The 62012-nt window shown below is 31.9% G+C and overlaps 4 protein-coding genes across 7 annotated transcripts; all 4 read left to right on the top strand.

The window, feature by feature from the left end:
- The first annotated feature begins 7167 nt into the window (after window positions 1-7167).
- On the top strand, window positions 7168-9829 carry LOC110095950 (S-adenosylmethionine synthase 5-like). The gene is made up of 2 exons (XM_020821682.2): window positions 7168-7574; window positions 8329-9829. Exon 2 carries the CDS (start codon window positions 8338-8340, stop codon window positions 9520-9522), a length of 1185 nt encoding a protein of 394 aa, XP_020677341.1. The 5' UTR covers window positions 7168-7574; window positions 8329-8337; the 3' UTR covers window positions 9523-9829.
- Window positions 9830-15670: 5841 nt separating this feature from the next.
- On the top strand, window positions 15671-34840 carry LOC110095949. Its single transcript, XM_020821680.2, has 7 exons — window positions 15671-16150; window positions 18826-19161; window positions 22950-22998; window positions 23088-23412; window positions 30587-30647; window positions 33642-33891; window positions 34671-34840. Exons 1-6 carry the CDS (start codon window positions 15818-15820, stop codon window positions 33831-33833), a joined length of 1296 nt encoding a protein of 431 aa, XP_020677339.2. The 5' UTR covers window positions 15671-15817; the 3' UTR covers window positions 33834-33891; window positions 34671-34840.
- Window positions 34841-40872: 6032 nt separating this feature from the next.
- Window positions 40873-41897, top strand: LOC110095956. Its single transcript, XM_020821688.2, has one exon. It carries the CDS (start codon window positions 41019-41021, stop codon window positions 41550-41552), a length of 534 nt encoding a protein of 177 aa, XP_020677347.1. The 5' UTR covers window positions 40873-41018; the 3' UTR covers window positions 41553-41897.
- An 8389-nt stretch (window positions 41898-50286) lies between these two features.
- Window positions 50287-61841, top strand: LOC110095947. Of its 4 annotated transcripts, none has more exons than XM_028701292.1 (11): window positions 50287-50537; window positions 50670-50718; window positions 51189-51350; window positions 55408-55526; window positions 55635-55704; window positions 55957-56047; window positions 56155-56218; window positions 56809-56904; window positions 61087-61186; window positions 61259-61345; window positions 61675-61841. In XM_028701292.1, exons 1-11 carry the CDS (start codon window positions 50328-50330, stop codon window positions 61824-61826), a joined length of 1200 nt encoding a protein of 399 aa, XP_028557125.1. In that variant the 5' UTR covers window positions 50287-50327; the 3' UTR covers window positions 61827-61841. The 4 variants fall into 4 exon arrangements, with proteins under 4 accessions (XP_028557125.1, XP_028557124.1, XP_028557127.1 ...); XM_028701291.1 differs by having other exon boundaries at window positions 50289-50537; window positions 56155-56224; XM_028701294.1 differs by having other exon boundaries at window positions 50289-50537; window positions 56155-56224; window positions 61270-61345; window positions 61675-61768.
- The last annotated feature ends 171 nt before the right edge of the window (window positions 61842-62012 follow it).

Below are 62012 nucleotides of genomic sequence, written 5' to 3'. Positions count from 1 at the left end.
TTTGATATAAGCATGAAAAATAAAATTTAACCATGCTTATTTTCATTATATTGATTCCAAACTCTATAGTTTCTTTTTAAATTTTCATTAAAACAATGATAATTTCATTTTTATTTTTCAAATAATGAAAACAAAGCATCACTTTCTTCAAATATTTTACATTTATTAGTACATGAAAGGTTCAAATATTCTTACTATTTTTTGCCCACAAAACATAAGATCCTTCCCAACACTTTTTGCATGACATTTAGCGGTTTAGTGAGGTTTTAATCACTCAAACAAATACTAATTAAAATATATAATCAGCTTAATTACATCTATATGAAGAGTAGGTCGCTTATTAATTTCTTTGCCTGTCATCTTAGTATTAATTAAATAAATTTTATTTATTTTTTCGTTTATTTTAATTTCTTTGACCTTCTTCATTGCAAGTATAAAATATCAATGGGAGTAAGGAAATTTCTTATATCTCTCTTATTTGTATCGCCATGAAAGATTTAGCAATAAATAACACTATATAAGCTCCAAAAGCTAGTGTTGAAGGAAGAAAAGAGTATAGAGAGATAGAAAAAGAAAGAAATTGTACAACAAAAAATTACAAGAGGAAAATGAGGGCTTTCAAGGGACAGTGGAGGAGGAAGAAACTTGTGGTGGTGCTCGGCGGCAACAACGTCACCAACTACAACCGAAGAACTCTATTGCAACATGTGAAGGCTGTGCCAAAGCGTGCAAATGCAGGGTTAAGAAAGATTGGTATGGTGATCAATAAGATCATTTCGACGAAGGCGCCGAAGAAGAATATCTTCATAGAGGGAGTAGACCAAAGAAGATTCATGACTTCAAACTCCATGACTTCCTTTTTGATCTAGAAGTACAAGAACTTAAGTGTTCACCAATTATAATCATAATTGGTATATGTAGTGGCTTGGTTTGGAGTTTAAATAAGAAATTACAATGAGTTTGTGTGTAAGTGTTGTGGTTCCATACTCAACATGTCAATAAGTAAATGAATGGTTGTAATTGTTTGGTGCTTCATTAAGAACTAAAAAGGTCCTCATTTTTTTTTTCATTTTAGTTGAGCAAATATCTTCCTAGATTAAATTATCATCGAAAAATAATTATATCGAAATATCTTGATAAAAAAAAAGTCTGGATACATCTCATAGCCTTTAGATCAACTTTAAGATTTGTGCAATATTAATTATTTATATATTACATCCATCCAACGGTTTTCTTCCAATCTTAAATTTCGCCGCAAGAAATTTTAGCCATTAAGTATCAAAATAAATTTGGGCCAACCAAATTTCATAATGATTTTGAAAACCCTAAACAAATGCATTTAAAACAACTTGTAACCATATGGTAGGACTATTTCAACCCAAAATAATGAAAAAAAAAATATATATTTTTTCTAATTATTAAAATATTATATTTTCCATGACTATGATTTGTGATGGAATTTATTTTATAGAGTATTAAGGCAATAATGTAAATACTAAATAACAAACAATAAGTCAAGAGTTGTTAAGCATTATTATTATGAACATACAAATCATATAAAAATTGGCCAATCATTTTCAACTAATATTTAACTCTACATTTTCTACTTAAAAATTATGAATAAATTTCACAGTCTTGCATTTCAAATAGTAAAAAAAATGCTGAATTATATTTTAATGTTTTTGAAATAAATAAAGCTTCATTGATGCAATATTATTTATTTAATAAATAAAATTTAATTGATAATTTAGATAAAAAAACTTACTTAAAAGACCAAAGTTGGAAATTCTGAATAGTTCAAATTATTTGAGTTGTTTCAATGTGCTGACATTTGTAGTCAATAATGCCAATAATCTCTTTGCAATGATTTTATTGATATTTTTTTTTTTTATTATGAGACTGATTATCTACAAATTTCTTTTGTAAATAATGGCCTAAATGTCATTGGTGAATAAGTCGATCAATCTTATCCTTCAATTGAAAATATTTTTTAGTTGAGTATTCTTTTGAATGAAGGAAGTTACGGAATTGAAACTAATCTTTATTTTTTGGATTCTTCAGAGACTTTGGGTATTTGAGATGTTCAAAATTTTAAATTTCTATCAGAATATTAGCCCTAGTCATAAAAAAAATAAAAAAAATAAAACTATTCTTTGAAATAGTATTCATGTATTAATTTAAATTGTTTGGATAAGAGCTCTCTTAAGCTATTATCAATCTACGCGGCAATGAGACCATAAAATATTGTATTTACTATTTATTTGTATTATTTGCATTATTATTATGCAGAGGTCTAGGTTTCATTTGGGACAGCTTTTTTACCGATTTTTAAAACAATTTTAAAGCATAAAAATTTATTGAAATAAAAAATTGTGTACTTGAAAACTGCTTTAGAAAGCAGTATTAAAGCTATGCCAAACGAAGCCTAGTTATTATTTTAAACTATTTAAATGGAAGTCAATTCATTTGTCAAGTACAATAATAAATTAAGATCTAATTAAATATTTTGTTTATTAATAAAATATCTTAGTAGTTTGCTTATGAAATTATATTGAAAATTTACTCATTTAATAACATGTTTCAAAGATTCATCAACTATCATATAAGAGTGCAACTAGGACTTCATTTGGGATAGCTTTCTTATTGCTTTCTAAAGTAAATTTCTAATTTAAAATTTTTTTTACTAGAAAGCTGCTTTTGAAAGCAGTAAGAAAACTGTCACAAACAAAACCTTATACAACCATTTATTTATTTATTTATTTCTGTTATGCCACAAGAAAATGAAGATGCTAGGTTTGGTTTGGATGATCAACCTCTATCTACTGTGGGTTCTCTTGTATATAATAATGCTGAAGTGCCTAGTTTTGATGCTCACATTTCTTTTGTAACTAATGAAGTCTCAACTGTTAATTTGGGAACAATTGTGAATGTGTCGTTAGTGGATGTCCCCATTACCCTTATTTCTTCTGATAAATTGAAAAATCAATTGGCTTCCAAATTCACTCTTAGTTTGGTGGATCATTCTGATTGGTTGGATGGGTCTTGCTCGTCTCCTTGTAGGAATGCTGGAGATGATTTGGATGTGCAAGAGGATGCTTTTCTTGGGTATAGTTTGAATGTAAGTCATTGTGATAAAAAAATCCAATTCCATGGTTCTGGAAAACATTGTAGGCAGAGGTCAAAAAAGAAATAATTAGTTTTTTTGGCATTTGTCCTTTGATGTTAAGTCCTCCTATCCAACTTTTTTGTTATGCTGGCTGCTGTGTCTCTCAATTATGAGCCTTATTTCACTAGTCCTAACAATGATGAGGCAGCATTTTGCATAATCACTGGATGTCGTTGGCTTGCTCGCAACCTTGGAGGCTCGTTCTTTCATTCTAATTGGTGGCCCTTGTTTCAGATGTGGGTTAATGCTTGGTCTGTGCTTCATGCCTCCAATGGATGGTCCTCGTCTGATGTCGTGTTGGTTGTATGAAGGCTCAAGACAGTTCTTGAGTCTGAGTGTTTTTTACTTTGATTTGTTGAGTTTAGCCTTGTATTTTGGTCTTTCTCTTTCTCTTAAGTAAAATAAGCTAAACTCTTAAATATAGAGATGTCCTCTAGTGTAATTGTTATATTTTCATTAAGAAACTCTAAGATTAAGCATGCTTGTACGGGAGTAATTTTAATAATATTTTTTTAATAATCATCTTCTTCCAACCTAAAATTTCGCCGCAAGAAATTTTAGCCATTAAGTATCAAAATAAATTTGGGCCAACCAAATTTCATAATGATTTTGAAAACCCTAAACAAATGCATTTAAAACAACTTGTAACCATATGGTAGGACTATTTCAACCCAAAATAATGAAAAAATATATTTTTTCTAATTATTAAAATATTATATTTTCCATGACTATGATTTGTGATGGAATTTATTTTATAGAGTATTAAGGCAATAATGTAAATACTAAATAACAAACAATAAGTCAAGAGTTATTAAGCATTATTATTATGAACATACAAATCATATAAAAATTGGCCAATCATTTTCAACTAATATTTAACTCTACATTTTCTATTTAAAAATTATGAATAAATTTCACATTCTTGCATTTCAAATAGTAAAAAAAATGCTGAATTATATTTTAATGTTTTTGAAATAAATAAAGCTTCATTGATGCAATATTATTTATTTAATAAATAAAATTTAATTGATAATTTAGATAAAAAAAACTTACTTAAAAGACCAAAGTTGGAAATTCTGAATAGTTCAAATTATTTGAGTTGTTTCAATGTGCTGACATTTGTAGTCAATAATGCCAATAATCTCTTTGCCATGATTTTATTGATATTTTTTTTTTTTATTATGAGACTGATTATCTATAAATTTCTTTTGTAAATAATGGCCTAAATGTCATTGGTGAATACGACGATGAATCTTATCCTTCAATTGAAAATATTTTTCAGTTGAGTATTCTTTTGAATGGTGGATGTTACAGAATTGAAACTAATCTTTATTTTTTGGATTCTTCAGAGACTTTGGCTATTTGAGATGTTCAGAATTTTGAATTTCCATCAGAATATTAGCCCTAGACATAAAAAAATTAAAAAAAAAAAAACTATTCTTTGAAATAGTATTCATGTATTAATTTAAATTGTTTGGATAAGAGTTCTCTTAAGCTATTATCAATCTACGCGGCAATAAGACCATAAAATATTGTATTTACTATTTATTTGTATTATTTGCATTATTATTACGCAGAGGTCTAGGCTTCATTTGGGACAGCTTTTTTACCGATTTTTAAAACAATTTTAAAGCATAAAAATTTCTTGAAATAAAAAATTGTGTACTTGAAAACTGCTTTAGAAAGCAGTATTTAAGATATCTCAAATGAAGCCTAATTATTATTTTAAACTTTTTAAATGGAAGTCAATTCATTTTGTCAAGTTAATAATAATAAATTAAGATCTAATTAAATATTTTGTTTATTAATAAAATATCTTAGTATTTTGCTTATGAAATTATATTGAAAATTTACTCATTTAATAACATGTTTCAAAGATTCATCAACTATCATATAAGTGTGCAACTAAGACTTTGTTTGGGATAGCTTTCTTATTGCTTTCTAAAGTAAATTTCTAATTTAAATTTTTTTTTTACTAGAAAGCTGCTTTGAAAGCAGTAAGAAAACTGTCACAAACGAAACCTTATTCAACCATTCATTTATTTATTAAGATGTTGAGTATGGAACCACACAACTTGCACACAAACCCATAGTAATTCTTGCCCAAACTCTTCACCAAGCCACTACATATACCAATTATGATTTTAATTGGTAAACACTTGAGCTCTTGTACTTTTTTAGATAAAAAAGGAAGTCATGGAGTTTGAAGTCATGATCCTTCTTTGGTCAACTCCAGCTAGTAAGATATTCTTCTCCGGCGCCGGTGTCGATTTATTGATCACCATACCAACCATTCTCAACCCTGCCATTACACACTTCTTAGCCGCAGCCTTCACACGTTGTAATAGAGTTCTTCGGCCGTAGTTGGTGACGGTGTTGCCGCCGAGTACCACCACAAGTGTCTTCCTCCTCCATTGTCCCTGGGAGAACTCATTTTCCTCTTGTAATTCTTTGTTGTACAATGACTCTCTTTTTCCATCTCTCTATACACTTTTCTTCCATTAACACTTTGTTTGAACTTAACATAATGTTTATTTATTGGTAAACGTTCGATGGTGATACAGTTAAGGGCATCTCCAACCGAAACTCTCATTTTTCACTGCAAAATGCGGTAAAATCAAAAAGTGCCGTGATTCATCTCCAATGGAACGCCATTTTGCCCCAAAATCATCGTTGTTTCTTTCGCGCCTTTCTCAGACGGAGTTCGGTAGAGAGAAAGAAATGACGAAAGTGAACAGTGTGACGCCAATATTGGGGTCGCACTTTTCATAAGCGACTAAATGCCGGCAAAAATAGAGTTTGGTTGGCACGTCTGAGGCTCTCCATTCGCCTGTTTGCCGAACGGCTGGAGAAGGCCTAAGAGAGATTTAAGAAATTCCTTTACTCCCAATGATATTATATACTTGCAATGAAGAAGCTAGGTAGAAGAAATTAGAATAAACGAAAAAAAAAAAAAAACTAAGATGGTAGGCGAAGCAATAAGCAATCAACTAATTCTTCATACATACTAGTTAAGCTAATTATAGGTTTTAAATAATATTTGTTTGAATGATTAAGTCTTCGTTTGGGATAATTTTCTTGTTGTTTTCTAAAACAGCTTTTAATACAAATATTTCTTGAACTCGAAAACTTTGTACTAGAAAAATAAATTAAAAAACAGTAAGAAAGAATCCCAAACGAAGCCTAAGTCAATATATCTATGTGGTTACAGCCTCACTAAACAAGTTGTTGGGTTGGAATAATGCCTAATTGCCTATAAATTTTATTGGTGCATTGCATCAGTGTAAACTATTTTATCTATAATAGCTTACAATCACTTTTATAAAAAATTACAACAGTCCCAAATAAACACTTAGCAACTTTGGTTGCAAAAAGAAGCTTTTTACCATAATTTTTTTTTAACGTAACAAGAAATCAATAAGAAACTAGTAGTTAAATAAAAATATGGTTGTTGTTACAAAAAAATAAAACAAAAAAAAGCTGGCCCAAATATATCCTTAATTAGAATTTATTTTGGACAGCTGGAGCTTTCATAAAGATAGTTGTAAAGCTTTTATGAAGAAAATTATTTTCTTAAAAACTGTTATAGAAAATAGCTTCTTATTATAAAAATTTATTAAAAGTTTTAGAAAAATAGTAGCTAAATAAAAACTATAATTATTATATGAAAAACACAGTTATAAAAAAGTTATCTTAAATGAGGTTTAGTTTGAAAGAACTTTTTTCCTCCTAATATCTTTCCACGTCCAAAATTCTGTGGGCCGTTCATTTGATCCACTAGAGTATTAAACTGCAATGATCCAATAACTGACAGCTTCTGGATGCGGGCTGATCAATAGGATATTTATATATTTCTTATAAATATAAATAAAAACAAATAAATAAACATAAAATAAATCCAAATATGTCTTAAATAATTGATGCAAACAAAATTCAAAATTGGCTTACCTAATCCTAACATGGTAACACGCCTACCTACTTTTCAAATGTGCTTATTTTAGCACATGCAACCTAACGTCCTCGTCGGCTCCTCCCTTCCCCTCCACTACTTCTCACACAATCGATCCTTTTTCTCCTCAAATCCCTAATTTCCACACCTTCGCACGTTCTAACTACCTTTACCCTACCAAAAATTCAACAATTTTCGTCATTTTAGTAAATTTCAATGGGCCAAATTTAAATCTTTTATTCTCGCCGTCATTCCCACGCCCTCCTCCTCTTCCTCCGCCGCCCAAACCGCGGTACCGGCTATAACCGGTTGTTGTCGGCCATTCCTATATATGGTGGATCTGGATCCGTTAACCCTCCCAATTCTATAAATTTGGGGTCTTGGCCTCAAGAGAAGTAAGAGAACAGGAGGAGGTGTCTGATCTTTCTGTCCTCAAGCTTTGAACGAACTCTCGTTAAGGTGAGAAGGAATCCGACTTTAGCGTTTGTTTTCATTGAAAATATGTGTTTGAAAATTATGATTTTGTTTCCGTTCATAAATTCATAAATGGGAATGATGGTAAAAATGATAAAGCAAGTGAATTGAATTTTGTTTCCATTATGTTTGTTTTGAAGGAATTGGAGAGTTTAATTTTTCTATTTCAATTACTTCAATCGGAACAAAACCTTTGTCTTACTTGTTTGGTTGAGGAGAACATTATGATTTTCTGTTTTTCTTTTTGTTGAATTGAAGAGAATTTGAGCTTTAGTTTTTGTAGGGGAGCATGTTAGTCATGATGATGATCTGATAATTTTTTTCTTCTTATTTTTTTCTAGAATGGAGGAAGGAGTTGTCAATGAAATAAAAATGCATTTGTTTTCATTTTGCTAGAAAGTTGTTTTATGGACCCTCCTCTTTTATCTATGCCTAGGATTCTGGGAGGAAGATTATTACCTTCGATTGGTTGCTTGTATGTTAAACAAGCATGTTTTAGAAGATAATAATATTATCCTTATCCATTTTGTATGTCAAAATGAGGAAATTTTGAGGAGGTTTGTGGAATTTGAAATTTATGTTGGTTTTTATCCACATCCAACTAAATGATAGTTATAATAACTTGTATGTTGTATCTTCAAAACCAAATGAACTCTTAGAAGCAGCATATGTTGATCAGTTCCCTCATCTTACACAACCAGATGCTCATTTTCATTTGTTATTAAACTTCTGTTTGCAGCTCTAAGAAATGGCAGACACCTTCCTTTTTACCTCTGAGTCTGTAAACGAGGGACACCCTGACAAGCTCTGTGATCAAATCTCTGATGCCATCCTTGATGCATGCCTTGCCCAGGATCCCGAGAGCAAGGTTGCTTGTGAGACTTGCACCAAGACCAACATGGTCATGGTGTTTGGTGAGATCACCACAAAGGCCATTGTCGATTACGAGAAGATCGTCCGTGACACATGCCGCTCAATTGGTTTCACCTCTGATGATGTCGGGCTCGATGCAGACCACTGCAAAGTTCTCGTAAACATTGAGCAACAATCTCCTGACATTGCTCAAGGTGTTCATGGCCACTTCACCAAGCGCCCGGAGGAGATTGGTGCTGGTGACCAGGGACACATGTTTGGCTATGCCACAGACGAGACCCCCGAGTATATGCCTCTTAGCCATGTCCTTGCTACCAAGCTCGGTGCTCGCCTTACTGAGGTTCGTAAGAATGGAACATGTTCTTGGTTAAGGCCTGATGGCAAGACCCAAGTGACCGTCGAGTATCGCAATGAAAAAGGTGCAATGATTCCTATCAGAGTTCATACAGTCCTCATCTCTACACAGCATGATGAGACTGTCACAAATGATAAGATAGCTGCTGACTTGAAGCAGCATGTTATCAAGCCTGTGATTCCTGAGCAATACTTGGATGAGAAAACCATCTTTCATCTAAACCCATCGGGTCGTTTCGTCATCGGTGGACCTCATGGCGATGCTGGTCTTACTGGTAGGAAGATCATTATCGATACATATGGCGGATGGGGAGCACACGGGGGTGGTGCATTCTCTGGAAAGGACCCGACCAAGGTCGATCGTAGCGGTGCCTACATTGTCAGGCAGGCTGCGAAGAGCATTGTCGCCAATGGACTTGCAAGACGCTGCATTGTTCAAGTGTCATACGCAATTGGTGTGCCGGAGCCATTGTCAGTCTTTGTCGATACTTATGGTACTGGCAAGATTTCTGATAAAGAGATACTTGAGATTGTTAAGGAGAATTTTGATTTCAGGCCTGGAATGATTAGTATCAACCTTGATCTGAAGCGTGGTGGCAATGGGAGATTCTTGAAGACTGCAGCTTACGGGCATTTTGGAAGGGATGATGCTGACTTCACCTGGGAGGTAGTTAAGCCCCTCAAATATGAGAAATCTGCAGCTTGAGTTTTGAAGAATGGAAATCTATCCATGGAGGGATGCAAGGGCAATTGTTTTGTATTCTCTGCTTTTTTCTCTTTTATCTTCATTGTTATCACTTTTTCCTTTTCTACGGGGTTTGTTCCTCTTATGATTTTATGTAGGTCTGCCATTTTTTTTGTTTGATCTGAAGCTGGCCTGAATGTTAAGGATGCTTTATCTGTAACCAGGATATATAGGAGAAGACAAACCTGGAAGGTCTGCTTTGAGTCAAATACTCGGTGTAATGCTTAAGAATATTGGGTTTCAGTAAAAAGAACTTTTGTTTCTTCTATTCTTGTAACACTTGGTACTGTTCTTGATTTCGATTTGCCTTGTGAAATTCCTTCTTTGTTGAGTTCTGCTTCTCAACAATTAAAATAGTGGCTGCAGTTTGCTGAGCATTTCAGCAAGCAGATTGGTGTGTGATTGTGTCTGCAAACAAATGCTACAACCTCCTACATTATTTAAAAATTTCTCATGGTTACTACAAAAGAAGTTAGATTTATTTTAAATTATAGGGATCATGATCTCCCACAAGAGTAAATTCTTATTGTCAATTACATATTTGATATACGAATTCAAGAATACTCTCCATTAAAAACATTGACTAATGAGTTCCTCTAAAAATGTATGGCTTTGTTTACAAGGACAATTATGCTAGAGTTCAAATGGAGAATATAATATTGGTTTCGTTTGGGGTGGCTTTCTTACTGTTTCTTAAAGTAGCTTTTCAGTAAAATTTTTGTAAGCTGATTTAAGAAAAAGTGAGAATGCCGTCCCAAACAAAACCATAATTTATGATATGCATGCTTAATTTAGTTAAATGGCTTGTAACTTTAGAAAATTCTTTGATTGAATATCATAGGCAAAGAGATTACAACAAAAGGGAGATTGAAAATTTTAGATTTGAGCATTTATGTTTAATAAGACTCTTTCTTTGAATGTAAGTCCTATAATTTCAAAATTGTGTAAAAGATAAGTTTAGGGAACTGCCCAATAGTATGACTTACTATATCAAATTATGATAAAACCCTAGAACGTAGCTCTTTTTTGGGACTTGCAACTCAAAAAATTTATGAGGGAGATGCTCTTTATTGCAGCGAAATTTAACTCATTAGTTGGTCTTATGAAGTTTTATTGCCGTAATCAAACAAATAAGTATTTTGGTTCAAAAGGATTTCTTCAGATCTCATGGAAAATCTAGTTTATTTCATATTATCTTTTAGATAGAGAAAGTTGTCTAATCACTACGTGCTTGGTAATATGAGATATGCCGTACAATATCAAAATGTATTGCCCCATATAGATTTTTTTTCCTTTTTATCTTTTTCTCTTTATTTATTTTTTTTTCCTTTCTTTTTTTCCCCATATAGATTAATACAATTTGTAAGTTGTTTAGGGTTATTTGTGCCACCCTCTATAAAGATGTTTGCTATAGGGCTTACAACTTCAACAACAAAGGGACTCTTTGATCTTATATCCTATTAAAAAAATAACAAGCATATCACTATTTTCCAAATTTTTGATTTGCAATGTTTTATTAAAAAAGTTAAAAAAATTCCACATTTTATAAATTTATTTCAGAGATTTTTTTGAAATAATTACATTAAAATTTTTAATCATTTATTAACTAGGCTGCCACTTGGTACCATTCTAGCCCCTTCATGAAAAATCAAAGAATGCATTCTAAAGATTAGAAAATACATCCTAATCATTAGGATGACATATATCTTTGATTGATTTGTCTTGAGAAGGAGAGTGTGGACCATGTGGCTAGGTTGTTTGAACCATATGTGGTGTGATGGCATTTGTTGATATTTAATCACATGATAAGGATTAATTTGAATTAAGAATTTATCTATACTAAGACCGGATGTCTCTCGTACAACTAAATATATGCTCTTAACAAATGCCATTTTTTTAAATTAATCACCTAGATCTTACAGTTCGATCCTTGGATAGTACTATTTGATTAGTTCAATTTTTGTCTTTGATTGTACGATACGATTAAGGATCGGCTAGTAATCTCTCTATTTAATCGTCCTATACAATGGTGATTGTACAGTATGATCATTAATAAAGATATAATCTTTATTCAATTCTTTAATTCTCAGTATTAAATTAGATGATTTTAATTACTATTTGTACATTATGAAGGAATTTGTACAGTATGATTAATTCAATTTTCAAATTTTCCTAATTTAGGTAACAAGGATTCGACGAGGGGATTTATCAAAATAGTTTACTGTCACGTACGATTGGTGTTCGTACAGTACAATTAGTTATAATTCAATTTTATTAATTTGATTTAATTTATATTTGAACAGATCATACAATATGATTAGCATCGTACTATACGATTCTAAAAAAAAAAGTGTTTAATATTTTTCCCCCTTTGTGAGTTTGTGCTCCGTTGTTTAGCCAACATACACCTGTACATAAAATGACTCAAGAAAATAGAAAAAAGTATGAACTATATTAAACACGGACTCACTTAGTCCTTGATGCTACACTATCTTGAGTTTTGATTCTTCAATTTTGCTCTGTATATGTTGTACCTAAAATGGTTAGTGACACACATAAGAAATATGTAATGTATAAAGTAGAAATAAATAAGTGATCATTTAATAATATTTATAATCATCAAAACATAAGATAATGAAAGAGTGCTTCACTCTTGAGGTCATAGAAGAAGTAATGAAGCAATGTCTTATGGCTAGGATGAAATCCTCACCAATAATGTCCCACAAATCTTTGAATATTTGAGCAGTAAAACCATTTAGACTAGGTGCATTATCATCTCCAATCTCAAAAAGTGCAGATTTAATTTCTTCAGTATGAGAATTCATAGTAAGATTATTTATATATATCAACATCCAAGATAATATGGCTAAGTGGAATATAATTTCTCAATATTGTAATGAGTAGTGTTTATATTAAAAAGAGTTTGTAAGTAGTTAATGGCTTCAGCAGCATTACTATTATAATAATAAATAGTACCATCAACACCATAGATTTCCCTAATAATATTCCTATGATTCCTCTTTTTAACTTTTTGATAACAAAATTTAATGTCATCATCTCCTTTTGAAAGCCATATGCATTTAGCTCTTTGTTTGATCCATCTATTCGATGGGAAGAGGCCTGAATCAGATCTCTTTGACTAGAGAGGGTAGCAATAATGAGGGAGTAGCTATCAAGAGGATTAGATTGCAGGCTATTGACAATATAAGTTTGTTGTACTTTAAGTGAGGAAATATGATTGTGGAGAGAAGAGGATGAAAACCAATTAATATTTTTTAGAGTCATTCTATTATAGAGAAAAATTCAATCAACATTATCAAAGGCTTTCTTGAGATCATTTTTGACACTGAAAGATTTAGGATTAGAGGAGAAATTAAATACTCTTAAAACATTATTAGTCAAATAATATAATTTCTCTCCCTTCAATGAAAATATATTGCGCTACATGAATCAAATTAGGGAGGAAATCTTTAAGCATGTTAGCTAGGAGTTTGGCAATTAATTACATTGCAAAGGGAAAGATGTCAAAAATCTTCCATGGATTTTGTGTAAATACTTTGGGATTAAGGTAATGATATAGTGTTTCACTGATGAGGACATATAAGAAGTAATGAAGCAATGTATTATGGATTAAACGAAATCCTCACCAATAATGTCCCATGAATCTTTGAAAATCTGAACAGTGAAACCATTTGAAATAGGAGCCTTGTCATTTCCAATCTCAAAAAGTGTTAATTTAATTTCTTCAATCTGGAAACCCATAGTAAGATTGTTTCTATCAACATCTAAGAGAATAGGGCCAAGTGGAATATTATCGTCAATATTGTTATGATTGGTGTTTTTATTAAAAAGAGTTTAGAAGTAGTTAATGGTTTCAACATCATTGATATTATGATCATAAATAGGACCATAAGCACCATAGATTTCCCTATGAACATTCCTATTATCTATCTTTTTTTTTTATAATAACTTTTTGATAAAGGTATTTAATGTCATAATCACCTTTTGAAAGCCATGTGCATTTAGCTCTTTGTTTGATCAAGCTATTTTCATGGGAAGAGTTGATTAGAGAGGGAAACAACAATGAGGGAGTTATCAAGAGTATTAGATTGCAGACAATTAAAATTATCAGTTTGTTGTTCCTTAAGAGAGAAAATATGGTTGTGGAGAGACAAGGATGAAAACTAGTTGAAAATTTTTAGTTCCATCTTGTCATTCTTCAATTTATAAAAAAGGAAACCATAGGATATTTTCCTTTAACAATAATATTTCAAGCAAAAATCAAAATATCCAAGAAGTGTGGTTGGGATGACCAATATTTTTTATACATAAATATCTTGTTAGTACTAATAAAAGAACCAATTTAAAGAAAGATGGGTGTGTGGTTTGACAAGAGGGGGCCCTGAATATTGTAGTGTGAAAAAGAAAAAAAAAAATCAAAACATTATTACATAAGACACGGTCCAGAAGGCATCTGGTAGGATTGAAAGTATATTGATTATACCAACTATAAGAGATCAATCCTTGGAAGATCAATAAGGCTCATATTGTTGATGCAATCATTAAAGTCCATAAGCTTGGCTTGAATAGGAGGCTTCCCACCCCCACCAATTTCTCATCAATCTTTCGAATGAAGTTAATGCCATCAATGATAATCTAGGGATCAATTATATACATATAAATTTTGAATGTTTTTCCAAAGAAGTTTTCTATAAGTAACACCATTAAAAGCATAAGTGAAAGAGATGAAAATTTTGTTGGTGGGAGAGATTGTAGAAGGCCATGTATGTATTGTGGGTGGGCATTAATGAGGGTGAATTTTATAGTGTTTACATTCCACCTAACCCAGATACAACCATTAGGATTTAAGTGGAAATTATTGCATCTACCTTCATTCAAGAACATATTATACTTACATTGGATGAAGAAACCCTCAATAGAAGGCCCATTGAGCTTAGTTTAAGTAAGACAAAGTACTTCAATATTATAATCTTGAATTAAACTTCTACAGTCATTCACACGGCCCTCGCAATTGAAGCCTCTAATATTCTAACATAAAATGTTGGGGATAGACATAGGGATTATTGGGGTGGTTGGGGGAGCCCCACTTTTTGGCTATTTTTTTTCTTTTAGTTTTGGCTATGGAAGTTGAGTTAATTAAGGATTGGAGTCTTAGGTTGTGAAGGAAGGATGAGTTAGGGTCATTGTTGAGAGATGATTGAGAGATAACCATGTTGTTGTTTGTACCTTTATTAGGATCGACAAAGGAGTCAGAGTTAGGAGAGGAGGAGGTCTCTACAAATGGAGGGTTTTTAGTGGTTGTCAGATTGTCAATTAGATTAAAGGATTTACGTTACTACTAATGTAAATGATGTCATAAGCTCCTTGGAGAGAGGTATATTTGTAAACCTGTCACAAATTATTGCAAATAATTAGCATTAATTAAATAATAAATATAGTTATAAATATCAATTAATTATTATAATTATCTAACATTTTTGGATAGCCAATTTGGTTAATGTAAACCTAATTTTTTATTTACATGCATTTAAATGAATAAATGAAGTTCCTAAATAAGTTAATTAAATGTATAAATAAAAGAAATAATAAAAATAAATATATTAATTAATTTAAATTGAATATAAAAATAAATATAATTAATTGTACTAATTGACTCTTACTTGAATGTAATTAATGTAAATAAAATAAAAAATATCATGTATTTTGATGAATAAATGAAGATAATAAATAAGTTAATTAAATGTATAAATAAAATGAAATGTGCATATTCATATTTGATAAATTAAATAAAAAAATGATAAATTAAATTAAATGTTAGAATTTCATTTGGGTTCCACTTTTATATGTATAAATTTATTGTAATAAATATAAAACTATAAAAGTTTGATATCTAAAAAATTAATACGGGTGTAAATTGGTATGAATTGCATGTTAGATCGATCTGAATTTACACTGGCCTAAGAACAATGCCTCGTCACAAAAAAAAAAAAAAAAAAAAAAAAAGGGCTCTTAAAAAAAAATAATAATACGGGTGTCAGTTTTGCAAATAAATAAATGTTGATTGTCATGTATATTTTTGGGTGAGAGTGGTAAATCGATAAAATGGCGTACTCTCTCACTTTTGATCCTTTCACTTCAGAACAGAGCTTCGCTCCACTTTTCGAGCCCTTCTTTTGAATGAAAATTTCTTCGCAGCAATCCACCACAGCTTCTGTTCGCTGCAATCGAACAAGCAATGTCGGCGAAGCGCCAAGCGGATGCGGCCGAGGTGTCGCCAATAATGGATTTCAGAGCTCAGGATGACGCCTGGTACTCCGTTCGTCTTCGGTTGAAAGGCGACAAACTTTTGGTAATGTACTGCGATTTCCCCCAGGAATCCGATGAGATATACTCCGTCGAAGGATTCCCTAACATCGAGAGCGTTGAGGAGTTCCGGAAACGGTTTCGGCCGTCTTCGTCGCAGTTGCAGGACACGAACTGCGATGCGGTAGTCAAGGGCATGATGGTTTGTGCAGCCAATCGGCTCGCCGTGGATGATTTGAGGTACTTTGATGCAATCGTGGAATCGGTAAGTGACTGTGCTTTTTTAGAGCATGTTTGGTTTGAAGGAATTGGTGGGAAATGCAATTGCATTTCACTTCAAATTTTATGCCTGGTGATTGGTTCCAGTATAGTTAATATGAACGATTTGAGATAAAACCAGTTTAGATTCAATCCTTCAATGATTTTTGCTACTATTTGTTTTTCATTTCCTTTACCGCAATTTATTCAAAACGAACGAAACCTTAGGTTTTATGTGAAGCGTTTCTTTGATGTAAAAATGGCTAAATTGGATGGTTTGAGGGAAGGGCAGTATGAATGGGCGTTGGAGAAATTATTATATGCGGGTACCAAACGTAACTCTACTTTCGGATAACTAGAGCACACAAGTATGTATTCATTGTGTACTGAGTACACAACTGTGTGCTCATTGTATACTTCAATTTTTTTAGTATGTAATGAGTACATATTGTTTACTCTCCGCGATACTAAAAAGCTGAAGTATACAATGATTACACAATTATGCACTCTAGCACTCTGCACCTAGCTCTTACGGTATGTTTTATGCACTTAATAATTTATCCATTTGTTAGGGTTTTGGATTAATATGGAGTTCTTTTCCATTTTGTTTTTATTTAGATATTCTATTGGTATTGTTGCAATCCGGGATCCCGAGCTTAGGATTTTGATGATAACAAATATTATTGGATTGCTATTTTATTTCTATTAGTACTATTATTGCATATCTTTCGTGTGAGCACTAAACATTTTAGATACACCGTACACCATGCAATAAAGGATTGACTCAAGATTGGGTAGAATATGTTTGATGTTTTTGGAAGAGTTTGTATTTTCATTTGTTTATTTTTATGTTTTTTGGTTCAAATGTCCTGGAAAAGGTGTATGCTAGCTTAACGATTGTGCACACACATACCGGAGAGCAAAATTGATTTTTTAAGTGGAACTCAGGTTGAGGCCTTGGATCCATGGGTTTAAGAGGGGAATTAGGATTCCAAATAGTTGAGAGTAAATTGGTTTAGGTAGAATGTACTAATGTAGTAAGATAAAGTCAATTATCAAGCTGAAGTAAAGCTCTTTTGGGTTTTTAATTTGAGAGAAAACAAGAACTTGCTATTGATGGCTACTGTTGAATTTGATTGAAGATGATGGCAAGTTATCATTCAATGATTTTTATTTGTTGTTTTATTTAGTTTTGTCTTATCTTATTTTGTAAATGCATTATTGTAATGGCCGTTAACGATTTTTTTGATAAAAATATTCTTAATGTTTTTTTTTGGGGGATGAAAAATTTGGAATGCATTTCCTTGCAATAATGCCGCTTAGTTCCTTTTTTCTTGTTTCTTTCTCATGTCTTTTTCTCTTTCTCATTCTCTCCCCATCACTTTCTCTTCCCATCCCTATTCCTTAAATCCAACATCAACAGAACCTTTCCTTTCTTTTAATTGTAAAGATTAGACCATCATATTTTCTTGTGAACTCTGACTAGTATGCTGCCCGTTCATGCTTTAATTTGAAGGCAAAAAGACAAGTTCTTTGCTTTGCTTCCTCTGCTGTAACTACTCCCTCATATTTGTTGGATCAATTACCATTTATTTAGATTTTAGAGTACCTTTAGGAGCTCATTCCAATTTGGATCAAAAGTATTTCTACCATGGCCTAGAGAGAGGGTTTCTTTGTTCTTGTTCAGGACTTCAGGTAAAAAGAGAAACTTGAGATTGAGAGTCATCATACCTGTTTGGTGAGATGAGGATAGCTTGTTTGAAAATTTTCAACGCGTCTCTTAAAATTGATTGTTAAAATAGTTTACTTTAGCGGATGAAGGGGCAAGCTATGCAATATTATTAAAGTTGTTTTCTTGTTAATGAAGTTCTAAGAGCGGGCAAAGGAAAACTGGATAAAAAATAACACATTAGTGTTGAAAAATCAATTTCGCACTAAGCAAAAAAGGTCTTTTATGAGGTGAATGCTTTCCAAGTTAGTTAATGAAAGAGTCCTTGTATTGTTTTTATTGACCTTTATAAGACATTTGATTTAGTGCCATAAGAATTAATTAGGTATGCATTAAGAAAAGTTTCAATGACTTGATGAAGTTATTAAACTCGTACTTTTTGCTATAATAACTGGCATTACAGATAATTATTGAATGACAAAAGTTTTCATACATTAGAAATCATATAAAAGTTTAGCTTTAACTGATGCTATAATATATAAGCATAGTGAGGTTCATTGCCATATATAATTAGTAGACAAGACCTCTGCTAAAGTAGTGAAAAATCATAATAAATGCAATGTTTAGAAGATAAATGATTCATGATTAGGTTTGATGTAGGCTTGTAGCCCCCCATTTTGAGTGGTGCTGTCGAAGAACACCTCTTGAGCTAACGACGTGATCCACGATGATTAGTACTGATGAAAGCTTAAATGGCAGCATCTAGTTAGATTTTTATTCATTTGTTTTTTTTTTTTTTGATAGAAAGGTACATGAATTTCTGTTTTCCGATATTATCTTCTTCAACTCTTCTACCATCCACCTTTTTTTTTTTTAATTTTGTAAGTTTTATACTTAAATTATTTTTGTATCCATTTTTATTTCAATGTGACGGTTTATCAGGCTAGACTGTTCTTGATTAATGTTAATGTAACTTTTCATTTCAACTGCTAAGTTCATGTGGTGTAATACAGGTAAACCCTTCTATCCACGCTCTGCAAGAAGGAGATTGCCGATGTAAATTTCAGCTACTGTGGCAGTATGGTCCACTAAAAGGCAAAAAGACTATTCTTGGCATTGAACATGTATGCCTCATAAAATTTCAAGAGACAGTTGTTAACCTGACATTGCAAAAATTTCTGGATATTGTGAAAGAGAAACTTAAGGCTGAAGATACACAAAACTCTAAACCAGAAACCAGATATGATCTCTCTCCAATAACAAATTCTGCAAGCACAAGTCAAATCCCTAGCTCCTCAACCTTACACAAATCAAAGAAGCCTCAACTAGATTCTTCCCGCTCCATGTTGGTATATCCTTTTCTTATCTGAACATCTACATTTTTTTGGCATCATTGTTGAAGGTGTTGATACTGACCGATGTATTATGGTCTGTCCTATGTATGCTTACATGGACGCATGTAGAAGTGATTTTCCTGCCAGCATGTCAAAATTCTGTGTCTGTATTCATGTAGATATGTGCATTGTCTACATTTGTATGCAGTTTACTGTATGTGTATATGTATGCAAGTATGTGTATTATTTTGTATATACATGTTTGTATTTGTGCGTGTGTATGTGTACATGTTTGTAAATCATTTTAAATTTATCTGAATGCGTTCATGTATCCAAGTACCCATATGCCCACTTATTTATGCATGCAACATTACCTTATATATGCTTATGTTAATGTATTTCAGTTTTGCAATTCCCTTGAACTACTGTGATGAAAAGAATCTCAGTCAACCTCATGTGTGCCAAATTATGAACATTTAGGATACTTTTTCGTGGCTATTATTTCTTTAAACGTTTAAGTATCTTGTATCTATTATAGATGAAGTTATACCTGTGAAAATTAAAGTTGGGTGACTAAGATAAGAAGTGCCTTAGGAGTATTATGCAACAAGATAGAAACCCCACGATGCCGGGCTAAGAAAATATATCTTTTATCATGAGAATATATAGCTCCATAGTTACCTTGTGGAATGATAATTCAATTAGACATTTAAAATACTTTTATTCAATCATGGCATACACTCACTCATATATAACCTATATTGAAAAATTCATTTAAATATCTTATCTTTTTATATTTTTTTCTTATTTTCTTAACAAAATAAGAATTAACGACAATAAATATTTATGAAATAAAAAATAGAAAGTAGCTTTATAAATTTATATGTTAATATTGCAAATCTGTTGTTTTAAATGCAACTATGAAGAATCTATATCATGCTTGTGATATCATAACTCAAATAAGTCAAGAAATTTGGAAAAAAAACATTTAAAAATAATATAATAATCTCTTCAAATTCCTATGCTACTTTCTTAAAAATAATTTGAAAGACTTAATAGTTCAACCATGCATTGAATAGCCACTATTCCAGGATTCTATTTTGAAATGGTATCTATTCCTGGATAAGATAATTTCCTCCCTTTCTAAATTTTTAAAATACTTGAATGAGTTGTTTTCCTTTCTCTTATAATTTTTCAAATATGAAAAAATAGGAGAGAACACCATTTAAAATGGATCATTCTCATGACATCCATTTTGTTATTTTCTCTCCTCTGGTTTCTTTTAATATATAGTATGGAAACCTATATGTTATATAATATAGTATGATGTAGTGTAGTGTAAGAGAATATCAAAACTACTTAAAAGGTGCATTTAAAAAATTGCAATTTATTTGATGATGTGTATGAATTCGTGTGTTGAACGGTCAAGAAGTTATTGATTTTCAAGATCATTGTGGCATAAATGGATATGTTCTTATGGATGTGTGGTGAAATTAGGAGATGTAAAGCAACAAATGACTACTATTGGAGTTGCATTTGAAGATAAAATAATGATAAATAAACTTAAATAGTTTGAGTGTATGTTATGATGATTAGGATGACCTAATAAGATGAATATATAAAACTAATGAAAAGATTAGGAAGATAAATGGTAGATGACAACTGATATGGCTAGCATTCCAAAAAGAGTTGAGCAAAAATATATTAATACCTTATGCGTTGTGTAACAAAAATAAATGAAATTGAGGATTTATAACGCTCAGTGCAAATTCTTGGGATGAGGATAATGATGATGATTATGGTGGTTGTTGTTGTCTAGAAAGTCATATATCATATTTTTGTAGCATGTGGCATATGTTGAATTTGGAAGCTCATGTGGTTAAATTAGTTATTTTAGCGTGAAAAATTCACATGTTAGATTATTTTTGCTAAATTTAAAAATGATTTATTATTTGATTATGTTGTTGTTAGCTGGTTGACAATTAAAACACTCTTATTTTAACAAACATATCTTATTAATTGCTACCCATATTCAAGATAATGGATTTATTCGTATATTATTATTTTCCTCTCTTGGAAAAGAAAGATGAACTCGAATATTAGAAAAATGAAGGGTTGTGGCATGTTATGTTATTATATTTGATCCCAATCTTTGTTTAATCCAACAACAACAACAACATCATCATCAAGGCTTTACCCACTACGTGGGGTCGGCTACATTGAATCATTTTTCTCCATTATGTTCTGTTTAATCTATAATACAAAAATATTTGTTGTTGTAATAATTACATCAAGTTCTAAATTATTTTTAGTAGTCATTTATCTAAGATCGTATGGTTGACCACAAAATATTTTAGTCCATTGACTTGAAAAAGTAGTTTTAAGTCCAACTATGAATCTAATTGTTGCTCCTTTAAATGTAATGACTAGAATAATGGATCTAGTTACTGTTGATTTGAAAGCTATTACTAAAACAATGTATTTGGTTACATGAAGTCTGAATGTGGATGTTGTTTGTTGGAATCCTTCAATGCCCACATTTAAATTTTAAGTAGCACGTTCCATTATTATAACAAACTCATTCAAAAAAATGATAATTAGTTCCTAATATTTTTGTAACTACATCCAAAACAACAGTGCCTAAATTCATAGTTTGCAATTTGTTTTGAGTCAATGGATTGAAAAAAATCGGTGGTCAAACAAAGAAACTTTGAGCAATTCATCGTTATTTTTGAAGTTAGATTGCACGTAGGTCCTTGAGTTATAGATCATATTTTACGTTGTTCCATGTTTTTAAAAACATTACACTTTGACTCCTGATATTAAATGACATTACGTATAGGTCCCTATTATGACAGTCATGTTAGAAAGTCTTTTAATAACTAAAATACCCTTACAATATAAGTTCATATGAGGGATCTTTTTGTGATGAAATATGGCTTTCTTGCAAGTGCACACCTTTTTTCCCTTCATGCTTGTTCCTCCTATGAGGAAATTTATAACTTATGAAATTGAGAGTCAAAATTGAGAAGCTTTTGTAAAGAGAAACCACAAATACTAATTCTAAGTATTCTTATCATTGTTGTCCTATATTTTATTTTTTTTATTGCTTGGATTTTTCAAAAGTTTCTTAGTAAGGCTTTAGCTAGCATTTGCCAAGGTTTTCTTTTTCTCTGACCCTTTTGAGTATATTTTGTTATTCTTAGCTAATGTTTTGAAAAGGATGTACAGTTTAATCCATTAAGATTTTCCCCTTTTTACTTGAGATATTTTGTCATAATTGTCGAGGATTTCTAGGTAAGGCTCTATCTTACATTTGCCAAGGATTTTCTGGCTCGCATCCTTTGATCACATTTTTGTTCATCTTGATCATTGATGATTCACAGTTTAATCCTTTGATATTTTCTTCTCCTTTTCACTATTTTTTTTTAAAGTTAGATCGAAGGATTCAGAATTCTAAGAGAATGTGGTGGTCTTATGAGATGGCAATGTGTAGCATTCACTCACAAACTAATAATAACTGGCTAAAGTCGTTAAGGTATGGGTGCCAAGTTGAAGACAAAAAACTAATTGAGGAATCTCTAATAAATTTAAAAAAACACTAGACACCTTATTGAAGTGAAAGTGGATAAATATGAAGCCCAGTCTACGCTATAGAAACTTTCTATGTAATTATGCCCTTATTTTTATATCATCATTGGAGCTACATTTCCTCGACTCTATTGCTATGGGATCTAGTACTCCAGACTTCCAGCTTCATATTAAAGAACTTTAAGTAATGAAAATTGTTTTGGTCTTTGTAGCATATAAGAGCTTCTAAACAAGAAGAGATTTCAATCCTTACTGCTAGAGGTATAGATTATCCGTTCATGAATATTCTTAAGTACACGACTTTTAGCTTTTGCATTTTGTTGTTACTTTACTAATCCTTCTCTGTATAGGGCGATCTTCTAGTGAAAGCATGAGTGAAAACTTGGAACAGGATTTTGATATGGGCGGGCAATCACTTGGAAAATATCAAAAAATTAAAAAGAAAATAACCTACTTTTGTAGAATTGACAACTTGGAGAAAGACTTATCACCTTTCACACTTAAGCATTTTGTACAAGAGCACCTTGGAATACCATGCTTTGCTATCATCTGCCCTTCTATATCGCATGAATTTTGTACCAGGGGATTCATTCTACTTGAAGAGAAACACCAAGCTGACATGCTGATGGATTTTTTGCTTAACATAGAATACATCATTGTTTCTTTGAAGGGAAGGTATGTATCTTTGTCACTGATCTCTAATATTGGTTTATCATAGTTGTTATTGATTTTTTGGCATATAAGATGAAGTTTCCTTAGAAATATGAAATTAATTTTTTAGACCTTTAGTTTTCAAAGTTCATGAGTTGCTACGTCGACTGGTAATCAAGTCTTATGGTTGCAAAACTTTTAGTTGCGTTATTGCAACTTTAGTTTCTTTATTCTGCCTTTTAAGTGGAATGCAGGGCTGCAATACTTTTGTGTTAGTTCTATTAATCTTTTACATGTGAACAGAAATAGTCATTTTAAGGAGAAAAAAATGTGATTCAGGTCATCACTTAGACGTAATTTAAACTTTAACTGTTGTTTAGCAGGTCCGTCTTGGCAAAACTAGACTCATGGCACTCATCATCATAACCTACGCGAACTTTTTGGATTGGCTTCATAAATCCCATTCCATTCTTTCTTGTTGAGAGCTACAAGACTTCCTAAATTTATTTTCTCGTCTTTTTGAATAAGTTTTATGCATGATCTTAGGTCTGCTATTCTTCTTAATCCTTCAATACAAATTTCATCTGCTCGTCATTTTAAATCTTTTTAATGCGCCCAAGCCATTAAAGTCTATTGTCGTTTACCTCATCAGCTCATCTTTAATAGGTGTTTTCCAACCACCCCTTAATATAGTTATTCTTAAAAAATTCTTTAATTTTTCCATTAATTCATCTTAAAATTCTCATTTATGCTAAACTTGACTTTCAATAAACTTTTTTAGCCTAACACTAATATCTACACAACATAATTGATCTACTTACAATTCTATAAAAAATACTTTTAGATTTACATGATTTATTTTTACGCATGCCCGTTGCAGTTCTCTATTTTAACTACCTAGCCTTAAATAGAAGTTATATTCACATGTATACACTTTAAAGGTGCTTAAATCTTTTCATACCTAAGTGTCACTTTATCATTGTAAATACTCAGTCTTTGCTCTATTAATTCAAAGTCTTTTATCTTCTAAACATTTCCATTGTTCTTTTTTTTTTTTTTTACTTTGTTAAGCAGATGACTCACTTATAAGAACTATCAATTGCAAAAAGAATATATAAAGTGATGTTGATCATTTTTTATTTTGGGGTTTAAAAATGCAACTAAATAATGCTATTTATGAAAATACAGTTCAGATATTGAATTCACAGTTCAAAAGACCAATTAAAAAAACATTCATTAATTGTTGACCATGTTTAAAATTTCAGAATAAGAGAAGTCATCATGAGGTGTTTGCCTCATGTAAAAAAACTTCAAATGTTAGGATGATTTTAAAAAAAATGATTTACAAATAAAATATACATCCAAAAGTTCATTTTATTATTTTACTCAATCCAAACCTAAATAGATTTTTCAGTTCTCTGCCCAATGACCTGCTCGTATGCTTGCGGCTTGCTCGACCCACCCAACTTCCATGTCCTTGTTAAACAGCTGTGTGCCGCAGCTTGATCTCTTATACGCCACCGCTGCTGCTTACTTAATTGTGTTCCTCTCTTGGTGCTGGTTATGCATCTATATTTTTTTGCTTTCTTAAAATTAACTTCTTTTTTATTTTTTTGTTTATGTTTTTTTAACATTTGCATTTTATAATTTTTTTTAAAATGAAAAAATTTTTAGTTTAGGGTTTTTTTAAAAATGAATAGAGATTATGAGAAAAGCTCAATGAGAAATAAAAAAGATACGACATGGAAGTATAGCGTGCAAGTGCAGATTAGAGAAAGTTAAAAAATATACATGTATTTGAAGTGGACTATTGTGATTAAGTGGTTTAAATGTGGTGTAACCAAAATGAAATAATATTTTTTTATTCTTATAAGAATGCTGCATTATGCATTATGTGCCAAAGTGACTGAGAAGGTGAAATAGGAGATTCATACTTATATGAACAAAGCTATCATATCCAAGCATTTGGTACAACAACAATTTTGATGAGAAAATCAATAGCTGACCTTATTATGATAGTAGAGCTAGTGGCAAAGATTCTTATTACTCTTTGGCATAAATGTCCAATTGAAGTGCAAAGGGATCTATATATCAGTATGTGATGAATGTGGAGGATGATAATAATGATGGTACGAGGGTAGCCCATCAAATGTCACCACAAAGTGTAAGAGAGGCTCACAAGTAGGTTTGTATGGATATTGGAAGATTCTTCTATGAAAATGTGATTCCATTTAATATGACAACTTTCACATTTTATGTAAACATGATTCATTCTATAGATTTGCATAGTTGATGCCTTAAATCTCCATAAATGTATGATCTTAGACCTGAATATTGAAGGAATAATTGAATATCGTTGAGAATGTTATTGAGAAAATCAAGAGAACTTGGACACAAGATAGACTTATGATCATGTTTGATAGTTAATGTGATATTTAAAATAAGAGCTTGATCAACATTCTAATAAGCAATATGTATAACACTGTTTTCTTGAAGGCCGTTGAAGCATAAGATCATATGAAGGATTCAATACATTTTTGAACTTATTGATGGAGTTATAGAGGAGATGGGAGAGTATTTAGTGGTTCAAGTTATTACTAATAATGTTAACACTTACAAAGCAGTATCAAATATGTTGATGAAAATGAGAAAATATATTTGCTGGACTCCATGTGTTGTATATTACATTGACCTAATATTTAAAAACTTTGGAGAGTTCCCCCAATATAAGAGTGCCTTGAAGCCAAGAAGATTAACATGTTCATTCATTATCATAGTTGGGCTTTGGCCTTAATAAGGAAAATTTCTAAGAAAGAACTATTATGATCTATAACTACTAGATTTACTATGGCATACCTGACTTAATAAATTATGCTAGAAGCAAGACAACCTTTGGAGGCTATATGTGTCACAACCCAACCCGACCAAGACAAATCCTATCATGTTGAGCTGTGACAAACAAATCCTAAAATCTAGTTTTGAAATATTCAGATCCTTGTCCAATATTCATTTTAATAGACTGCAGAGCTACTAAAAATATTCAGAGTACTATAAATAAACTCATACATAAGATTTATTTCATGTCATCAAAATATATCAACACCAAGTGCATGACTATCAACCAAAAGCTATATAACTGAATAATAAACTAGTCGTGATTGTACAAAAATCAAAATAGAAAAATATCTATAAATTTAGATCTGATCATGAACTGCTAATCAACATGTTTCTTCTCTTTACCATATTCTAAAAACCAGAAGCAAAACTATTGCGAGCTCAACCTGCTCAGCATACCACATAAGTTGATCTAAAATTTTAAATATTCTTTCGTTAAATGTTTTACTGAATATTTAAAACTTAGCTAAATGCAGTCTAATAAATCACTGTACTGAGAAAGGTAATAAGAATATTTGGAAATGCCGATCCCTTCTCTCGCCTCCTCTGCCCGGCAAAGATGCCGAAAGTCCTTCACCCTCAAGCTTGGCGGAGAAGTCGCTCCCTCCTTTCGCTTCTACGCCCAACATAGATGTCAAAACTCCTTTCTCCCTAAAGCCCAACGAAGATGCCAACCCTAGCCTCCTCGGCTAGTAAGAGTATTTCACTCCAAAGACTCTCATTTCTAGAGCTCTCCTCCGAGAGCACAAACAAAACCGGAGGACCCAAGGTGCAGGCTAGCTAGAACAATCGTGTGAATCCCCTCACACTTTCTTGACACCCTCTAGGATCTTCTTCCTCTCTCAACCTCACCTCCACTCTCTCTTTTGCGTTGTGGACTCTCTCCAAGCTCTCTCACAGAAGTAAGACGAAGACGTCTCTCAAACTCCAGAACTCTTGTCTCAAAAGTCATAACAAGAGTTTATAAAGAGGGTTCTAAAAAATCCTAAATTTTATTTTTTTAGCATTCTTTTCGTATAGTACAATTCATAGTTCGTACTGGACGACCATATCAATTGAACATCCGATTGTTCAGGTGACTTCTCGGGTGAATCGTACAGTCTGATACATGATCTTACTATACGATCCTAAATCTTAATTTGATCTGATTCAATTGCATAATCCTCGGAATTAAATTAGACAACTTAATTAATATTCATATAGTTCGAACTAGATCATACAAATGAATAGTTCAAATTTAAAAATTAAAATTTACCTATTTTAAATAACCATGATTCGAAGGCAGGGTTTCTTAATATAGTTGATCGTCTTATATAATGTGTAGATCAGACAATACGATTATTTATATGCCAATATATATTAATCTCACTTGATTAAATATTTTAATTAATTTATATTTGAACAAATCATGCATTACAATCGTGATTGTGTAGTACGATTTTGATCGTACAGTACAAATGAAAAAAATACTTCATATAATTCTGCGTCCCAAATGACTCCTTTTAAGGTGCTCTATGGAGGACACCCCACATTTAGTGCAGTTTGGTAGAGGAAATACACCAGTCTCTTCAGTTGAACAATACTTAGAGGAGAGGGACCAGGTGTTGGAGGAGTAAAGAAATATCTGTGGAGGGCACAACAAATCATGAAGAAGCGGGCAGATACACATAGGAGAGACATATAGTATGAAGTGGGGGAGAAAGTGTTCTTGAAACTAAGGCCCTATTGACAGAAATCAGTTGCTAACAGGAGGAACGAGAAATTGGCTCCAATGTACTTTGTCCCTACGAGGTGGTGGACAAGATCGGAGCAATGACATATCGATTGAAGTTACCCCCAACGGTCACCATACACCTAGTTTTCCATGTGTCGCAGCTGAGGAGAGCTCTAGGGGAGCATGTAGTTAGTGCGGAGTTGCCAGATACACTGATAGAGGAGCTGGAAGTGATCTTAGAACCACTGGAGTTAGGATAAGTCAATGTAGATAAAAAGGGGAACAAGTGCTTATCAGATGGAAAGACATTCTCGAGTTTGAGGCCACTTGGGAACCATATGACAGAGTGAGACTCCAGTTTCCTTCTTTTTACGTTGAGGACAATGTGAGTCTTTGGGAGGGGAGTAATGTTACATTGCCGGCCCGGGAGGGGCCGGCTGAACCGGTCCAACAGGGACCGGTTCATGTTTATAGCCAGCAGCCCAAGGCTTTGGGCGGAACCAAGGGGGGGCGGAAGCCCTAGTGGGGCCCACTTGCTTAATTTAATAGTGTTTAGGAGGAAAAAATTTTGAATTCGGGGCTGTTTAGGGATTTTGTAAGCTTCATTTAGCTTTAATTAGTCTTTTGGGAGGCTAGGGTTTGGGGTATCTTGAGATTTGCTGAAATTTTGAGATCTAGAGTTTATTTTGTGTGGGCTCTAGGCTTTGCTAGAGTTTTGGAGAGTATTTATTCCTCTCAAATTGAAAAAATTTGTATCTTGCTTTGTTTTCTTTTTCGTGGATTAAATCAAAGTATTTCTCTTGTGTTTCTTCTGCATTCTATTATATTTCATGCATGGTTTTTGCTGATTTCTCTTTGAAATCAGCCCTATTTTCCGCTGTTTTTGCCAATTCTTGCTAGGTTTGCTTGTGAACTCAAGTATTGCCCTTAGGGTTACTTGCGAACTCAAGTACTTCCTATCAAAGTTGCTCCCCCCTTTCGCTTCCACGCCCAGAAGAGATGCCGAAACTCATTTCGCCCTCAAGCCTGATGGAGATGACAAAAACTTCTTTTGCCTTCAAGCCCGCAAAGATGCTGACCCTAGCTTCGTCGGCTAGTAAGAGTATTTCGCTCCAAAGACTCTCCTTCTTAGATATCTCCTCCAACAGCACAAATAAAATCGAAGGACCCAAGGTGCAGGCCAACTAAAGCAATCGTGTGAATCCCCTCACACTTCCTTAACACCCTCAAGGCACTTCTCCCTCTCTCAACCTCACCTCCTCTGTCTCTCCTTTTGCGTTGTGGACTCTCTCCAAGCTCTCACATAGAAGTAAGACGTATCTGAAACTCCAGAACTCTTGTCTCAAAAGTCATAACAAGAGTTTATAAAGAGGGTTCTAAAAAATCCTTAAGTTTAATTTTCAACCTTCTTTTCGTACAATACAATTCATAGGTCGTACTCGACGACCAGTTCAATCGAACATCAACTTGTTCAGGATGAACCAAAGTTCGTCCGGTGACTTCTCGGGTGAATTGTTCATTCTGATACATGATCGTAGTATATGATCCTAAATCTTAATTTGATCTGATTCAATTGCATAATCCTTGAAATTAAATTAGACAATTTAATTAATATTCATACAATACAAACTAGATCATATAGATGAATAGTTTAAATTTTAAAATTCAAATTTACCTATTTTAAGTAACCCTGATTTGAAGGCGGGGTTTCTTAATATAGCTGATCACCTTGTACGATATGTCGATCGGACAATACGATTAGTTATATGCCAATTTATATTAATCTCACTTAATTAAATATTTTAATTAATTTTTGTTTGAACAAATCATACAGTACGATCTTGATTGTACATTACGAATGGGGAAAAAAACCTTCAATTTTAATCCCCTTGTGTGTGTGCATGGTTGCTAAGCCATCATACACCTAGTACAAAAATAGACTCTAGAAAAATGAAAAATACTGTCTCTATAACATACAGACTAATGTTTACCCTGACGCTATACTGTGTTTAGCCGGTTCTTCAATTTTGTTTGGTGTATATTATACCTGAAAGGTTTTGTGACACACAAAAGTAAATATCCAAAATATAATGCTGGAATAAATAAATAAAACATTTGATAATACTTGTAATCGGGCTCCCGGATTGCAACAGTCACCACTATCAATCCTACACGAGATAGCTTTATTTTGAGTTATTATTTTTGATCAACAACTTGTCATATTACTTCGGTCTATGAGTCTATCTATTATGCTTCCTATTCTTGCATAATTATCTTATTGGTACATGTTTCAGCCCTCAATTTATTATGCCCTAACCAGCTTTGTCATTCGACATTTTTTATTCAACTGTCTTAAGTTTACTGTTTTATCTATGAATATTATTAAAATGAGTTAACACTTCTAATGTTTTCCGAAAATTTTAGTTGAATTAGATTATAAGTTTCATTTCTATGATAGAGCCATACTCCCAATTACTTGCTTGCTGATATAGTAGATGCGTCTTCCTTTTCAATCTTGGTTTGAAAGTCATTACATGATTGAAAATGATTATATTTTCATGCTTCTGAATGAAATTTACACTTTTCCAGACCTTGGATAGTTGATTATGCTTGCTTTGGAATAGCAGAAGGGGTTATGACAACATATGAGGTTGGTATTTATGCATTGTGCTTTATAGCTTACGAGACCCTTCATCCTTTTATTAATGTTCTACAACTTATATTTATTGTCATGCTTATGGTCATGTCAAGTTCTTTTGGAGAGAGTATTTGTTTGCAATCTTCAACGTTTTGCATAATTTGTAGGTTTCTTCTAAATGTACAGAACGTGCGCGAAAATATTTGTATAAATAGGTTTAATACCTCATGCAATATTCAGGATTAATGAATGGAAAATGAGTATATATGATGATGATGGTGATAAATGGATGATATAGTAAATGTTACTGTGTACAAAATATATGATAGTTCTGATTATTTCGAATGAAATTAATGTTGAATTGACTGACTATTCATTATCAATTGTAATTGGATGGTGTAAAGTTGCACCTTGGGCTGGCAGTGGACATAGGGTAAGTTTTAGGAGCAAAAATGGAAGGGAAGGTAACATTGATGAGCCAATTTTTGTATAGCTTTGCATGTGTTGCTTGATTTTCATGAACATCACTGCATTGGTTTTACCTTCTAAACTTTCAAGATACTTCCATGATATTAGTTTTGAAGATGCCTTTGCTGCATTTTAGAAGGAAGCTTAATATAAAATATCATTTTTACATTAATAAATAGTATGCTTTTTTTAATTCATTTGTGATTGATTCACTTTAGTAGTGATGTAGAACCCCAAGCCACATTGACAAAACACAATGTTGATCTGTTGGGTCAGTTTTTTCTTTTTTTTTTAGTCATTTATTGTAAGTATTACTTTATATTTCTTATCTTTACATTTTTAACATCTAAATTGTATCAATAGTTGCTTAAGGCTATCAAACAGTACTAATGCTAGTGCATTATGGGCTGGCAATACAATGACCCTTGTCCAATGATATTATTTATCATACAACAACAACATCAAGTCTTAGCCCCACTACATGGGTCGGCCACATGAATCTTTTTTCTCCATTGTGTCATGTTAAATGTCAAATTCTCATATAAATCTAACAAAGAAAGATCATTTCTAATATTTTTAAACCAAGTCTTTTTAGGTCTACCTCTATCTTTCTTAACATAAGTCAAATCTAATACATCTACTTTTCTAACTGGCTCATTGGAAGGCTGCCGTTTTATGTGACCAAACCATCTAAGGCTACTCTCTGTAATCTTATCTTCCACTGGAGCTTCTCCAATCTTTTCTCGTATATGCTCATTTTGTATCCTATCTCTAAGAGTAAAGCCACTCATCAACCTGAGCATCCTCATATCTGCAACACTTAACTTACTATTATGCTTCTCTTTTAATGGTCAACATTCGGCACCATAAAGCATTGCAGGTCTCACCACCATCTTATAGAATCTATCACACAACAAGCCCGATGCATTCCTCCACTTCAACCATCCAACTTGAATTTTGTTGATAATATCCCAATTTATTTCACCATTACTCTGAACAATAGATTCAAGATATCTAAAACATGTACTCTTATTAATGGCTTGATCGCCCAAATCACAATCCCCTTACTAGATCTATTACTACTAAAATTACACTCCATACATTCCGCTTTAGATCTACTCAAACGAAAACCTTTAGACTCTAAGGTTGACCTCCATAATTTAAGTTTACCTTCAGCTCCCTCTCTAGCCTTATCAACAAGAAAAATATCATCAGCAAAAAGCATACGCCAAGGTACATCCTCTTTCAAATGTCTAGTGAGAATATCCATGACTAAAGCAAAAAGATAGGGGCTTAAGGCTGATCCTTGATGTAATCCAACCGAAATAGGAAAATACTTGGTTAAACCACATTGTGTTTGAACACAAGTAATAGCTCATGCATACATATCTTTAATGATTTGAATATAAACATTATTAACTTCTTTCTTTTCAAAAACTCTCCTTAGCACTTCTCTTGAAACTTTATCATAATAAGACAAATTTCATTTAGAGGAGTCCTCGACCAATGATAGGATGTCACAGAATATCATAGTAAAAAAAGAAAATTTAATATGCAAATTGAAATGATTTGGTGATTAACTGTTCTTATAAAAGCATGTTTACCTGGTTTAGCCAGGTTTCGATGAAATTGGCCGAATACGTCCGTGATCAAGAAGATTGGCCAGGTTCACATGAGCCTAGTCTACTGAATATAGGTTATCCATAATGGTGCAGGTCGGCTAAGTTGACAAGTACTAGGCTAGCCCAATGTATTCAGATGGCTTCAGCAGAGGCAGTTGGCCATATTGACATATCTGTCCATCTCCCAAATTGGCAGACCTGTTATAGACATTTTTAGCTTTGTTTTATTGGTCATCTGTGGTCCCATCCAAGGCCGTTAATGCGGCTCAAAGATCGAGGATCACTTAAAAATTGAGACAAATTTTGGACTTGTTTGAGCTAAATAAGTATGCGAGCTCAGATAATACTTTTTTTATCCAATCTTTGGCAATGTATAAGTTGGATTGAAATTAGTTTTTAGTATAATATAAAGGGGAAACAAGCACATCATAAAGTATAATATTTTTTTCAATTTAGTCAGACTAGATAAAATTGATTCCAAATGATCCATCAATGACTAAATTAATATCGATTTTATATTGTCTAGGGATTATATTAGGATTAATTTTACATGGTTGAGAAATTAAATTAGAGCAATGTCATATTATAGGACTAAGGCTTTGTTTGGGGCGGTTTTCTTAATCCTTTCCTAAAGCATCTTTCTTGTTCAAAAATTTCTACTAGAAAGCTGCTTTATAAAACAGTAAAAAAACCGTTCCAAACGAAATCTAAATTGGCCACATACTTAATGATTTTTATCATAATGACACCGTGGTGTAAAGGCTAATGGCTCATGCCCATATCATCACTGTTTGCCTCGCTACAGTAGAGTCGCAAAGGGTGTGCCACACTGCACCATTCATCACAGCATGCTATTTTTCGCCATTAACAAATATGCCCATTTCATCTTTTTACTGAATCTGGTTGTTTGATTCAGGCCAAACCAAGTAATGCAGAGGAGCAACTAGCTGATCAAATTAAATTGGTCCATAAGGGAACTCCTGAATATGAGAAGGTTAAAGAATTACGTTTGCTACATTCAGAGTTCCTAGACCATATCCATTTTCGCCTCTTACCCAGACTTTTGGCTGATGAGAAGAAGCTCATGGAACAACTGGCTGAAAAATAGAACGTAAATTCTCATGAAAAGATTATCAATGGTTGAGCTCGCCATCAAGCTGCTTCAGGTATTACTGAGCAAACAATTATATCTAGATATTCTAATAGTTTTTATATTATGATTGGGCTGCTTCTATCATACATTCCTCAATTTCATGCTTCACATGTTATCCCTCATAATAACAAAATTATTAGACAAATACGACTAAATTATTAGACATTTACGAGCAGAATCATGACGGAAAAAAAGTATTATGAATGTCTAATAGCTAATATTTTAGTTATATTTGTTTAATAATTTAGTTATATTAAGGCTTCGTTTAGGATGATTTTTTTATTGCTTCTTAAAGCAGTTTTTTAGTAAAAAAAGCTGCTTTAAAAAGCAGTAAGAAAATCTTCTCAAATGAAGCCTAAGTGATAACATGTGATACGTAAAATCAAGAACACATTATAAAATTATAATTTTTCTACTAGAAAGCTTCTTAAATAAAAAAGCCGTTTCAAAGTAAGCCCAAGGCTTCGTTTGGGACAACTTTCTCATTGCTTTCTAAAACAATTTTTTGTACAAAAAAATTTTAATTCAAGAAAATTTTTAACTAAAATATTATTTTAGAAAGCATTAAGAAAACTGTCTCAAACGAACGAACCCTAAGTGATAGCATGTGAAACATAAAATCAAGAAGAACACGATAAAATTATCACCATTTTGATTCGAAGAGAATCAAAATATCCTGACAGAAAATTTTCTCTTTTGCTGCGATCTGATAGAATTGTGAAGACCTTCCCATAACATTATTTTCCCCCAATTTCACTGAACCTTGATTCTCAACAATTTGTAATGTTTCAGGTTTGGAAAATAAATGCAAGATCGTCCACTCAATCTGAACTTCTAGCAAATCGTTAGTGTAACAATTCCTCTCCTTTGTGGGATTTTGGCATTATTTTGAAAGCTGACAGGCTATCTGCTACAAAATTTTAATACTATATGAGGGACTTTAATGTATCTTCCTTGCAAAATTTTCTTCTTGTTCTAAACTGTTCATATCAATCTGATTTTCTTGTGCCAGCAATACATAAGCATTAGCAAGTTCTTTTAATTTTTTGTTACTAGTCTTGATAACTTTGTCATTTCTCTTTAGGTTTTGTTTGGGATGGCTTTTTTACTGTTTCTTAAAGCAGTTTTTTAGTTCAAAAATTGTAATATTTGTACTAAACAACTATTTCAAGAAGAACTAAGAAAACAGTCCAGCTTCGCTTGGGATGGCTTTCTTGTTATTTTTTAAAACAGTTTTTTAATACAAAAATAAAAAAAATTATACATGAAAGCTGATTCAAGAAGCACTAAGAAAGTCATCCCAAATGAAACATTAGTTAGCAATGCTATGGAAAAGCTTTTTCAAGCACCCATAAATCCTGTATTTAATTAAAATTTTATATTTAAGCTGGCTTTTAATTTATTTAAATGGATTTCAAATTATTATTATTTTTTAATTTTAGAGCTAAGCAAAATGCTTTTTAACTCAATATATTTAAAATAAAATCAAAATATATATTTTTTTTCAATTGTTTACTTTAGATCAATCGAATTTTATTCTAAATTTAGATAAATTTAAGTCTAGTTGAAGCAACTTGAAATTATATTTTATTTCATTATTAATGTGACTTATAAAATTTATTTGATCAAGCAAGAATTTCCATGTAATGTTTTGAACCAAAAAAAAAAAAACACAAACTGATATTTTCTTAGCAAATATGTAGTAAAAATGGCCTTTTTTGCATAATGATATTTTTTTGGAAATATGGAGTAATCTTATTTATATATTGAACACCTAAAACTTAATGTTTACACTTATGACATTGAATTCTTTGAAGTATATAAAAGATGCCATCTTCCTCATTCTTATCACCAAATTATTGTTGGCTACTTTCCCATAGCAAGATCCTATCACAACTTCCTCAACTCTTCTTCATTTTTGAGGATTTTAGGATCTTTGTATATGTTGTCCGTCCAATCAATGGCCCCCATATATCGTCCCGACTTTCTCTCCACTTTTTCATCGTCAAAGGAATTACACGTTCTATTGGTCCCACAGACGCCCTTTTCCTTACGACATCTCATAACATCTTCTTCACTTCTTCTTTTGCATGAGATGGTATTAAAGGAGTGGTAGGTTAAGTAAATAGTAAGAGTTATATGTTAAATATGTAAATTCTCATACACACAAAAATAAATATTTTACGTATTTTTATATTTATTCATTCCGATTAGACTTTTTGGTAATTATAAGAGAAAAGAGGCGGGAGAATAACTTCCAATGAGAAATTAGTTGTGAAACCACTTAAGTAGATGAAAGCTAAACTCTTAAGCATTTATGCGCTTTTTGGTGTAATGATTGAAATTTTCGTAAGAAACTATGCAGTTAAGCGTGTTTATCTTAAAACAATTTTGGGATGGGTGACCTAGTGGGAAGTTACACCAACATGACAAAACTGTAAGGCTCTTGGGCCAAAGCAGACAATATCTCAATAGTTAAGAATTTTGACTGTTACATTAGCATTTTTTTGAGATTAATTATAATTAATGACATGATTTTCTTCATTTTGTTGAATAGGTAAATAAACAACTTCAAGAGCTAAGTTATTAGTCATCATGAGGAGAAATTTTACTAGTAGTAATAGGTAAATCAGAGGCAATGGCCACTAATAGAGAACAAGAAACTATATTAGTAATCAAATTCGAATTTTGATGTTGAGTTGCTTATTGAAGAATAAGGGGAGAACTTGATTTATCTTCAGTGTCGTGCTTTACATTTTGATGCTAGGAGAATGATCAACATTAAATATAGATGAAGATAAATAGACTTGGACATGTGATGTGATATATGTATGGGGTGATTAAGATTCTTAAGTTTGGTAATTGGTTATTCATGTTGAATTCTTTCCTTAACAAATTTCTTGCATATATGGTTCTCATGCCCAAGCAAGGTAATAAGAATAGAAGCTTGACCTAAATATCCACTGTCTTGATCTTATTTACTAGGGAGTTAGACTTATTTTCCTAGACCTCCACCAACTTGTTCTTATGGAGAAACACCTTCTTCAATTTCTTATCACCCACATTATTAAGCCTTGAAGGTCTCAAATTGGCCATCTCGAGCGAGGTAGTAGCACGTTCTCAAGGGTTAAAGGAATGAAATGTGATTGTACTGCTAAACCCGATACTATTTATAATTGAAGATAGTGTGACATGTAAAATCTAAGTAATAATGAATAATCTCCAAAGTGGGCTCAGAGCTCAAGGCAATAGTAATGATAGGGCAATAACTCTAACTCTCTTTTTGTAATTTTTGGTAAGATAATAATTGTTCCTTGTCTTAAATTTAGTTGCCATCTTTGCAACTCAATTTTTTAAAGAAGTGAATTAAAGAACTAAATGTATACACATATATGCTTATGATGATAAATCTTAGGTATCTAGCAGGTTCTTATTAAAGAATTCAATCAAGAGGGTCGTGTAGCTAACTTGGCATCTGCCTAGTGACATTTTAGAGCAATAGCTGACACCATTAGTGGTCAAACTATCACTTTCTTCTACACATATTGTAGCACGAATCAAAGATCAATCCTTCTCAGTGAACTCCTCTAAAGGACTCACCTAGACCTGCCTATGGCTTAAGGATCACTTGCCTCAATTTAACTTATTAACTTGCAACACTTCTATGTGATCTATGCCACTCAATTACCCAATACAATCCAAATCACACCACATAAAGCACATGCCTCTGAAGCCTTTATATATGACTTCGTCGACTGCACTTATCCCTAACTTATAAATACCACCATCTAAGGGACTTGTCTCTCACTCATGGGAAGTTGACACTCATTGCTAGGAATTCACCTCTTATTCGTAGGGACTTTCCCACACATACCCACCTTGCAACCCAATTTGGAAAAGTCATCCAAGTTTCGTTGTCAAAGACTTACCCGAAAAATGAGGGGTTTATGTCAGAGATATGTTTGATGTGTACATTAATTATTCAGCTAGTTTGTGTGCCTATGTTAGTCTTTAATAGTCACATCATATAATATTTTGATATTTTATTCCTAGGAATAGCTTTGTCATATCCTAAAATCTAATTAGAATGAATTTTTCTTGTATGCATATTTTCTTCAATATTTACAAATACGGTGTCTTTCTATATCATCAAATAAAATAATAAAATAATAAAATAACAACAACATCCTTTGATTTAGTTTGCTAGAATAAAATCAAAAGAGTAATACACAACAATCATGATTTGGTCTCTCTTTTCACCCAATCATGTACAATCATCATGACTGTCAAAATAATGAGTCTATAAAGTAAATACACCTAATTTAGGTTCTATATAATGGGTGTTAGTAGTATTTATTCAACTGGAGCATTATTTTTTTCCCAAAATAACATGTACAACTAAAGTAAAAGTGAGCAACATTTGTTCAGTAGGTTACTCGAAAACTACTATATAATTCAATGTACACATATATCAGGACTTGTGCATCACTATAGCATGGCATATATAATAAAACATATTTATACCAAACTAACATAATGTTTATATTGTGCCTTGTAACTATTAAATATATGTCAATACAAAATTAGTGTCAACAGCAAATACACATTAGAAATAATAAAATATGCTTTCTTTGAATATGATGACAGAAGTTGGCTGATTATTGTGCTAACTTAGCTTTTTCTTATTATTTTATTTGGGATATGTTTTGTGAGAGTAAACTTCCTCCTTTTGTTCAATTAGTGAAGGAAGAAAGTGATAGGTTGATTTACTCTTAATAATTTGTATCTAGGTTCTCTGATTTTCTTTTATTAATGCAATTTGCATTCTTAAAAAAAAAAAAGAACACGATGACAGAAGAAATAATATGAAATAAAATAATATATTATATTTAATTTCAAGCATGCCACTTTTTTTCTTCGCCTTCTTATGCCTCCACTTATACATATAATTTTACATATGCACATTTTCCCTTTGCCTCCTTACTCTTCAACTTGTTCATATCATATTAGTTAAAGAATATCAAATGCATATATGACAATCAAATAGATGTGTAAGCCCTTATATATCCATTTGAATGCACTTAAAGCATTCATCATCTGTCACTTACACTTTCATCCTTGTGCTTATTTACATATTTTCAAACATGTGCATATAGAATCATCAATACTTTCAACATGTACAAATATTAATAATTTCAATATGAGTATAAAAATATCAACATTTTCAATATATGTGATTATCAATACTTTCATTATGAGCATAAAATATCAATACTTTCAACATACATAAACAACATATATCAATATCATATCACAGATTTTGCATGGAATGTACAAAAGTATCAATAGTGATGTACCTACATTTTCTCATTCTTTTTTCTTTTATACATATTTTTAGACATATGAGCATAGAAAGGTCAATGCTTTCAACATGTATAAATAGTATATGATATATCATAGAGTTATACAAAATTTCACATGTACGAAAGACAGTAAGGTTTCATGTGGGCAAACTTGTATGCACATTTCAACAGTTCTAAATCATAAAATCATTAATATGCAATTTTCACAGTTCTAACCAAATAAAAGACTTAAAATTCATACAAAACCACAAAATTGAAATCTGAAACAAGGTAACGATAACTTACCTCAAGATGAACAACTTTCTCAATTAGCAATCAGTCAAAACATGCTTTACGACCTCCAAATCCTACTTTCGCTCTCTATAAACTCTCTCCCTCTCTCTAGCTGGCTGACCAAATGAGAAAAAAAATGGATTTTTTCATATTTATAGACATAGTGTCATAGCATTACCTTTTACAACGCCGCATCGCTCTTAAGAGAATATTTCAGATACTTAAATAGAGAGTTTCACTACATTTTGGCACAACGTCCCAGCGCCTCCCAACGCCTCCAAAGAGAGAAGACAACACCAAAACACATAAGGTGAAAATTTCAACAATGCATACAAATTTTCAAAGATTTTAATTAAATACAAATTCTTGTTTGGTCCAAATCAAATTACTCTGAGTAGTCCCATTACTACATAACTATTCATTACAAGCTTGTTATAACCCTCTTAACTTTATAAATAAATGATAAAGTTCTATATTTTAATCTATTGATGTTGTTTGAAATATCTCTTATAATTCCCTTTAATAAAATTTTATCAATGAAGATATTCCTTTAATAACCTATATAGATATCCCTTAAATAAAATTTTATCCAGAAAATAAAGTAATATTTTGTCCGAAATAAATTATCGCCAATTAGTATAATAAATAATATTGAAGACTCCGAAACTCTTATTCTTAATTAAGCTGACTTCTGCTACAAAAATTATGATCAAAATTATAATGAAATTACGTTGAAATTAGTTCAAAATTTCACTCTTAAATATAGATAAAAATGTAAATGAGTTATTTACAAATTGCCACGTCATAATAATTATTATTTTGTTAAATGAAAATATCAGCATTATATATATAAGAGTTTGCATACAAAAGAATAATTTTTAAATACATTTTTCAATTAATAACAAATCGAAAAAAAGTTAAAACAAACAATATGTTTAAAAGAATGTGTGGTCATCCACATTCAATAGGCTTACAAATGATAATCAAACACAAACTAATTCAAAACTAATTCAATAATAATAATAATAATAATAATAATAATAAAGGGGATTTACATACATACCACTTTATTCCCTGTTATTTACATATCTAACATTTTAAATATTATTATTACATGCATACCACCCATTAATCAAATTTGGGTGCATGAAATGAAATATTAAAATTTATATGATGATATAAATAATATAAATAAATTATAGGAATTATATATTTGATATTAAAATCGTATATAAATGATATACATTGTAATATTAATATTTTAAATATTAGATATGTAAATAATATAAAATAAAATAATATATATATGTAAATCTCCCTAAATAAAGCACAAAAAATATAAAAAATTAGTTACCCACGACCTATCTCCCAATTCTTTTTCTTCGGAGATCCAATCAATTCCCCTAAATTTACTCTCCTTCATTCCATATAACCCTAAACCCTCTGCCTCTTCAACCTCCCCCATTCTCCATTTCCTCGCTAACCTCTCTTGCCGCCCCCAAAGATGAGGGTATTCATCGTTCTCGCCGTCGTCCTCACCCTCGCCGCCCTATTACACCCTTCCGCCACCGCCACCAACTCGAACAACTCTCTCAAATTCTTCTGTAGCCACACCGACTACTCCGGTCTCTGCATCAAATCGATTAAAGAAATCGCTCCCCGCCTCAAAAGAGCCAACATCAACATCGTCCTTGCCATCCTGCTGCATTCCATTGATGTTAGGGCTCGCCAGGGCAAGGCCTTCACCCTCTGGCTCACCAAACAATCTCATTCCCGTGCAAAAACCCTCGAGCTCCTTCACGACTGCGTCGACTTCTACGACACCGCCCTCGACAACCTTGCATCCGCCACCAAAGCCATCAAGGCTGGCGACATCGACACTCGAGACGCCATGCTAAGCTCCATGATCTCGAACTTCGGTTCCTGCGAGGATGGATTCAATGAGTTCGCCATCAAATCGCCATTGACGGACCGGATTACAATGCTTAAGAACATGGTCGACAATTGCCTGGCCATTGGCGAACTGAGCAGGCCCTAATAATAAGGTTCTAATTTGAGCTTCTACACATAAGGAGTCTAATATTTTTACTTGGATTGTGGTTATTACTGATGACTTGGGGCTGCAATTTTTATTTTTATTTGAAGAATGTTATAATAAACGCTTTACTTATTTACGAGTTGAACTAAAGTTTTATTTGGGACGACTTTTTTACTGTTTTTTAAAGCAGTTTTTTAGTACAAATTTTTTAATTTTATACTAAGAAGCTACTTTACGAAGCAATAAGAAAATTGTCCCAAACAAAATCTAAGCTGTTTGGTAGACATATTAGGGTGATAGTCTGTATAGTTTGATTTGAATAAAAAATGATTGATTTGGAAGTAAGATTTGATTTGATTAGAGCTTAATCTATTAACATAAAAAAAAATATATATTTTTTTATGAAATTTATATAGTGATGAATGTGCTTCCTTATAATTTTTTTGGTTTGAGAAGATTATCGTTAGTCAAAATATGATAAATCTATTACGTGTAGAGCGCGAGTATTATATATATATACATTAACAACAACATCATCATCAAGCATTTGTCCCACTATATGGGGTCGACTACATGAATCCTTTTTCGTCATTGGTACAACTTTTTTATTGATTTCAAATTATGACTATAATTTCTGTTTGGTTACTGTTTTTTGTTGCTTTCAAGAAAATTTTGTATTAAGAAACTATTTTCTACGATAATTTTAAAAAGTTATTTTTTATAGCAGTTTTACAAAACAATATAAGAAAATCATCCCGAACGAACCCTTCATCTCACATTAAAATAAGGCTCGTTTTGTATAATGTTGTTTCAACCATGGTGGATCGAAAATCTAGCTAAGGATTAAAATTTGAACCACCTTGGTGCATCTAGCTCATCGAAATAAATTAGATAATGCACTTCTAACAAAATATAAAAAGAGAAATATTAATTGAATAAATTATTGAATAACATGTAATAATATATGAAAATAACCCTTATTTTTTTCTAAAATAAGCACCAAATTAAAAATAGTCAATAACAATGCATCTGGTTCAGAACAATTTAACTAATGTTTTGTTTGAGACAACTTTCTTACTTTTTTTAAAGTAATTTTTTAGCATAAAAATTTATAGTTCAGAAAATTTTTATATTAAAAAGTTATTTTAAAAAGTAACAAGAAAGTTGTCTCAAATAAAACTTAATTTTTTATTACTTTTTAAAATAATATTAAAATAAAAAAATTGTTTTAAAAAATAATAAGAAAACTGTGACAAATGAAATCTAGGACTTAGACTTTTTTCCCTCCATCGTAGCTCTCTTTTCTGCCTTTATGGCCTCTCAAACTCGCTACTATTTCCTTAGCTATTTTCCTCCTCGCTTAGCGAGGACCTAATCTTGACTTCCACTTGCCTATATTTGTTATGATTCCAATATCTTCTGCTTCTTTTTAACCCCTGATTAATTTGAGATGTATTTTCATCTCCCAAGCCCCAGAAATAAAAAATTCCAGCCTTTTTTTTGTTAACATTGCAGAAGAAGAAATGTTTTTCATCAAGGAGGAGGTAAGCATTGGATCTTCTAAACATTGGGAAAAGTACTTATTAGATATATATACTAGAGAATAAGTTGTTTTATGGTACACTACTTAACTATGTACAACAATTTTGTATTGCAAAATTTAATTTTTATTCTCTCTTTCTTCCAAAGGAGAAAATATTTCGTGCAGAGTTTGGATGGAAAAGTTCTGTCCGGACTGTGAGTCTACACTCCCAGTCTGGACGGATATTTCCCATCCGGACTCTGTAAGTTAGTTTATATTTAAAATTTAGATGATAATTTGATCCTTAACATGATACAATAGAGAAAAATAATTCATGCAGCCGACTCGGCATAGTGGGATAAAGGCTTGCTGTTGTTGGTGGTGGTAAGTGAGTGAGGTAAAATTGGAGGAAAACAATGAAGGCACATCTCAAAATCCTATAAGCCTCTTAATCAAAACTCTTCTTTTTATAGGATGGTAATTTAATACCCCTCCCCCTAATCAACAAACTACCCTCGTTCGCTCCCTTCTTCTCTTTCTTCCTATTCTCTTTTTACAAGCCAATCATACACCCCTTCCTTTTCTTCTTTACTTCAAACCTTTGTGAATATCAATTGAAACCAATCAACTATCCTAAACACTCATCCTAGTGTTCTACCTAACATTATAGCTCCACTTTCCTTGGGCATCATTCATCAAGGAACCCAAAGTAAAAAAGAATTATCTCATCAAGCTCTAACTCCTAATGTCTTCCCTAACACTAGCTACTTGTAACTTGAGAGACATTTAGGGTGAGGGTCGAATGCCTGTAGGGTGGCAGTCGAATGCCTGAGTGTAAGAATTTAATCACCCAACACAACATTTTCCTCTTATGTCATCTAAAAACTAAGCTCTATATTAACCATAATTTAGATTCTCTCTATGTTGAAAGGATGAAGAGTTTTTAATGAGGAAGGAAGTTATAATAATTTTGGCATTATACATGATGGAAGAATTTGGCTTGAGTGAAATTCTAGAAAACTTCAATTCTTCCTTATTCAAATTCACTCCCAATTCACTTATGGGTATGTAAAACTCTCCTCATTTGTGGATTTTCTCATTAATAATCAAGAAAATAACCCTATTGGATTAAATCTTGGCAGGGCTTTTGTGAATATTGAATGACTAGATAAATTCTTTATATCATCCTACAAGATCCTTCCCCCTTTGCATTATGACCATTATCTTATCTTGGTTAAAGCATTAACTTATACAATTTTGGATTTCTCGCACTTATTGTAACGATATTCTCAATAATGCTTTCGAATTCATCAACTACTACACTCTTCAATGCTAACTTCGCTACTACTTTAGACTATTCATTCTTTCTAAGACTTCGTTTGGGACGACTTTTTTACTGCTTTCTAAACAGTTTTTTAGTACAAAATTCTAAAAAAAATTGTATTAGAAAGTTGCTTTAGAAAACAGTAAAAAAACTGTCCCAAACGAAGCCTAAATTTGATGTAAAAAATCTCCTATTTTTATTGAGAATGATATCAAGAAGATAGTTTTGATGCAGGTGATGATATATCACCTTATCTTAATGATTTCAATGCTAAATTGTTTCAAAAATGCATAACATATTGTTGGTCATACCTTCCAAAAGCTATTTTTTATTTTGTTAGAAGGCCTATTTCCTTTAAGCAAACTTATATTACCCTTATTCTATAGGCTCTTAATAATATCCTTAAATCTGATTTTAACCCATATCCCTATGCAATACATTCTATAAGATTATCAACAAACTTCTTATGCGTAGAATCAAAGCTATTTTTTTCCTAAAAGTATTAAAACCCCTCATGAAGCTTTTGTGGAAGGAGGGGACATTGTGGATAATGTTTTATTTATTTATTTATTTATTTTTTTATTTTGGTTTGATAAGGTGGTCCTAAAGAAGGCATTTGACAATATAAATTGATGTCTCCTTTATATTTTTTTTTTTTTAATATTTATGAATTGGATTGTTGGTTGCATCTATTCGGTGCCCTTCTCTATGATAATTAATGGTGAATTATATGATTACTTTTACTTAGGAGGTATTAAAATGGGTTGACACAGGTTCGGGTTTGACCTGAAATTGGTCTGACCTGAATCTATAATCATGACTGACCTATTTAATAAATAGATCAAAAACATCAACCCAAACCTAACTCAATAACAACTTGAATGACCCGACTCAGATATGTTAACCCATTTTCATTATATATAAAAAAAAGATTAACTATAAAGTTTAGTATATTTGATAAAAAATAAGAAGATTATAGCTAAAAAAAAACATTAACTTGTTATTTTTTGGTCAAAAATGAGTTTGCAGGTCAACCCATTCGATCTGTTTATTAATCAGGTCAACCCAAACTTAAATTTTTTCATATCAAGTTGGTGTATAGTGTCAATTTTTTACACCCCTATTTTAACTCCACTTTGGACTTTGCCAAAAATGTTCATTATCTCTCTATTTCTTTATTGCTTCCATGGATTTGCTACTGCCATAGAGGAGCTATCAACTTGATGATCTCACTCCTTATATTTGCTAATGATTTGCTTTTATTTGAAGAAGTGAATGAAACTACTATCAAATACATGAATGATATTTTAAACATTTTCACAGATCATATGGGACCTCATGTAACTTAGATAGATCTAACATAATTATCTCTAAATTAATTGAGCATTTTAGGCCTCTTTGTGAGTTCTATAGATTTCATTCAAGAAAGCTTCCTTTTAAATAGTTTTTCTTACCTATTTTCTATTAAAAGATGAAAATGGCTAACTATATACCACTCTTTGATAAGCTTGATTATTAAATATGGAGTTGGAAGAAAAAATGTCTACCATTTACAATTAGGTTGTAATTAATCAAATTCTCTCTTCATAATTATCTATCATATTTGTTTAGATCTACAATATTGATAGCCAAATAAGTAGAATACCATATTAAAAAATTTTACTAAAAGACCCTGCTTATACACATTTGCAAGTACTTTAGAGGAGATAATTTTGAGAGTTTTCGAGTTCTAAAGCTCTACTTACTAACTCTAATGTCCGTTCTCCATCTCCGCTAACATTTGCTAATAACACCTCTTATCACCCACTGTTAATGATCGTCATCTTCTGCCTTTAACTCTCATTGTCACATGTCGCAATTGACAACTGAGTGTAATCTTACACCACCAAATGATGGCGTCATTCGTCATCTATCACTAATTGATGCTAGATTACGTCACATTGCCTTGTATCCCACCTTATCTTGTAACAAAGATGGATAGACTATTGTAGCACTTGATCTATATGGTGTAATTACTTCAATTGGGACAAAATATATGGTATATTTCTTTTAAGTCTTTTTAAATAAAAAATTTTGTCTCTTATGGGCTACAATTTACTCATATGTTTGTGTGCTAAATTTTGTGTAATGTTAAAGGGATAAACTCACACTCTTGTTGCCATGAATATCTTAGCACATAATAGCTTGGTATCATATTCTTAAACAGCGAGAAGGATATTAATCATTTGATTCATTAAGGTAAATTAAATTTATATCTTAAGAAAAAAATTTTATTAGAAATTTTTTTAAAGGATTTATGATTAAAAAATAATAAAACTTAGTAATTTTTTGCATATTCCGATCAATTTCAAGTTTAATAATCTTGAATTATATTAAAAATATTTAATTTATTTTTAGAAAAATCTTAAATATATTTGAAATTTTTAAAATCATTTTCTTGAATTTAGTTAAAGAATACTAAGATTTGAATTTACTTTAATATGATTTAAAGCAACTAAGTTGTAAGGAATATTTTATCATATTTATTTTAAGAAATTAACATCCATTCAAAATAAAATCTTATGATCAAATATTATTTCATAAATAAATTAAATTTAAAAAAATAAAGAAAATTGAAATTCTTTATGAGTGCCGATAAATAGCATCATAGCAATCCAAAAAACTTTAATGCACAAGTTCTGGTCTCCAATTATTGTTAGAAATGATATAAGAGAGGAGGACATTAATAGGTAAGTTCAAAATGGGTACAGTGGGGCATTAATAATGCCATTCATTCATGGATCAAAGTAGAGGAAAAAAAAATCCCAATCACCAATTAAGGCTTCATTTGGGATAAATTTTTTTTTTTTTTCTGATTTTTAAAATAATTTTTTAGTATAAAATTTTTTGAACAAAAAACTTACATACTAAAAAGCTGCTTTAGAAAGCTGTAAGAAAGCTATCTCAAATAAAGCATGAGAATGAAATAGAATTCTAAATTGCAACACCAATGGGCTTTAAGATCCTAAAAAATTAGTGTTATTTCCTCAAAATAAGGTATAAGTCTTCATCCACCAAAGATGCAGAAGAAAGGAACCAATAAGAAAATCAGAAATAATTTTACACTTTATTTGTGACAGCTTTTTTACAACTTCTTAAAGCAACTTTCTAGTATAAAAATTTTAATTTTGTACCATAAAACTGCTTTAAGAAACAGTGAGGAAGTCTAAGAAACAGTGAGGAAGTCATCCCAAATGAAACCTTAATCTTATATGCATAGTTCAAGTGTGAAGGAAAGAGGAACCCAATACCATTAATATCCTTTACCCTTTTTCTTGAATCCCAATTACTCTTAGATGCATGAACTCAAGACAACTTTCATCCCAAGTGCAAATGCACTTGTCCCTTGCATGCAAACACAATGCAAATCTTCATCTTGTGCACCAACTCTGCCTACTTTTGTGCCACTTCGAATTCTATGGATATGTGCTTAAATTATTCGCATCACTGTCTGTTTGCACAAATAAATTCAAAAGATCTCACTTCGCTTAGCTTTGAATTCCTTTGGCAAGTGTGCAAACTTGCTCGAGCTATCTCATATGCAAACCCTCTCAACTTCCGAGAAACTCCCAACCACCTTGATATCATTACCCATCTCATGAGACATTATTTTTCCATTAGTCTAAGATGATAATCTTATTTACAATTTCTAATGATTGTGATGTCATTTTTGAGATGCTTTGATTACAATAATGTACGTTGTATACTATGTTGCATAACTAAATGATGTTGGGACACTGTCTATCCAAGGCTACTTAATTGCAAAAGAGTAGTGATTGTTTAGATGTAATAGGCACTTACTATGCTATTTTATTTAACATCCAACCATTTTTTAGTGAATTGTGAGTACATTGTGGGGTATCTTCTTCTTAGTTATTTAAAATACATTGTTTTGCTTTTCATTAAATCATTCAGGCTTAAATTTGTTATTGTCAATGCAAACTTTGGATGACTCATTATTATGAATTGAAATAATAATGGAAATAAATGAATGATTATTATCAAAATTTTAAATTTGGTGGATATTATACTACATTTAAGAACAATCTAGAAAGAAATATGAATGTGAAAAGAAGAAAATTATTATGGTAGACAATGATATACTTACCTTGAGTGCTTAGATAAGATATTAATGCAATTTTCTATTGGCAAATAAGTTGTAATATTGAATTATATTACCATATCTATGGAACATCACCTAAAAATATACAACCTCATCACAAGGTGATATAAAGATGATGGAAATGGTTAAACAATTTATTGAATATGGCTGAGCTAAGATAATATGGTTACAATATAAGATGTCATAAATCTCCATTATAATATCATTAATCATTTACTAGATAAAATCTCCATTACAATTTCATTAATTATTTACGAGATATTAAGGCTTTGTTTGCGACAGCTTTCTTACTGCTTCTTAAAGCAGCTTTCTAGTACAAAAAAAATACTAGAAAGCTACTTTAAAAAGCAGTAAGAAAGCTGTCCCAAACGAAACCTAAAAGAGGCTTAGATATGTGAGAAGATCTAACGAGTTTGAGAAGTATGGAAGGTAGGAATGATAGTCACACATTGGAATGTTACATTCAATCTCTAACAATAGTCATAATACAAATAGAGAGTTTGATGCTTACACTGATTATTTTTTAACTAATCAAGATAGAGATGAGGCCTTATTATTAGTTGATGCACATTTTGTTGATTTTATGAGTTTTAAGAAAGTCCTTTGCTATAAATTCATTATAAATAATTTTGGAGTAAAAATCAAATTCAGATGTTGAAGGCTACTTTAAACTATTTTATTCCCTTTGCTAGCTACAAATATTCATTTAATAACAAAGCAACACATTTTGAAATAAGGTATGAGCATTACATTTTCATTCAATAATAATTGCAAGTGATAATTCACCAACCACAAAGTTTAAAAGATCTTTCAATATATAAAAATCTTTAACAAAACTAATATTATTGTTACATTTTAGAAAAGTTTATAGATAAAGTAGTATTTAATATCTTAGCGTTGTATCAAAATCTAACACGCACAAAAAAAATTAAAAATGGAAAACTCAAAAAGGGGAAAATCCATTTATATCAATCCACTATATAATGGGAGATATAAGAATCTCCCTATTCGCAAGTTGAAAAAGGTGAGATTATTTATAATTGAGAACAAAAGATTAATTCTCATTCTTGGGATTACAAAATTTAGATATCCACAAGCAGAAAATGAAAAACTAGACAAGAAGGTCAAATTTTGACAGTGATTGCTAGTGGTAGTCTTCGACAGTGATATCATAAAAATACATGAGAATTCATTAGTTCTCTAAGCTCTTCAGCCTCTCTCATCTATAGAGAATGATGCTCTATTTATAAGCTTTTTAGGAAGATATTTTGATAAATTTAATCAGAATTCAAAGCACTTCATTTTACATTCCATATTAATTCCCTTAATCATAATTTATTATCAAATATTTTAATGTCTTAACAATGTCAAAATTAAGTGACCTTGAGCTCGTTAAACTCATCTTGTTGAGCTGCTTGATTTGACTATAAGTATGATATAATTGAAAGTCATTTGATTTATTAATTTATATTTAAATTTTTTTAAATATAATCTAAGTGCTTGATGAAAAATAATATATATATATATATATTCCAACAAAAAATACCACAAAGTTTTATATTCAAATCTATTTACAATAAGTGTATTAGGCTGATAAATAAGCTCACACAAAATTTCCTTTAAACAAAATAATATAATAGCAATACTTTTATTTTATTATAAACATTTAGGTGTTATATAAACAAAAATTTATTATTTAATGTCAGATCTATAAATAAAGATTCCTAAGGCTTGGATAATGTTTCACTTGACCTTTTTCCTCCGGTAATGTCTCCCGCCATAGCTTCCTCCAGTCCTCCTCCCTACACAACTTCATTGAGTGGCGAGAATCTCCGGCGTCTTCACCGCCTCGATGCCATCAAATCTGTCGTGAACTCTACAGTCAGGAGCCATCCTCTCAATGCAGTCCAACCTCGCCCAATCGATTCTCTTCGCCGCGGCGACTGGGTTAAGCTCATTTGCGGCGCTAGTTTCGAGGTGAAATCTATTCCAGTTCAATATCTCAACCTCGCTAATTGTATTCCCCTTTCACCATTGTCATCGCCATCTTTCTATATAAAACTCTAAAAACGCCTGCTTGTTCATCTTTGAATGCCATTTTTGATGCAGGATGCTGCGGATATTAGGAATCTATCTCTTGTTTACTCTCTTGCTGGAGGTGAAAATGGAAGCCCATGATTTAAATTCTGATATTTGAGATTAATGATCGGTTATTTGTATAAAACTCTCTGTAAAAATGGGTCATAATTTCAAGTTTTAACAAAGAAAAATAATAATTTTAATTATTTTATAACAATAAGAACTAATCTTCACCATATGCCACCATTAGGGTTTGTTATAAAACTCTGGTATTACTGTTATGGAGTCATTACACGGCATTTACTAGATGTTTGAACAATTCCTTGGAGCAATGCCGGGGTTTCAAGATAACCCTGATGTAAATTAAAGATTTGATGTTTTTGCTTACAAAATAGCAAAAGTTATTGCACTTTTCTGCTAAGTTTTGAAAGTATCATATTTTTTCAGCAAAAGACCAAATTCTATGGAGCTCTGTACAAATTTCCCTTTATTTGATATAGTGAAGTCTTTTAATTGATAGCATTTTTTTTTTTTTGGGTTTGGAATGGGGGGATTGCACAGTGGATTGCATTGATTGTGCGGCTGATGAATCGGTTGTGAATGCTGTGAATGATGGTATAGATGCAGCAATGAATATTGGCGCAGTTGAGAGGCCATGGGTGATGATTAGTGTCAACGATGACAAAGAAGATCTCCACTTCCGTAAAGCAGGTGGGATTGTATAGTCCCTTTAATATTCATTTGTATATTAATTTCTTGAGGCTCATTTGTTTTCTTGAAGTTATAATTCATTTCTTAGAAAGTAATAAATTTGTTAAATCCATCATTGGGATGGATTTGGTTAGATGTTAAAATAGATTTCAAACTCCTAGCTTCTCAACAGGCCTTCATCTTGTATTCATATTTCTCCCCATTGTTGGGTACTAAACTACTAGCTTGTCTGGTGGGTGAGGGTTTTGGATTTGTAGCATAAGTTTTGGGTTAGATTCTCGCCTACATCATAATAATAATTCCCACTCTGCAATCTTTGAGGTGGGCCAAAAACGAACCTTAGTTAATCTTTCCAAAATTCCTAGGAAGTGAGAATTTCAATTTCACTCTTAAAACATAATTTTCACCTACCATGAACCAAATGAGCCCTTCTGTAAGAGAACTTGTACTTTTATTTGATTATAGCTACCTATATGCATCTTGTAGAAACCCCTGAGAGGTGAGATGCTCAAATTTTTATGATATGCAACGGAAGCAAAGAGGAAGATTGTTGCAGGTGCAGTGATACATTTTAAGCGTGCACTTTTAGATATTCAGCTATTATGCAATTGGATTGAACACTTGATTGGGATGGTTTGAGGTTAGAAAGTCAGTGAGGTTTTTATGGGATGAGGGCTGGTTGAGTGGGGGATTTCATGGCTATGGAAGGAAAAGTTCCATGGATGCAATGGGCTGTTTTGGGTTGCTGCTGTAACTATGGATTGCAGCTAGGTGCTGAATTTGCTTCCTAGCCTTCAAGGGTTCAGTGAGGGAGGAATTAACAACTTGGTTTGAATGAGAGGATTACATGCCTTAGGGAGGGATGATAGTATATAGAGAGATCTAAATAGAGGGAAATGGGAAGATCATTCTCACTTTACTGGGGAAGGGGATCAATATCGAAATCCATAGGCATCCAAAAGCATTATATTATTATTCATCAATCTATAAATGAACCTTAAGGATCTTTTTTAAAGAAAGGGCAGCCCTTACCTTAAATTAAATAATTGCCTCATGAGTATTGTATGGAATACATTAATCCAGCCAAATGGCGATGTTGCTCTTACACCTAAAGATATAGCTTTGGTGGACTCTGAAAAATATTTGGTATATTGGGGTTAGTGGGTTTGAGTTGAAACTTTAAAGTAATTTTGCATCAGTATGGTAGTCAATGTAGCTTATTTAACTTCATTCAATAAATCGTGGAGTTAGGTTTTTTTTCACTCCTTCAAAACTTGAATATTCATCCAATTTTCAACCTACTTGTTGAGTTGATTTAAGACCTATGAAGCACGAATATGGTGACACAGACATGACAAGACATAGATACGACATGGCATAACTATAGAAAGAAGGACATGATACGCCATAAACAGAATATTATATTTAGGGATTTACATACATAACAATCAAAACATTAACATTTATTTTTTTCCCACCTAAATTTCACTATTTACACCATATAGCACTCCATTAACATAGTTAGCAAATCTCGTTGGATCTTGTTGGGCATGTCATTGGGCCCGTCGCCACCTTTTCGACCCGTTGATGCCTTCAGAGCTGTTAGAGCGTGCAGGTGAGTGCTTTGATAGGTTCAGAAAGGAAATCGCATGGGAGCTCATAGGCAAGGGCATCAATGGGTGTAAGTTGGGAGGAGCTCATAGGTTATGGCATCGACAAGTGCAGATGCAGCAAGCTAGAGCATCAACATCTCCGACGTCATGGTAATGGGACTTTGAGTTGTAATGTGGATGTGTTAAATTTTATTTTATTTTTATATTTTGAGTGTTGTATAGGTAAATTGCCTCATTGTATTTTATGAATTATTAAAACAAAACATAAAATTTATAGTATTTTTCATTAAAGGCATCACTTGATGAAGTGTGATATCATATACGTAAAATTCGTAAAAAACTTAATAATGATAAAATAAAAGTAAGCACTATCAATGGTAAAAGAAATGCTTTATCACATGCAATAATGTTTTTTGTTCACAACACTCAAACATTAGTATTCATTAATCCCTTTCAGTTGTCATATATGGTGCCAATGTCAATATTTCTTACACTGAAAAAAACCTCCAAAAAAAAAAAGCAATACCCTCTTCAAAATAATGATATAAAATATGGCTATATGAGTATATTGATGACTATAAATAATTGGTGGTAACACACTCAATTCTATGACCATCATTATCAATACCCTTTTCAATGATGACTTCACCTTCATCTTGAAATAACACAATTTGTTTAAATGGCCCATCAAGAGAGAAATTAACAACTTGAATTATTCCAGTATCATCCATTGTAAGTAATGTATTCCCACCAATGTCCCACAACGTAGCCTCTCCTTGAATATATTCTAAGCTCCTCTTGATAAAAGGACAATGATTAACTGCACAAATTCTAAATCTTCACACCATGGAAGAGTGATTTTGTTCTTTTTGAGTGAAATGACAAAATTGTATGCACTTCAATTTCTTTTGCAACAAAAGGAGCATGGTTGAGCTAATTATTGGGAGCTAGAACCATAAATCATTCATCAAGCTTTTCCATCCATATTGACTTTAGAAGTAATAGAGACATGCTCTGCAAAAGTAGTTCTAAATCCAAAGAAGCTGCAATATCTTACTTTTGACCTTGTAAATCAAGAGAAAATCAAAACAAGTGTTTGTATACCAATTGGCATGATAAGAGAGATATAGCTTACAACTGAACCACAAAGATGTGTCTTTCTTGTTCTCGTGATCTTTTCTAATGCCAAATCGCAGGCAAACATAAAGAAATATAGAAGCTAAAAGCCAATGTATTTCCTTAAGTAGATTTCAAAAAAAGGACAATTACAGTGTCAAGCATGCTTAGTAACATTGGTTGGTTCAATTTAGGATGCTGGCAAACTTGGTTATTTTACAAAGAAGAGATTAGGACACACCGAAAGTATATGTCATTTCATGTTGAGAAGATGCCGACCAACGAAGCGTATACTAGGCAACGGAGGAAAGCTACGAATCTCGCAACATCTGGATCTACATCAATGACTCTTCTAATGAGAAAGACACATGTGATGATCAAATAAATAGAGGAAATGGAAGGCTTTACAGCGATCTCTAATTATCTATTGATGAAACTTGTTAAAGTCAAGACTTCTCGTTCTATCTTGCTTATGGAAGAAGATAGAGAGGCGCTTATGGTTCACATGTAGGAGAGACTGACGAGATGTTATTTCATTAAGGTGCCTTTGGCGTGTTACTCATGGTATATTTTCCTATCGACATATGTGTCTTGCCATGTCTTTGCAATTCGATTAGGGTCTGGTCCGTGTTAGAACCCAATTTTACAGTGAAATTACTCTGGCACAATATTAAAAGTGTTAAATACATGTCGGGGCATGTTGGAGCAATTTACATGTTCAATATATGTCCAACACAGACACGGAAGGCACTTTACTAGTTGACAGGCCTCCATAGCAGGTTTGATGTTCAGTCGCAACTTAGATTCTCCTGCATTCTCCAAATTTGTTTTATCAATGAACATACCACTGAGTTGGTTATTTTCTACAATTTTGCATTACTAATGATGTTTGATGCATTCATGAAAGCTAAATATCATTAAATTGGAATATCTGTTATGGATGTCCTCAGTTCCCTTTAATTTTTTTTTTTTAAATCTTTAAACATACTTTTGATAATTAGAAACTTTACTTCCACTTGTTTTTCAGATCGTATCCTTTTGCTACCACCGTTCAAATTTTCTGACTACTTAGCATTATTTATCTGCATTTGTTTATGTAATTCTTTTTTAAGTTTCAAATTGATGCACAATGTGCAAATTTTCTGACTACTTTGCATTATTTATCTGCATTTGTTTATGTAAATTTTCTTAGTTTGAAATTGACGCACAATAACTTCAAATGCCAAGTTGCGCATTTTTTATTGCTCGGAATATTGTGGTTTGTTAAATGATGAGTAGATACCATGCAAATACTCTGGTCTAAGAGCTATCATGTTATCCTTTACCAGAATTTGACCCAGAGGATTGCCCGCTTGACTGTTCAAGACCTTGTGAAAAGGTTTGTCCTGCAAATGCAATTTTACTAGAGAATTCATCAACAGGCAACCATTCTTTAGGCAAACTCCAGGTGTTAAAAATTGATCCCTTAAGCGTGTTTGTTTTTTCAATTTGTAGATAAAGCTAATTATTTTCAATTTCCATTCTTCTACTTTAGTGCTAAGTTATACTTTTTAAGGGCGGGGTTGTCACAGAACGTTGCTATGGTTGTGGACGTTGCTTCCCAGTTTGCCCATTTGATAAAATAAGTAGGTAAAACTTCATTTATTCTACTTTTCAATTAAATCTGTTACTCGTAGTATTTGAATGTTATGATGATTTAGTAAACAGAAGTTTGCAAGATTTGTTCCGTTTTCTTTTGATTTAAATTGATTTTTCATCCTTCTTTTTTAAACTTCTAAAGTTAAAATTGTTAATCTGAGGTAGCCTTTTGTCTGTTTAATATGCTATTCTATTTTTCTGTCTACTTGCAACTGTAAGCCTGTTTTGAGTTTTGTCAGGTGCTAAGACTTACATTAGGGATCCTGCTGCGACAAGTGAACTCTTGAAGAGGAATGATGTGGATGCCATAGAAATACATACAACTGGCAGGTGAGACGCTTAGCTTTTAATATTATAACTTTCATAGAATATGGTAAATTTTTCTTCAATTGTTTGATACTACATTTGTGTGTTTTGATGCTATAAAACTGTGATAGGCGCATCGATCTATTCAATGAGCTTTGGGAAAGCTTGGGAGATTCTATCAAACATGTGAAACTGGTAGCAGTAAGTCGAACCTCAGTTTTATGTTTGTTTCTGGTAGCCATGGTACATTTAATATATTATTCTTTCAAGGAATTGGGGATTTGTTTATCCTAGTAATGTACAAGGAAAATGTGTTCTATGGGATTAGGGTTCTATTTGAAACAAAAAGTGCTATGAGTTACAAGGAAAATGTGTTTTTGTTAAATGAGGCTTGGGGTTACTGCATGCAGTCATACTCCATATAAGATCTTATTTCACTCCTTATGCAGAACATCCCAGCTACATGATTGACTACTCAAAGAAGTAATGGCATATTTTTTATTTGATAGCTTACATAGGTATAAATTTATATATTTAGTATATCCATGCCGTTGACTCTTGATAAAAGCAGCCATTTTTGTTTTTGTTTTTGTTCATCTAGTTAATTGTTTTCGTTTTTATTTTTTATTTTTTTTTTGTTTTTCTCTCTAACAATGGAGTAGATTATATTTTCATTGGGAACAACTTTAGTTGATTTTTTTCTTTAATGGTATGCTTTAAATTATCGACATTTTTTTCAGTCTCATCAAGCTTTCTTTTTTGTTTTTTGTCTGCTACTGATGCAGGTTAGCATGCCTGATGTTGGAAAGTCGACTTTCACCACAATGACTGAAATGTATAAAATAATGGAATCTCGTCTCATTGGTTACAATTTATGGCAGGTTTGTTTGTGAAATTAATTTGGTACTTGATAAAGATTGTAGTAGCGCATCTGCTGCTTAGTTGTTCTTTGAGGCTCTTCATGTGAATATAAAGTGTTAAAAAATAAGATACTAGTTTTATAGAGCGCCTCTTATAGTTATTGTCATGACTCGACCCATGAGCTTGGAATATCTTGGAGGGAATATATGGTAGGATCGAGTTTTTAAATTTCATTTGCTACCATTAACTAATACCAAAATAATTGTTCATATATTTTCTTATAATAACAACTTCTAATGTATTGAAAGAGTCATTAAATCACAAAATTCATTCTCTACTAGAGTAACAATAAATTTAATATAGTTATTTTAACATTTAAAATTTTTTAAATGTCTATTATTTGTAGCTGTACTTTTAGGATGCACGGATACTCTTCTTTTATTCATATGGTTTACAAGATCTTGTCTTAAAAATATTGATTAGATACAATAATATTGATTAGATACAATGTTGAGTTATCAATATTACTTAGTGGATCAATTATATTTTTAAATCATAGTAACTCAAAAGAAAAAGAAATGACATTTATGTTAGTCTGATGGACCGGCCAATTTGATTGGGAGGGAATTATGAAGTTTCTTAGTCAAGAGGGAGCTATTTATGAAGGTTCTTAATCAAAGGGGAATTGGTTAGGAAAGTTTTAATTATAATTGGGAGAGAATTTTTTAGGGCAAGAGATCTAATTTAAATTCAAAATTTAAAAGGAAATTATTCAAGGAAAAGGAGGAATTATGGGGGGATTGTTTATGAAAGATTTAATTACAATTGAGAGGGAATTAATTAGGGACATAAATCTAATTTGAATTCAAATATGAGAGAATTATTTATGGAAAGGGTTGATTTGGGAGGAAATTATGGGAGCCTATTTAAGGCTAATAAGGGCTATTTCAGGATTATGTTTTGGAGTTTGTTAAATTTAGTTTATTCTTAGGTTATTTGGGCACTAGTTGGCGGCTAGGGATTTGGGATAGCCGGATCTTCCTCTTCAATTGAAGATCCCACTGTATCTTGTTATTTTCTTTCATATATCTTGCAATAAAAATAGCTTAAGTGTGTTCTTCTTCCTAAAAAATAGCTTAAGTGTGTTCTTCTTCCTAATTTCTTATTATCATTTGCTGATTTTGAGGAAATTATATATACTTCCTATCAAATTGGTATCATAACTCTTTTTTTTGGACCTATGGAGGCAAGGAGAGTTGATACCTTGAAAGAGCATCTTAAAGGTAATGTTGGCTAACTCAAATCGGCATTTGAGGACAGAATGTCATCAATGGAGTAAAAATTTTTCAACCTAGAAAGCATGAAAAAGCAGTTGTTGGATCTTCACGTCAAAGGACATTCTCAACATCAACGACATTCAATTCCTGCCAAGCAGAACTGTCAACAAAGTATTAACAAAATTGTTCGATTAGCTGAAACTGATGCAAAGTTTTGTTTAATAAATCCTGTTTATACCGAGCAAGATTCCAAAACCTGTGTAGTTTCTCAATCACAACTGAACAAAGAATTCAATGATCTCACCTATGAAAATCTGGTTCCTGTCAGCTCATCGTTACCGGTTACATTGATAGATGACGTAGAGGTGATTTTGGAGCCACTTTCAAAAAGAGAAAAGGGTGAAGTAATGAGATTTTTGGTGGAGTTGCAGAGTTTGGAAGGTGAAGAAGATTGAGAAAAGATAGAAGCAATAAAAATGGTTCAGTTACTCCTACGACAATATCGAGGGTGTTCCAGCCAGTTCAGGGGTTGCCTCATATGAGGGAATACGAGCACGCTATCATTTATAAGGAAGTATTCTCACATATCAGTGTTCGTCTGTACCGCTATCCTCATATCCAGAAGGATGAGATCGAGAGATTTATCAGGGAGATGCTAAAGGCAGGGATCAATTAACCTAGTGTCAGTCCATTTTTTTGTCTAGTGCTATTAGTCAAGTGTTTTGGTAGCAATTTCCTTTGTTTCATTTTGAGGACAATGTGACACTTTGGGAGAGGAGTATTGATAAACCAGCCAATTTGATTGGGAGGGAATTATGAAGTTTCCTAATCAAGATAGAGTTTTTTAGGAAGGTTCTTAATCAAAGGATAATTATTTAGAAGAATTTTAATTTTAATTGGGAGAGAATTATTTTTGGCAAGATATCTAATTTGAAATTTTGAATTCAAAATCTAAGAATAAATTATTTAGGAAAATGAGGAGGAACTAAGGGGGGTTCTAAGATAAATCTAATTTGAATTCAAATATGAGTGAATTATTTAGGGAAACGGGGCTTATTTGGGAGGGAATTATAGGAGCCTATTTAAGGCTAACAAGGGTGATTTCAGGATTATGTTTTGGAGTTTGCTGAATTTAGTAGATGTATTAGACTTGACTTATATTAAAAAATGTAGAGGTATATTTAAAAAGACTTGGTTAGAAAATATTAGAAATAACTTTTCTTTGTTAGATTTAGATGAGAATTTGATCTTTAACATGACACAATGGAGAAAAAAGGATTCATATAACCGACCTCACATAGTGGGATAAAGGCTTTATGTTGTTGTTGTTAGGTTATTTGGGCTTTAGCTTGTGGCTAAGGATTTAGGAGAGCTAGATCGTCCTCTCCTTTTGAAGATCCAATTATACATTGCTATTTTCTTTCATATATCTTGCAGTAAAAATAGTTTAGATGTGTTCTTCTTCCTAATTTCTGATTGTTGTTCATTGATTTCGAGGAAATTGTATCCACTTCCTATCAAAGTCTCATCTTCAACAGTAAGAAAATTGGAAATTGCATTTGTCATGTGACTATCAACCATGACCATAATTTTTGCTGAATAGATATTATGATGTACATTAGTATAGTCAAAACATTCATCTTAAACATAGCTGATCAAATTTTAACTTACATTTTATATATTAATAAATCTCAAGAGCACCATCTATAAAAAACCTAACTCATCCCTAGTTGATACGCTTCCTGTCGGCACAGTGGGGTGTTGATCAAGTCCATTGTCATTTGAGGTAGAATGACATCAACTCACCTATAGTTGATATATCCCTGTCAAAACAATGGGGGTGTATGTCTTATTCTTACTCTTGTCTGAGGTGGAAAGTAGTATTAATCAATATGCAAGTACATTAGCATCCTCTCTATTAATATCATAAAGAGGTAAACTTCATCTATCAACATGCACATATAGTCATTTTTATTACATATTCTTCGCATTTTTTTTCATCATGGATTTACTTTAAATATTAACTTGTGCATATATATTTCATGAAACAATCATTCAAGTTTGAAATATGAGAAGTGAGAAGTAGCACATTCATTCCAATGTGAGGATTACTTGCATGGGAAAGGGAAAATCAATGGAGTCAATTTTCGATAACAATATTGTATTAATAATAAATAATATTATTCAACGAAGATAAAGAGCCTTACCAATCAGTGCATTAAATTTGAAAGAACAAAATTTTAAATATAATTACCTATCTTAACTTCAGAAGACTTTCTTTTCCACTGTAATCCTTATGCAATGTCCATTAGTATAACATTTATAATACGTATAAGACATTCATATGAATTAATTTTATACATGGAAATTATTTTACCATACTTTAATCGCATTATTTGGTGATACATCTTTCATTCATTTAAGTATATAAAATATTATTAATATATCATTATTTTTATTCAAATACATATTGTTTGCAAACCCTTAATTTGATATTTAACCTATCATTTCAATTAGGCCATTAACCTTAGAGCTATTACATCAAACATACATAACATCAGAATTTCCGTTAGTTTGCTCTCTTTATTCAACATAGATCCTATTTAGTTAATTTATACTATTCTTTAAGTTCATAAACCATAATTAATATTTGCTAATTATTAATTCAACTGTTGATATATTGTTACAATAAGCCTTTATATATATATATATTAATCATGTCTCACAATTTTATTTTTTTTTTCATAAATTGAACATATCAACCATCCTTATTTTGACAAAATAAAGTTCATATAATATTTAAAATAAAATTCTTATTTTTATGCATATATTTTATCAAATCATAGCATTTACAAAATCTTTAATACCATTATTAAAAAAAAATTGCAATTTATTGTTCCTTCTTGTGATTGATCAATGATTCAGTTGGATGGTCGGCCCATGAGTGGAGACATTGGCCGAGGTGCAACAAGAGAAGCAATTAACTTCGCAATGCGTTTGGCAGCTTTACCAGACAGGCCTCATGGTATGTTCTTGAATAGTTTTCTTATAAACTAACTTGTTCAATTTTACATAAGAAATTAATCTGGTCTTGAAGGTTTTTATCAGCTGGCTGGTGGGACAAATTTGCACACAATCGATAGTTTAAAGAAAGTGGGGCTTTTCAAAGCAATCAAATTTTCTGGTATTTATTCCTTTTCATATTCCAGAAATTGATGAGCAGCTTAGTTTTTTCCTTAACTCAGTAATATTTTCTTTCAGCTAATTGTGGTTTATCAAGTTGTAAGTAGTTATTTCTGCACAGCATTCACAATGAAATTCTGATTTTTAGTTCAACAATTCAATCAATGAAACTAGAATCGCAATTTCTTAATTTTTTGCTTTCTAAACTGGGATTAATGAAACTAGTGCATTACATTTCATTTTGCTGGATTGATTATATGCAATCAAACATGACTATTTCTTATGGTTACTGCTGTTTCTTCTCTAATCACTTTCTTGTTCATTTTAAAGAGAATGGGATTGAAAATACAAATGCTGTGGGCATTACTGATTCTGTACAAGCCCTAATTGGTGGAGTGGCTTATGGAGGTTATGCTCGAAAGGTACAATCTGCTTGCATACATATGCCGCTTTACGTTACCATACCTATTTTACTTTTTTGATTTGTTCTTGATGCAAGCTTGGGTCTCTATGTGATGCTACCTATTTCTAATTAATGATCTGATTGTTTAGGTAATTGAGCATGGAAAAAAACAGGTTCTATGGCTGTGTTGATCAAGCAAACTTTGTAAATAGATTGATGTGGCAGTACTTTGATAGGAAATACTTGAGTTCGCAAGTAACCCTAA

Source organism: Dendrobium catenatum, unplaced genomic scaffold, assembly GCF_001605985.2.
Source record: "Dendrobium catenatum unplaced genomic scaffold, ASM160598v2 fragScaff_scaffold_1671, whole genome shotgun sequence".
Lineage (NCBI taxonomy): Eukaryota > Viridiplantae > Streptophyta > Magnoliopsida > Asparagales > Orchidaceae > Dendrobium > Dendrobium catenatum.
The sequence above is the reverse complement of the archived record's forward strand: the minus strand, read 5'-3'. Positions and strand labels throughout refer to the sequence as shown.

Bases quoted from the DNA above. Each gene is read 5' to 3' on its own strand.
- LOC110095950 (XM_020821682.2), top strand. From the start codon at position 8,338: ATGGCAGACACCTTCCTTTTTACCTCTGAGTCTGTAAACGAGGGACAC.
- LOC110095949 (XM_020821680.2), top strand. From the start codon at position 15,818: ATGTCGGCGAAGCGCCAAGCGGATGCGGCCGAGGTGTCGCCAATAATG. The intron at 22,999-23,087 runs GTATAGATTATC...TTCTCTGTATAG, and splicing joins TTCAATCCTTACTGCTAGAG to GGCGATCTTCTAGTGAAAGC. The intron at 23,413-30,586 runs GTATGTATCTTT...ACACTTTTCCAG, and splicing joins ATTGTTTCTTTGAAGGGAAG to ACCTTGGATAGTTGATTATG.
- LOC110095956 (XM_020821688.2), top strand. From the start codon at position 41,019: ATGAGGGTATTCATCGTTCTCGCCGTCGTCCTCACCCTCGCCGCCCTA.
- LOC110095947 (XM_028701291.1), top strand. From the start codon at position 50,328: ATGTCTCCCGCCATAGCTTCCTCCAGTCCTCCTCCCTACACAACTTCA. The intron at 56,048-56,154 runs GTGAGACGCTTA...AAACTGTGATAG, and splicing joins GAAATACATACAACTGGCAG to GCGCATCGATCTATTCAATG. The intron at 56,225-56,808 runs GTAAGTCGAACC...CTACTGATGCAG, and splicing joins AACATGTGAAACTGGTAGCA to GTTAGCATGCCTGATGTTGG.